General features: G+C 39.8%; 1 protein-coding gene and 1 non-coding gene across 5 annotated transcripts; both read right to left on the bottom strand.

Moving 5' to 3' along the window:
* Positions 1–6,973: 6,973 nt before the first annotated feature.
* CFAP418 (cilia and flagella associated protein 418) lies at positions 6,974–36,822 on the bottom strand. Of its 4 annotated transcripts, none has more exons than XM_070631783.1 (7): positions 36,379–36,798; positions 31,708–31,795; positions 28,878–28,942; positions 28,269–28,334; positions 14,756–14,851; positions 13,748–13,946; positions 9,352–9,591 (listed from the first exon to the last, which is right to left on the bottom strand). In XM_070631783.1, the coding sequence occupies exons 1-6, from the start codon at positions 36,534–36,536 to the stop codon at positions 13,778–13,780; spliced, it is 642 nt and encodes a 213-aa protein (XP_070487884.1). In that variant the 5' UTR covers positions 36,537–36,798; the 3' UTR covers positions 9,352–9,591; positions 13,748–13,777. The 4 variants fall into 4 exon arrangements, with proteins under 4 accessions (XP_070487886.1, XP_070487883.1, XP_070487884.1 ...); XM_070631781.1 differs by having other exon boundaries at positions 14,756–14,869; XM_070631785.1 differs by lacking the exon at positions 13,748–13,946 and having other exon boundaries at positions 6,974–9,591; positions 36,379–36,822.
* Positions 36,823–37,020: 198 nt separating this feature from the next.
* On the bottom strand, positions 37,021–37,102 carry TRNAS-AGA (transfer RNA serine (anticodon AGA)). Its single transcript has one exon. It is a non-coding gene; the product is annotated as a tRNA-Ser (tRNA).
* Positions 37,103–72,089: the final 34,987 nt, after the last annotated feature.

The raw sequence follows: 72,089 nt of genomic DNA on the forward strand, positions 1-72,089 counted from the left end.
AAAATGGAACAGATGATGTTTTAGAAAAGTTGTTCTGGGTGCTTTTCTGAGACCAAAGCCCAATGAAGAAATGAGATCAGGTCCTCAGTGCAGGTCTGCCCCCTATGGGGTAGATTCTCAATTTATTAGTTTCACCAACTCTATAGGGCTCAGAATAATGGGTCTTTTTAACTCCCCAAGTCTCTGGAGCAAAATTTGTCCCTTTCTTCTCCGCTGTAACTACTTGTAGCCCTGTAAAGACTTCTTCAGGACCTCCTTCCTTTGCTGGGTCCCTCAGGCCTCAGGGATGGCTGAAGTTGGGCTCAAAATGTGATGCGATGACTCAACAGCTGACCCGTAATTGCAGTAAGAATTTTAGACTATAAAAGGAGACGTTTAAGTGAAGTGCTTTCCTTTCTCCCTCTCTGGGAGCAGTGCATGTTGCTAGCACAAGTGTTGGCATGTTGGCTAGCAGTTTCCATTTTGGGTCATGTTATAATCAGGGATGAGCAAACGGAGGATGCCCAGCATTGAATTTCATTACATTGTGAAAGATCCTAAAGGTGCCAGCTCTGCCTGTAGATGTCTGTATTTTGATGTTTGGTATTGACCAGAGTCAAAGAAACTTAACATCAAAGACCAATTATTACAACTCCTTAGGAAATGACCCACGTTTTACCAACTCTACTCCAGTCTGACGACTAGCACCTCTGAGCCCTATTGCCACAAACCCAGCACAGTGCAGGTGGGCATTGTAAGTGAAATGCGCCTGTGCTTTGATGCTCCCTTTAAATGGGTCACTTTGGGTTGCCTGCTATAAGACGAAGCTTGGCGGTATTAAAACATGTTTACGGCAAAATAGGAAGAATGCAGAAGGGGAAAAACTATTTAGAATTGTGGCAGAAAGTCATCTTTCTGGTATACACTGTCATACTGACAGAGACCCTAGCAAAGAATTCACTTAGTAAGCACTTACTATGTGCAGATGCTGTGTTAAATGCTTTCCATGGACTATTTACTTCATTCACTTCCTCCCAGCAATTATACGAGGTAAGCATTCTTATCACCTCTGTTCCACAGGTTGGGGAGAAGAGGCTCAGGGGGGATGTGCCCTGTAGAACAGCACATCCCCTGTAGGCTACAGAGCCAGAATTCAAATCCAGGCAGCCTGACTCCAGGCCTGTGCTCCTAATCTCGCCCTGTACAGTGCCTCTGCTGAACAGGGGCAAAGGCAAGAAGGGGCATGGAGCTCCTTTGCTGAGGACACAGTGCTGCGCTTATATGCACACATCATCTATGCCTTTACAGGTGGGGCCATACAAATCCTTTCCTTTTCATTCTCTGGGTTTTCACTGGATCTCGGATAGTTCAGAATAAATTTGTGCTGGAAATTACATTAAATACCTAAAGGTCTTCGATAAAAGCTGAGTGGGAAGAAGCCCAGTGGTCTTCAGTGTGTAGTCAGCTGCAGAGGGAAACCAAGGCCAGAGGGAAGGGCCTTGGAAGGCACTTGCTGGATCCTTCCAGGCGCTAGATGCTGAGACTGAAGACACTTATAATAGGATATGCCTCAATCCACTGGGAATAATCTTGTTTAATCCTCCATCGCTCAAGAAAAATGTAAAAATAAAGCATTATTCTTTGAGAGAAAATCTTTTATAATTTTCCTTACACATCTTGTGGATGTCAAGTTTAAAAAATCTTGAATATAACAACTTACATTGGCTTCTCCACTGACTTAAAATTGTTTTTTTTCTACTTTCTAGAATCTGGCTTTCTACTTGGTGTTATTAGTAAGTCCTGCTCTTTGCAGTGGGGGGTGGCGCCTGGCCTTACTTTCTGAAGGGCCACATGCTCCGAGAGGCTTCTCTAGGGGGAAGGAGATGCGTTACCCACATTTGGAGGTTGCTCTTCTTTTCTGTGTAAGATGAATGGGTCATTAAGGGACTCCAACCTTGAACTTGGTATTGACACCATGCTATTTCTAGGGACTGAGAGAAACATCGATGACAACACACTCTGAACCCTAAATGAAATAACTACTTTAGAATGATTACATCATGAAAAGAGATTCATGAAAGTTTAATCCTGGAGGGGACATTAAGAATCACTTAGTATTAAACCTCACATTTTTATACTGGCAGTGAAAGCTAAATGATTTTTTTCCCCCACAGGTGAGGATACTAAAGCCTAAAGACGAATGTGAATTTCCAAGGTCATATTGCTACTAGTGGATATCAACCCTGGCTTCACATTGGAATAACTGGGAGAGTTTTTAAAAAATACTGATGCTTGGGCCTCACTGCAGACAAATTAATTAGAATTTCTGGGCCTAGGGCCTGGGCACTGGCACTTTTTACAGCTCTCTAGGAGTCTCAATCTGAGTGTAGAGTTGAGAACCACTGAGCAAGGCAAGAACTCAGTCCCAGGGTTATCAAATCCACGGTAGGCTCTCATTCCTCATCCCTGAGCCCATGGCAGACTTGACTAATGGTTTATGGAACTCTTTCCCACTGTGCTTAACCTGCCTCCTCCTCATATTGTTCCTGGAAGCTACCACCTGTCTGTCAGCATTGGGAGACAACCTGAAACCCAGCTACACCTGGGCACTCTATCTTGCTTCCTTTACACAAAGTCACAGAAAATATTTGAGAGTATTATTCTGATAAAACTGGGATTGCATATTCTCACAGTGCTGTGTTTTTCTCTCTTAGTCCATTAGGGCTCTGCTGGGGAACGGGGTGAAAGCCCCAGGTTAATGAACCGAGGATCTGCTCTAGCTCATCTTTTCCTTTCTACATAGACGCAGAGTTGATCTAGGTTTGGATCCTGTTCTGCTACTTACAGTATGACTTTGGGCAAACTCTTTGTGCCTCAGTTTCCTCATCTATAACTAACAATAATCATGAAACTCTGCCTCTCCTTTGGTACTGATCTTTAATAAAACTGAAGCCTGGGCCCTCAGTCTAGTCCAGCCTTCTTTAGCTGTCTCTCAGCCCCCTGATAACTTGTTCTGAGGAACAAATTCTTGATAAGAAAGGGTTAGTCCTTAGGCCTCACTTCCTGGTATTCAGAGTGTAAATGGCCTTCTGAAGATAATGACTACATTTCAATACATTTTTTCTTCGGTATTTTGTAGTCTTCTAACAATGTGATTTTATTAGAATCAATTCTATTCAAAACTGAGAGCAAAGGATGTAGACTGCTGACCTGGATGCAAAAAATAGCAGTCCAGTAGGCTGGGTCACCACCCAGGGCCCTGAGCCTATGTCATGGATGGAAACCACGTTGTTTCTAGTTGGAATCAGAGTTCCAGTTAGATCTTTGAGGCTGGCCAATCCCCCAGAGCTCTGATCCCTACTGTTTTGGGGTTAAAATTTAAGTTCCTTCCAGGTTCTCTTCTCAACACTCCTCTGTTCTTTTTCTCCATCTCTTGCCATCCCCTGCTCCCCCAAATCCCCCCATTGTCACCTCTTGGCCACCTCCAATCACCATGCCTTCTGGAACACCCACTTCATGGTAAACTCCACATGCCCTCACTCTGCCTTGACTGAACATGTCTTTCCTGGGAATGCCTCCCTGAGGTCCTTGCATTCTCAAATGTGGGATATCATTCTTATCCCCCTGAGTTCAACAGGTGAGGATGTGCAAATCCTCCTAAGGGTGTGGAAAGAGTAATTGTGAACAATCGTACCACACACAGTACATGTCACTTGAGAAAAGGGTTCTGACAAACACTTTCTTTCTCTCTCAACTGCTTCTTCCACTTAGTTCAATTTCTATCCCACGGGACTGTACGGGACAGGTTTCTTAATGCAAACCTACTTACCTCTCTAGTGCAGCCTCAGATATTACCACTCCATTCGCCCACCTTCACTATAAACATCAAGCCAAGTCAATTTACTTGTCGTTCTTCAAACACATCAAGACAACTTAAGAATCACTTCCTACAAGGAGGAAGAACCTCCTTCTCTCCCACCCTGATTTAAACACCTGTCTTCTGTAAGGACCCAATTACTTCTCTCTGAGAGCACTCACGGTCTCAGTAGTAAGACATTCACTTCTTTCCTCCACTGACTGAAAGCCCCAAGAGGTTGCAGATCATATCTTTTTGAAACCCATGTCTCTGACCCCAGAATCTTCCCCATTACACATACCTCATCTCCCAATGTATGGCTAGCACAACACTGGGTCCACAAAGTATTTTGAGAGGAACAGTATTCATACCATTTTCAAGTAAGAAGGAAACTCACATGTTATTGAATCCAACTGTCATTTTATAGATGAGCCCCAAAACACAGTAGCTTACCCACAGTGCTCCAGGAAGTTCGTGGCACAATGTCCCAGATGGTTTCCCTTCTACCACTGAGAGATCATTCGAGACTTTAAAAATTTTGACATCTAATCTCCAAGATGAATACAATAAGCATACAAATAATTATAATACAAGGTGTTATATGAGAAATAGAAAGTTCAACAGCAGATGAAAGGGGGAGAAATCACATCTTTAGGCTGGATGGGGTGTGGGTAGGGAGGGTAATCAGGATTCTGGATAACAGTTCTCAAGCTTTTTGGTCTCAAGACCCTTTTTCCCTCTTAAAAATTATGAACCCCAAAGAGCTTAGTTTTTGTGGTTATATATATTGATATTGATATTAGAAATAAAAACTATTTAACTAACTTAAAAATAATAAACCCATTACATGTTGTCAAATTTTTATGAAAATTATATTTTCCACAACAAATACAGTAAGAGCAGCATTTATTTTATGTTTCTGCCAATCTCTTTAATCTTTGACTTAATGGAAGACAGCTGGATTCTCATAGCTACTGCTGCCCTCACTCTTTTAAGGTGTTTTTTTGGTTGAAGGCTTAGAAGGAAATTTAGGCTCACAAAGACATGTAGTTGGAAAAGAGAAGAGTATTTTAAATAGTCTTTTTGGAAATCATGGCTATTCTTCAATACTACATCAAAACTTGACCGGTGCTAGTTTCTTAAAAGTTAGTTGCAATGTGGAAACTGAAATCCTATCAATGAACTTAATTACTCTTACATTAAAATCCACTTAGATGCACAGTTTTGTAGTATTGTGCATTGGTTATTTGGTAAGAATGCTTTGCTGAATTATAAAGATCTTCCAAATACTGTCACATTTCATTATATAGCACCCCACAAAATCGCTTGTTCATTTTACCACTAGTCTCATCAGGAAAGACTTTAAGTATTGGAGAAGATGTCACGCTCACAGTGGTGGATACAAGTTTTCCAAAATTCTAACTTTTGCTTAGAGACTTGAATTTTATTATTGGCAACAAATACTGCCAGTTATTTTCCTGGAGGTTACTCACTTAGTTAATTTTTGAGAAAACGTGTGCCAAATATTTAAGTCTGAATACCCATAGTTTTCTGTCAGTTGTTCTTTCAAACAAAAATGGATTCCACGAAAAAAGTAGTTTGTTCAGCTCAAAACTCAACTGCACAAGTGCTTTACGTATACTCCTCATTTAGTCACACAGAACAGTAAAAAGATATGTTCTTGAAGGCTAAGATTAATAAAATTAATAATTTTTACTGCTTTTATCAAGGATATGCTTAAGTGAAACTGGCTTTTTCTACTGCAAGTACATGGTGCCACTGCTTTGAATCATGCTAAGTAAGGTGCCAGCAGGTTTACCTACATTTGCACCATCTGTGCAAATGTCAACACAGTGAAAAAGGAAATTAATGTCTTAGTATTCTGAAAATAGGTTTGACTATGTGGACCCGCTGAAAGACTCCTGGGGACTCCCCTGAGAGTGGGCAACACTCTGAGAGTGTACGAGAGATGGGCCTTGAAAAATAAATCAGATTTTGATAGGGTAAGATGAAGGAGAGCAGGGACATGAAGAAGGCAGTAAAACATGAGGTATATCTAAGGACTGGAGTGTAGGATGTAGGTTTGGTTGGAAGAGGAGGGAAGCAGAGGCAGATGAAGCTGAAAAGATACTGTGAAAGGCCTGGAATGTCTTCAACATGATCAATAAGGTTTAAACCAGGGGCCAGCACCGCGGCCGGGTGGTTAAGTTTGCCCGCTCCACTTCCGCAGCCCAGGGTTTTGCTGGTTTGGATCCTGAGCGCAGACATGGCACTGCTCAAGCCATGCTGAGCAGGCGTCCCACATGCTACAACTCAAAGGACCCACAACTAAAAATACACAACTATGTACCAGGGGGCTTTGGGGAGAAAAAGGAAAAATAAAAATCTTTTAAAAAAAAGGTTTAAACCAGACCGGAGGAGGCTAGGGTGAGCAGGTTTTTGCTCTGTTTTTAAAAGTTGTAGTTTCAACTTATATAAAAATAAAGCTGACCATGTTTGCATTTACTAGTGATAAAACAAAAATGATAGCATAGCTTTTCTTGTAAGTAATGTTTAGAGAATGAAAAAATAAGCGCGGGCAAATGCTTTACTGTAAGAAACATGCTGCACTATTACTTTAATTTAGAAACTATCACTTTCAGAAGGAAAAAGCATGAGAACATTTATTAAACACTTATTCTGAACTTAACACCATGTGAGTCACTTTTCATATTATATAATTTAATCATTACAAGCAGCTTACAAAAGAGATCTCACCATTCATATAGATAAGGCAAATGAAGCCCAAAAGTTAAGTAACTTTCCAAGGGATGTGACTCTCAACTCTGATTTCATAGCACTTCATACTGTCACCCATTATCTCAAGGCATTTGGGGAAAGTCTGAAAACAAATTTAATTATCAATCACATGTAAATCTATATATTCCATGCAATCTTTTAAAATAGGGCCCCAAATGGTGTCACAAACCCAAATAAATATGATAAGATGTTAAATCTCTAAAGAGATTCTATATTCTGAATTTTTTCTTCCCTTCAAGAACTATTTTAAACAATATGTAAAGCTGATTACTAGGAGTTGATGATAGAGATTTTGTTAAAACGTAACAACTGAGAAAAATCAGGATTTGAAAGTTACTGTTAAGCTTCATCACCGTATTTATTGGATAAAAAGACATTATTATTCCATATTTTTAAGTATTAGATCAGTAAGAAAAGGAGGGAAAGTAATTCAAAATCATAGTCTGATGCCATCCTCCTTGGCCCTGACATCAACATGCAGGGTCTGGACGGCCACCACCGTGTCAGCATGGCTCACTCTTCCTGCACTGGGACCGCTCCTCTCAGCACCCACGCTCTTTCACATGCGCACACAAACAAACTATGGCATGCTTCTCCTCCAGAATATAAACAAATTTTCTGTTCAATTGGATGGTTAGAAACTTTTTTGTTGACATTTTAAAATAAATTATCAAAATTATTTCAAATTAATCCCCAAATGAATATTTTACTATAAAAAAAGTAAATACAGAGTGAAGCTATTTATTATTTATTCATTTCTAGGCAAGATTAGGGTCTGAGAGTATAAATAAAGTTCAAATAAAGTAGCTGCTGGCTTGACAAAAAATGGATACTTGCTAAAGGTAGAAAATTATTATAAATATTGAAAACAAATAGGTAAAACATCTTGAAAGTTTTATAAACTTTGCATTTTAAAATTACAGTTCATTAGAAACCATGCTTTTCTTCTATATTTATACTAAAATAGTTTTATTTTGGTTTAATTAAAACTGGTAATAATGATCCATTTGTATATAAATATAATTCTTTTACATTTTAGATTAAAAATTGTACAATATTAAAAAGCTTATAAAGTAAATTGCCAACAAAATGTGAACTCACATATACATATCTGACATTGGGGAATTATTATTATAATTATTATATTATGGAATGCCAAACATGGGCAATGTATCCAAGTTATAGGATAGTTATGATTAAATAAAAGAGAAAAAAATACTTTCAAATTAATGATTTGTTCAAATTAATGATTTATTCAGATGAGTAAATTTGCTCATCTGAATAAAAAAAAATCACCATTATCACTAATGTGCCAAATTCCTTGGGGTTCTGAATGTGTGGATCAGACTGCTCCGCTATTTTTTGGAAGAGATGACTTCGATCCAAATCTCCCTATATTTCTGATACAATTACAGAGATAAAATTTTAGAGAGTAAAAGATTTTTATTGAAAGATAAGATCTCTAAACATATTCTCAATACAAAAACACAAACGTGGCATTTGCCACTGTGAGATGTGTTCTGCTGCAGTGCTAGACTCACTAGCGTGAGTTTACACATGTGCAAATGTGCCGTGCTAGGAAAAGGGTCTTAATGATCAGACCTTTCTTCTCTGCTTACACAGGGTGGCTGGAACGGATTCAGCACATTAAAGCAGATCATAACTTTGCTTTGATTACTCCCTTTCAACATGCCTTGTGTCACACATTTGAACTATGTATTAGACAGATGTGGTAAAGAGCTTTTGGCAGATTGGAAAGCCCCCAGAATCTCTTGACGTGGCTGGGAGTTGGTAATTTTGAGGTAACTATTTCCTGAATGTGCTGCTATTGTGGGGCTCCTCAAGTCTCAGTGATCTCAAGAAGGAGCCCAACAGGTTACCTGTTGGTTCATGCACTCCTCTAATAAATAATATGTCAATCTGATCCTACCAGAAAAATCAACAGGCTGCCTGAGAAAATATCTTACTTGCTATTCATTTTACCTGATGGGAGTTTTAGGCATTAAAGGCTAGAAAGTACTTGGAAAATCCAATAATGACCTGTCTGTATTAGGATTTTTCCTTGTGAGTTTAGGCGAATCAAAAAAAATTTTTTATATATAAGTGGATATTTGCTAAAGTAGCAAACTAAATAACTTTTGATATCTAAATGAACAAAAGGAGGAGAAATAAGCTAAAACTGGCAATATATATTTATCATTACTGTGTCTAACATCACTCTGAGTTGGTAAGGTAAGTTCAGATACAGGCAGTGTTTTCATTTACAATATACCCGTACCCTTGAATACCCTTCAGCAAGCCACAGATCACATGGTTTCTGCCATGTCTAAATTGTGATCTTTGGCAATGACAGACCTGACGTGAGGAGGTGATGTATACACCCCTCAATGTCCTCTCTTCACTGGCTGGCTTTATCTCCTTTAAGTACTATAAATGAGGAATGTTTAAGCTGAGTGTATTAGCAGTCAGTCATATGGCAGTTGCTAACAAATGGCTATATATTTGTGTGAAACTCCATAATTAAACTTCCGTCTAACAGGAGACAGGCTAGCAAAAAGAATTTGGATAACTTGTTACCTTGCTTACTAAGTGTCTATACATTAAGAAAAGAATTCCAAAACATTAAGGCACATTATCTTCCCAAGTCCATTTGGTCTTCAAAAATTTGAATAGTCATTAAATGAAATTTCTTGTCTTTTTCCAAAGGGCATGACACTACCATGTGCCTTTATCTAACTATTATGATGATTAATGGAGAATGCTCTCACGGATGCATTTGTCTGAACGTGAAAAGTCTGCATTCTTAATGTTTACCACAAACCCAACGAAGCTGATGATCCGTCTGAAGGTCAGTCAGTTCTTCAATAGTTCTCCAGCTACACTGGCAGGCGTATGCCCGTGTGCCTTTCTTCTTTACCAACTTTGTTTTTAATTTGTGGAATTCTGGCATGTTGTTCCTATTGGTAAAACATGAAGGTTTCAGCAGAGTGACTTTGTTCACTGCCTAATGACTGAAAAAAAAGGAAGTTCTTTATTGCTTTATTTTCATATCTTTACAACATCTGAACACTAACCAATCATGGTTCCCTCACACAAACAACAAAAGATACGCTTCAGTGTGCTTTCTGATGGTATTTCCTCGGTATCTAGTACTTTTTAACAGCAATCCTCTAGGTCTGTCCATTAAGGCTGTCTTAATAATAATAATTATTTATGTCTTTAATAATGACTTAAAGGGCTGAAGAATTATTGATGTGTCCTATCAGAGACGACATGATAGGAGAACAGAATGGGAAGGGTGGTGGTTCATCTACCTCAGATACTCACCTACACCATACTCTAAAAGCCTGCAATATGGCAAATGGAGGGTATATATGAGGCATAAAGATAATAGGCTTCTGATAAATGAACTTCAGAAATTTTTCATTAACAAAGTATCTGCTATTTCCATGTGTTGAACTGGTATTTTAACTTTCATTTGTTTCAGTGATATGCTATTTAATTATACTATCAGCAATAAAATAAATGCCTATCCTGCATTAAATGTCAATAATGTTAAAATAATTAAATCAATGGGCAGAACCATCATGAAAACTGATAACCATCTGACTTGATGCTATTATAAAGAAAGACTAGAGAAGTTAATTTAATTAATTGAAAACCAATTATGATTTTCATGATAATCCATGTACTGAATTTATGTAAATATTCTGTGGCAGAATAAAAAATGGAAAAATTCAAAATGAAACAATGAAAAAAATACAAAGTAAAATGATGAAATACAGTATAAATATTTAAAGAAGAGACATACAGTGTTATCTGTTACTTTTGAAGTCACTGTAATAGAAGGCAGGCTACAAGGGCCCTCTGGTGGCCAAAGGGTACCACATTCAGTGCTGTATTGTACAAAATCCAGGCACAACTTAGAAGGTTAGAACCTTAGAAAACCTGGGGGATTTTCCAACCTAACTGTCTGGTTTCAGGACACTGAGACTCTGACCAGCTAAGTGACTTAGCTAAGGTTACAGTGAGCTGGGGGAAAAAATGAATAACGTAAGTTTTATCAGAAAGAAAAAAACTCCACAGAACTAAATGTGTTTAATGAAAAAAAATGTTCCTTATTCAGTCTGCGATATATTTTAACAAACTTAACATTTGATACTAGATTGAATCCTTAATTAGAGATTTTAGGAGTAGGAATCATGAATAGCCAGGGATGTATTTCAAATACTTTTTTTAAGAAGCATGTATCTTAAAAGCTTAGAAAGAAAAAAAATTTCCTTATTTCCCATAAAGAAAACAGTGACTTCATAGAAAAATTAAAGCATTTTATTTAGCTATTTTGGCAAGACTGTGAAGTATAGCTTATACTTCTTTTAGAAAGTTCTAGAACTCATCAAAGCTAGGATACATTTATTTCCCTCATCTATAAAATGAGGACAATAAAACAAAGGACTGCACAGCATTTCACTGTATAATTAAGGTGCAGACTGATGCTACTAAAAATAAATGGCTCCCTATGTTCTGCCTAGACATTCAATGACACTGCAAGCCTTTAACTTGCCTTCGGTCACCAGCTATTTCTGGTTTTCCTCAGTGAATATTGCCTACTCTCCACAAGTGTTTCATCTATTCTCCACTCCTTTAGTTTCGGCAGAGCACATCCTCATTCACAAAGCCAGGCCATCAGATGTGAAAAGCCTTTCATTTCCTCGCTTTCCCCCGAATGCATCAGTGTCTTAGCTCTTTCCACCCAATCACAGCGGGTGAGCCTCCTCTTCCTATTCAAGGCTCTCTCTCCATCAGCACTCTGGAACGCAAAGCCTCTAAGACCTTGTTACTTACAAACCTTCCCCTTCCCATGCCTTCCTTACCCTCCGCAATATAAGCATCAAAGTATCTCCTATCCTAACCAAAAGATCCTTAACTCTGCATTCATTGACAGGCTTCCAAGTTGCCTTCCTGGGTAATACCATCCAATCTCACGGTTTCAACTACCACTTTATAGATTACATTTCCTACCAGAGCTTCAGAGCCACAGTTTCAGCAGCTCCCATAAGTAAAATAAATAAACATATAGGCTTTTCCTTCAAGTCTGTTCTTAAATTTCCTCTATCAACAGACAGTATCACTGTCCGTCTACGTAAATCAAGACAGAAACCCAGGACTCATCCTAGGTGATATCTGTCCCTTACCTTCCACAGCCAGGACTCCCTCTAAAATATCTCTCAAGCATATCTACTCCTCTCTACCCTCCTCACTGCCATAATTCAGATCCTCATTTCCTTCCCACTGGATTATCATAACATCCTTCATTAATCCCCATGATTCTAAACTGGCCTGGTTCCTGTACAGTAGTTAGTTATCTTTTAAAAATTCAACTCTATTCAGATATTTCCCCTGATGAAAAGCCTTCAATGGTTATCCATTGCCTAAAGAATTAAGTCCAAATTCCTCAGTATTGCTTTCCTGGATCTGCTCTTTTGGATCTCTCTCCCTTATTTCACTCACCTCTTGCTATCTCTCGCCCTGGTATCTTACACTGTACACAGTCCAAACTATTTGTAAGTCCCCAGACATGCCATGTGGTTTAACCTGTGTCTTTACAAATACCTCCTAAAAGAATACCGGTGTCCATCTTGTTTGCTAGGCAAATTCCTAATTGTTCTTCAAGACTCAGGCCTTTCCTGATATCTCAGGGTGGATGCATCCACCTTGCCTTCTTTTAACCTATCTCCACTGTTACATTTATCACATGATGTTATAGCACCTCCCAAGCATTCCTAAGCCTCTTAAAGCCTAAGACAATATTTTCTACTAATTCAAATAGTAATTATTAGTTGTTTTTATATTGTATTTAGTATATTTCAGAAAGACAAATAACAGCAAATACTGTTATTTATTTTTAATAAATCTTCTAATAAATCTGTTTTATCTAAAAGTATGAATTTTTTTAAACCAGGCTGCCACAGATCTAGAGTAAACCAACTGATATTCTTGATAACTCATGAGACACTGCAAGTTCCTCAAGTACCAACTAACTTGCCAATAAGCTTACTTAATGCTGTGCTCACCAGAGTTTTGATGTGCCACGCATTCTATTATCCTATATTAATTTTACAAAAATTGATGGTTTGGGGCCAGCCCAGTGGTGTAGTGGTTGAGTTTGTGCACTCCACTTTGGCTGCCTGGGTTCGCAGATTCAGATCCTGGGCACAGACCTACACAACTGCTTGTCAAGTCACGCTGTGGAGGCATCTGACATACAAAATGGAGGAAGACTGGCACAGATGTTAGCTCAAGGACAATCTTTCTCAAGCAAAAAGAAGAAGATTGGCAACAGGTGTTAGCCCAGAGCCAATCTTCTTCAAGCAAAAAGAGGAAGATTGGCAACAGGTGTTAGCTCAGGGCAAATCTTCCACAACAACAACAACAACAACAACAACAAAACTCTTTAAAAAAAATTGATGGTTCATCTTGGGGACATATTGGGATTATTAACCACTCATTAGATTAACCAGAAGACAGTATAAAGCAGAGGATTTAGAAAAGTCAGAAAAGGCAAAATGGACCTGAAATAAAAACTAACTTTTCCAACTATGGGATTAAAGGTAGGCTAACCTGACGTGGGATTTTGGGACTGCACTAGGCTTTCTTTCGGTTGGGGCCTGTGAAACCTCTCAAATTGTAATTTTTCCATGTTTTTGTATACTTGAATTTGTGTCTCTCTGTGTGTGTGTGTGTAGAGGATTCAAAGTTTTCATAAGATTTTCAAAGTGGTTCTTGATGTGAAAAAGTTCAAAGACTATGCTTGTACAACAGACTCCTATGGATTTACATAAGAATGGCTGCCAGGAGAGGTGTGGGAGAAAGACTCTCTCCTTTTTCTTTTTGCTATTGGAGAATGCTGCAATATATTCTGATTACTTGTATCTGAAAATATACTCTTTGTTTAGGCACAGGTTTGGGGGACCAAAAATGCATGATATATGCACTTTATTAATTTTTAGCTCAATTTTTATTTGAAAATGTGTTCAAATACATTTTCATAATTTATAACATCTTAAAAATATTAGGAATTCAGTAAGTGTATAAGAATGTACAGGGGCCAACCTGGTAGTGCAGTGCTTAAGTTTGTACATTTCATTTCAGTAGCCCAGGGTTTGCCAGTTTGGATCCTGGGTGTACCGCTGCACACCGCTTGTCAAGCCATGCTGTGGCAGGTATCCCACATACAAAGTAGAGGAAGATGGGCATGGATGTTAGCTCAGGGCCAGTCTTTCTCAGCAAAAAGAGGAGGATTGATGCCAATCTTCCTCAAAAAAAAAAAAAATATATATAAAATAAATAAATGATAAAAAAAAAGAATGTACAAATTACAAAAGTACAAAAGTATGAGTAAGACACTATCCTGACCACAAGGACGGAGGCAGACATATATCAACCTAAGATTTTCAATTTTATATTACAGTAAGTGCTATAATAGGTACAAAGTGCTATGGACACACAGAAAAGGATGAATTTACTTCCAAGTTAAGACAGTGGTGAGGGAATCACAAAGACGCACAATGAATTGTACCCTGAGGGACAGGTAGGGTTTATGTAAATAAAATGGTGGGAAGGTGTCCCAGGAGGTGAAGAGCTTGCTCAAAGTCCTAGGAATGGGAATATTGAGTACTCTCATGTAGCTAAGATCTTGTAAAGGTGAAAAGTGCGTTGTGGAAACACAAAGCTGAATGATAGATGGATGGGGGCTGGATCGTGGAGGGTCTTGAATGCCAGACTAAGGAATTTGGACATGATTCTGAAAACAGAGGATTTTGGCAGGAGAATGGCATACTCAGAGTTATGCTTTAATTCTCAGCATGGGAAGAGTGGACTGAGAGAGCAGACAGTAGGTAGAAAAATCAGGGAGGAGGCTATTTCTATCCTTTTATCCAGAAGTAACATGCCCTTACCTAGGTTGACAGCAGACAGATAGAAAGGAGATGGGTGAGAGAATTATTAAAGTGGTGAAGGCCACACAATCTGGCCAACTCCATCAAGAGACATTATGGCAAAATAAGAAATATAAAGTTGTCCTTGGTACATTTTTCAGAGTGAAGTTCTTTAGAAACATACCTGAAAAACAGATAATCGCATGATTTGTCCCACATATAATCGTCGTAGCTTACTATCCAGAAATCACATGCTATACAACGCAGATGGTCACAGGCTCTGTTCAGAGAAAAGGAGCTGTACATTAAAGATTATTGGTATGTTTAAATATGAAAGTATGGTGATTTATTCATAGGATACATCACATATTATAGATTACTGAGTAAACAACAGAAAAGTAAAGATTAATCTGATTACAAATTTTTATACTGAAGGACTGATTATATATCTGAACTTTCAGGTTAAATTTCTGCATGAACCTACCTATTTTACTAAGATCTTACACACTGATAGATATATGCACACATGTACACTGTACAGATATAAAAGAAACAAATCGGATATGTAGGTCTTTTAGCTCAATGGTTTTCAAATTGTGTGTGAGGGAGATCTTCACTTAAGCTAACTTCTTTAAGTTGCTTCCCTTTCTATTGAAATTTTCAGGATGGCTCTAACACAGAATTTACCACATGATAGTGAAATGTCTCCCCCATAAGCTACTCACGTGCTGGAACAATATCTTATTTGTTTCTGTTTCCCCGCTACCTGGCATTAATGCATTCATTCATTCACTTAAAAAATATTTACTGAAAGCCTATTACATGCTAGTGACATTCTGTCCTCATGCAGCTTAGATTCTGAGAGGGAATAAACAATACTCATAACAACTAAATTATACAGTATGTTAGAAGGTAAAAAGTACTTTGAACACAACAAGTAGGATAAATAAAATTGGGAGTATTGGGAGGGAGTGGATTGCAATTTCGAATAGAGTAGCCTGCACAGGCATCACTGAGATGGCAGATCTGAGCAGTTTCTTTAAATGGAGTGGTAGCTGGTAAAGGAACTGGGGTTGAGAGAAGGTTATATTTAAGAAGGGAGGAAAAAGAGCATGTTGTATGTTGATGGCAAAGAGGTAGTGAAGAGGCAAATGCTGATGATGCAAGAGAGAGAAGGCAGATCTGGTAGAAGGATACTTAGCATATAATACGTACTTAATGAATATCTGAGGAATTAAAATGCCAGAGCAATTCTCAACACTCATACAGTAGTACATAGTAACTTTAGGAGTAAAATGATAATACATGGCAATAATTATGAATTGTTGCTGTAAGCAATTTGATTTATATAGTAATTGTGATTTACTTTATAGAAAGCAAGCTTCTCTATTGTTTGAAGTATTTAGAAACTAGACTCAATATAGATTCATTTGATAATCTAAAAATTAACAGGCAATAAGAGTTTTAAGATACCAAAAACAAAGTGAAAAGACCAGTAACAGAGTGGAAGAAAATGTTTTCAATACATGGTCAAATATTTATACTATACAAAGAGTGCTTACATATGACAACAAAGAAAAGAAAACTTAAAAATATATTCAATCTCATAATACAGGTATCATAGAATAGTAGTTAAGAGCATAGACTCAGGACACAGACTACCTAGGTTCAAATGCTGATTCCACTATTTACCAGCTGTGTAACTGGAGTCAAGTAACAACTTCACTGTGACTCAGTTTCACTATCTGTAAAATGAGGCTAATAATACTTATATAACTCATAGAATTATTATGAGGACCTAATGAGTTAATATTGGTAAAGTGTTTATAATGGTGCCTGGTACATAGTGTTTCTTAGAAAGTTAACATATTATATAAATAATTAAAATTTAAAGCAAGCACAAAACAAATTTTTTAAGCAATTAAGTTAGCAAAAACTAGCACTCAGGCATTTCTGGTGGGTATGCGAATTGCTATAACCTTTTGGGAAAAATCTTGGTTATTATTATTTTTAAAATTTTTATTGTGGGGCTGGCCCCGTGGCTGAGCGGTTAAGTTCGCACGCTCCGCTGCAGGCAGCCCAGTGTTTCATTAGTTTGAATCTTAGGCACAGACATGGCACTGCTCATCAAACCACACTGAGGCAGCGTCCCACATGCCACAACTAGAAGGACCCACAACAAAGAATATACAACTATGCACCGGGGGGCTTTGGGGAGAAAAAGGAAAAAACAAAATCTTAAAAAAAAAAAATTTATTGAGATTATGATAGCTTACAACCTTGTGAAATTTCAGTTGTACATTATTGTCAGTCGTGTTGTAGATGTACCACTTCACCCTTTGTGCCCACTCCCCACTCCCCTTTCCCCTGGAAGCCACTAATCTGTTCTCTTTGTCTCCATATTTAACTTCCATATGTGGGTGGAGTCATGCAGAGATTGTCCTTCTCTATCTGGCTTATTTCACTTAACATAATACCCTCAAGGTCCATCCATGCTGTTGTGAACGGGATAATTTTATTCTTTTTTATGGCTGAGTAGTATTTCATTGTATACATATATCATATCTTCTTTATCCAATCATCAGTTGATGGGCACCTAGGTTGCTTCCATGTTTTGGCGATTGTAAATAATGCTGCAACGAACATAGGGGTGCATGGGACTTTTGGAATTGCTGATTTCAAGTTCTTTGGATAGATACCCAGTAGTGGGATGGCTGGGTCATATGGCATTTCTATTTTTAATTTTTTGAGAAATCTCCATATTGTTTTCCATAGTGGCTGCACCACTTTGCATTCCCACCAGCAGTGTATGAGGGTTCCTTTTTCTCCACAACCTCTCCAACATTTGTTACTTTTTGTTTTGGTTATTTTACTCATTCTAATAAGTGTAAGGTGATATCTTAGAGTAGTTTTGATTTGCATTTCCCTGATGATCAGTGATGATGAACATCTTTTCATGTGCCTATTGGCCATCCATATACTTTGGAGAAATGTCTGTTCTGGTCTCCTGACCATTTTTTGATTGGGTTGTTTGATTTTTTGTTGTTGAGTTGTGTGAGTTCTTTATATATTATGGAGATGAACCCTTTGTCAGATATATGACTTGCAAATTTTTTTTCCCAATTAGTGGGTTTGTTTTTGTTTCAATCCTGTTTTCCCTTGCCTTGAAGAAGCTCTTTAGTCTGATGAAGTCCCATTTGTTTATTCTTTCTATCGTTTCCCTTGTCTGAGAAGACATGGTGTCCAAAAAGATCCTTTTAATACTGATGTCAAAGAGTGTACTGCCTATATTTTCTTCTAGAAGCCTTATGGTTTCAGGTCTTACCTTTAGGTCTTTGATCCATTTTGAGTTTTTTTGGGTGAATGGTGAGAAAGAATGGTCAATTTTCACTCTTTTACATGTGGCTTTCCAGTTTCCCCAGCACCATTTGTTGAAGAGACTTTCTTTTCTCCATTGTATGCCCTCAGCTCCTTTGTCAAAGATTAGCTGCCCGTAGAAGTGTGGTTTTTATTTCTGGGCTTTCAATTCTGTTCCATTGTTCTGTGCACCTGTTTTTGTACCAGTACCATGCTGTTTTGATTACTGTAGCTTTGTAGTATGTTTTGAAGTCAGGGATTGTGATGCCTCCAGCTTTGTTCTTTTTTCTCAGGATTGCTTTAGCAATTTGGGGTCTTTTGTTGCCCCAGATGAAGTTTAGGATTCTTTGTTATATTTCTGTAAAGAATGTCATTGGGATTCTGATTGGTATTGCATTGAATCTGTAGATTGCTTTAGGTAGTATGGACATTTTAACTATGTTTATTCTTCCAATCCATGTGCATGGAATGTCTTTCCATCTCTTTATGTCATCATCAATTTCTTTCAGGAAAGTGTTGTAGTTTTCATTGTATAGGTCTTTCACTTCCTTAGTTAAATTCACCTCAAGGTATTTTATTCTTTTTGTTGAGATTGTGAACGGTATTGTGTTCTTGAGTTCTTTTTGTTAGTTCGTTATGAGAGTATAGAAATGCTACTGATTTATGTAAGCTGACGTTATACCCTGCAACTTTGCTGTAGTTGTTGATTATTTCTAATAGTCTTCCAATGGATTCTTTGGGGTTTTCTATATATAAGATCATGTCGGCTGCAAACAGCGAGAGTTTCACTTCTTCCCTCCCTATTTGGATTCCTTTTATTCCTTTCTCTTGCCTAACTGCTCTGGTCAAAAGCTCCAGTACTATGTTGCATAAGAGTGGTGATAGAGGGCATCCTTGTCGTGTTCCTGTTCTCAGGGGGATGGCACTCAGTTTTTGCCCATTGAGTATCATGTTGGCTGTGGGTTTGTCATATATGGCCTTCATTATGTTGAGGAGGTTCCCTTCTATCCCCATTTTGTTCAGAGTTTTTATCATAAATGGCTGTTGGATCTTGTCAAATGCTTTCTCTGCATCTATTGAGATGATCATGTGGTTTTTATTCCTCAGTTTGTTGATGTGGTGTATCACATTGATTGATTTGCGGATGTTGAACCATCCCGGTGTCCCTGTTATGAATCCTACTTGATCATGATGTATGATCCTTTTCATGTATTGCTGAATTTGGGTTGCCAAAATTTTGTTGAGAATTTTTGCATCTATGTTCATCAGCAATATTGGCCTGTAGTTCTCCTTTTTTGTGCTGTCCTTGTCTGGCTTTGGTATCAGAGTGACGTTGGCCTTGTAGAATGTGTTAGGAAGTCTTCCATCCTCCCTAATTTTTTGGAATAGCTTGAAAAGGATAGGTATTAAATCCTCCCTGAAAGTTTAGTGGAATTCCTCAGGAAAGCTGTCTGGTCCTGGAGTTTTATTCTTTGGGATGCTTTTGATTGCTGTTTCAATCTCTTTCCTTGTGATTGGTCTGTTCACATTGTCTGCTTTTTCTTGACTTAGTTTTGGGAGGTTGTACGAGTCTAAGAATTTATCCATTTCCTCTAGGTTATCCATTTTGTTGGCATATAGTTTTTTGTAGTATTCTCTTGTAATCTGCTGTACTTCTGTGGAGTCTTTTATTTCTCCTCTCTCATTTCCGATTTTGTTTATTTGAGCTTTCTCTCTTTTCATCTTTGTAAGTCTGGCTAGGGGTTTGTCAATTTTATTTATCTTCTCAATGAACCAGCTCTTTGTTTCATTGATCCTTTCTACTGCCTTTTTTGTTTCAACAGCATTTATTTCTGCTCTGATTTTTACTATTTCTCTCCTTCTGCTGACTTTGGGCTTTGTTTGTTCTTCTTTTTCTAATTCAGTTAGGTATAACTTGAAATCGCTTATTTGGGGTTTTTCTTGTTAAGGTGTGCCTGTATTGCGATGAATTTCCCTCTTAATACAGCTTTTGCTGCATCCCATATGAGTTGGTATGGCACGTTATCATTTTCATTTGTCTCCAGATATTTTTTGATTTCTTCTTTAATTTCTTCAATGATCCATTGCTTGTTCAATAGCATATTGTTTAGTCTCCACATCTTTGTCTCTTTCTCAGCTTTTTTCTTGTAATTTCTAGCTTTATAGCATTATGATTGGAGAAGGTGCTTATTATTTCAATTTTTAAAATTTTATAGAGGCTTGCCTTCTTTCCCAACATATGGTCTATCCTTGAGAATGTTCCATGTGCACTTGAGAAGAATGTGTATTCTGTTTTTGGATGGAGTATTCTATATATGTCTATTAAGTCCAACTGTTTTAGCTTTTAGTTTAATTCCACTGTTTTCTTGTTGATTTTCTGTCTGGATGATCTATCCATTGATATGAGTGGGGTATTGAGGTCCCCTACTATATTGTGTCATTTTTGATATCTTCATTTTGGTTTGTTAATAGTTACTTTATGAACTTTGGTGCTCTGTGTTGGGTGCATAGATATTTATAAGTGCTATTTCTTCTTGATGTAGTGTCCTTTTGATCATTATATATTGCCCCTCTTTGTCTCTCTTTACCTGCCTTATCTTCACATCTGCTCTGTCTGATATAAGTATTGTAACACCTGCTTTCTTCTGTTTGCCATTAGCTTGGAGTATCATCTTCCACCCCTTCACTCTGAGCCTGTATTTGTCATTGGAGCTGAGATGTGTTTCCTGAAGGCAACAAATTGTTGGATCTTGTTTTTTAATCCATATTGCCACTCTGTGTCTTTTTATTGGAGAGTTCAATCCGTTTACATTGAGGGTGATTACTGATGTATGAAGGCTTAATGCTGTCATTCTGTTACTCACTTTCCGGTTTTCCTGCAATTCCTTTGTTTCTCATACTGTGTTTTGTTCTACCCACTGATTTCTGCAGTTTCTTATGCTGTGTTTCTTAGTTTTTTCCTTATTTATTTTTTTATGTTTCTGTTCTGCTTTTTAGCTTAGTGGCTACGCTGAAGTTTGTATTCAGAAACTCGTGCATTACATAGTTCATTTTCTCATGACCTCTTATTTCCTTAGTCTAAACTGATTCAGTCCCATTCCTTCTCCCCTCTTAAGTTATTATTTTCAGATCTTATTCCAACTTGTGTTGTGAGTTTGTGGTTAAAGTGACAAGATTGTCTTTGTTTTTGGTGTTTTCCTTCCCTTTATCCTAATGCTATAGTTGAATATTTACTATCCTATTCTGATTCTATTTGCGTCCCTACTCTGTGTTTTGTGACCCCTTTCTCCCTTTTTTCAGGTATGAGGGCCTTCTTGAGGATTTCTTGTGGAGGGGCGTCTTGTGGCTATGAAGTCCCTTAGCTTTTGTTTGTCTGGGAAGGATTGAATTTCTCCCTCATATCTGAAGGCTATTTTTGCTGGATAGAGTATTCTTGGCTGAAGATTTTTATCCTTTAAAGTTTTGAACGTGTCATTCCATTCTCTCCTAGTTTATAAGGTTTCTGCAGAGAAATATGCTGAAAGTCTGATAGGGGTTCCTTTGTAGGTTATTTTCTTCTGCCTTGCTGCCCTGAGTATTCTTTCTTTGTCATTCATTTTTGCCAGTTTTACTACTATATGTCTTGCACTAGATCTTTTTACATTGACAGATCTAGGAGATTTGAAAGCTTCCTCCACACACATTTCTCTCTCATTCCCTAGATTTGGGAAGTTCTCTGCTATTATTTCTTTGAGCACACTTTCTGTTCCATTCTCCTTCTCTTCACCTCCTGGGATACCTATAATTCTTATGTTGCATTTCCTCATTGAGTCAGATATTTCTCAGAGACTTTCTTCATTTCTTTTTAGTCTCCATTCTCTCTTTCCTCTGTCTGGAGCCATTTAACATGTCTATCCTAGATTATGCTGATTCGCTCCTCTATGGTGTCCACATGAGCATTCAGGGAATCCCTATTTTATCTCTTCCATTGTGTTTTTCATCTCTAGTATTTCTGATTGATTCTTCTTTATAGTTTCAATCTCTTTTGTGAAGTAGCTCCTGAACTTGTTGAGTTGTTTCTCTATATTCTCTTTTAACTCACTGAGTTTTTTGACAATAGCTATTCTGAATTCATCGTCATTTAGTTTACTTATTTCTGAGTCCTCAGGACATAATTCTGGGTATTTATTGTTTTCCCTCTGGTCTGGAGTTTTGATGAACTGTTTGATGCTGGAACTACGGGTTTTCCCCATTGTGATATTATTCGGTTGCAGTTACAGCCTATTGCCACTAGATGGGGGTTGAGAGCCACGTATTCTGAGCCCTCTGCCTTCAGCTGAGGTGGTGTGGCACAGCGTGGGTGGTGGTGGTGGGGGGGGGGCATTTTCTTTTGCGCACAGACCCCGGTTTCCCGATCCGCTCTACCTATCTGGTCTCCTGGGGTCTTGGCTTGATGAGGTCACTTCACGTGAAAGCTTTCACACCATTAGAGGGCTTCCCTCTAAGCTGCAAGGGTGCTAGGGAGTCCTGGGTGATCCTGTGGACGTGTGACCCCTCCCCTACTCCTTCCCTCACAGAGCCTCCTGCGGCAGTGATCCCAGTCTTTAGGGGAGGGAGCAAAGTTCTCTCTTAGCCTGTTCCAGCTTCTCCGAGGGGGCTCCAGCCTCTCTGCCCTCCATCGTTTGGCTGCTGTGACTCTCTGAGGATTCCTGTGCTATTAGGATATTTTCTCTTGGAATATGATTGCTCCCTTTTGTTGTATGTTGGAGGGGAGAGAGTCCTGGGCAAGCTCCCTCTGCCATGACACTGATGTCACTCTTGGTTATTATTTTAAAACTAAAATTATCCCTAGATGTTGTACTAGCAAACCCATTTGGGGAAACCCATTACATATAAATAAAAGCACCAGTATATAAGCATATACCTCAAGAATTTCTACTGCAGTATTGTTGAAGTGGCAAAAAGCAGGATATCACTTTTGGGTATCTAGGAAAAAGGGAAAAGACTGAATAACATGTAGTATATTTATACTATGGAATGTTAGGTAGCTGATAAAGAGAGTTAATTAGATTTATCTATTGACATTTTAACACACAGAGCATGATCCTATTTTTGTAAAAACAACCAAAAAAAATTCCTGTATAGGTGTTTATAAGTTTGTAAGAACATGGTGAAAAATGTGGAAGGTTATAAAGTATGCAGCTAATAGTGGTCGCCTTGGGAGTGGTGGGAATGGAGGAGAGGGAGGAGATTATTATTTTTCTCTTTATACATTCTGCAATTAAAGAATAATAAAACCCATCATTAGATTTTTTTCACTTAATTCCCCCTAAAATTCAGATATGGTAACTTCAAAATTACAAATAATTTTTGACTTGAAAGTTTCTTTAGAAATAGAAATGGGGTTTCTATTTCTAAAATTATTATTAATCATAGCAATAACTAAACATTCAACATCTATACAAGTTTCATAAGCAATTCCATATTTTCTTTCAAACTGTTAGCAATTCATGAAGTTATGGCTGTACATAAGGAAATTCAACACAATTACATTCATACATATTTGAACTTGGATTTTGATTGTACAAGTCAGGAAATACAAAATGATGGTTCCCAAAGCTGCCATAACTTGCTTTCTTACGCATATGTAGTTTATTACATGATTGCACAGAGTGTTAACTTTAATGCCTTAATACACATGTGCAATTTGGTGGAATTATTGCTGTGGTGGGAACTATAATTTAGAATTTCCCGACATTTTGTATGTGTAAAATCTCAACCATAATGTTAAACTACAGCTTTTAAATTTAAATTTAAATTTAAATTTAATAGTTTATTCAAATCTATTCACACTATCACATTTTCCTACAAATACTGTCCTTTGAGAAAAATAAAATTAACTTGCAGCTAAGAAATCATTCTGCTGCTAAGATTCATTCTATTAGATCATAATTAGTACCAGTCTATGGAATAATCCAGTTTTGCAAGTAGTTTAAAAAATAATTAGGAGAGTAAAATTTGATTTGGTTTGAAAATAATGCCTTGGTTTTATCTATACCTTCTTAATTCCACCATGCTTCCTGGTGCTAATCTTTTTCCTTTCCACCAACTGGGCAAAAGACTCACATCTTTACACTCTACAATCATTCAGCATTAAATTCTAAATAAGAGCTTTACCCAGAAATCAAACCTATAAACACATGGAAAATAGGCAGAATAAACTCAATTTCCTTTATGCCCTAGGAATGTAAATCAGTGCTCACTTTCAAGGTGTAAATATATTTCTTCTCCATCACTATGTATGTACAACAGCATATCTAAATTATAAAGTCATGATTCCAATGAAAGATAAATTGTCAGGTTTCTTCCCCTGAAATGGAAGTGAAGGGAATACAAACATTGAGGTGTCACCAATAGCTTTGTCCTTTTGTCCAGCTAATAAGTAGAATCTTTACTATTCTAAAGATGTGTATGGTGAGGATGCTCAAAATACAGCCCAATATAGTCTTCTGCCCAGACTCTGTGGTTTTCAGTTAAAACCTCTCAGATCTACACAGAGGACTAGGGAGTCTTGTTGTTTGGACAGTTGGAAAAGAAAAGCAGCTGCAATAGTAAAAACAGCTAAGATTCTTCCCTCTTACAAATATTATGAGATTGCAAATTGGTAAACTAGAAAGCATAATGGACGAGGAACCAGGTTACACATTTGAGTCCTTGCTTTGTAATAATTTATGTGACCTTGGGCAAGGCACATTACTTGAGAGTCATCCTTGACAACTTTCTCTCTTATGTTCCATAGCCATTTAATCACTGAATTCTGTCAATGCTAGATTCTAAATAGCTCAAATGTGACACTTTTTCCCTACAGCCATTGCTACCACTCAGCTCAGAGCTATCATGATCTCTTTCCTCAACCACGGTAACTTCTGCCAGCTACTGGTCTCCCTGTGTCCTCTCTTGTATTGCCCTCGCAACTTCCAATCCATTTTCCATTCAGCAGCCAAAATGATTTTCTGTAGAAACACAAATATGATTATGTTACCCCATCTGCTAAAAAGCAAAAAACAAAAAAACAAACAATGGCTTCCACTGCATATATGACATAAAATCCTCCGGAGGACTACAGGACCCCAAACCAAATATCCCTCACCTACTTCTCCAGCCCCATCAGGAGCCATTCTTTCTTCCACTCACTAAACTCCGGCTCACCTGGCTGCTCTCTGCTCTTCCAACACTTCTTCCTAGCCCAGGGATCATCTAAGATGGTGTGTTTTCTGGCTTCAGCGGTCCCCTCTCTTTGCTTAACTCCTACTTGTTTTTCATATTGTAGTGTGATTAAATGTTATTTGCTTAGGGGAGCATTCTCTAACCCTTCAAATTAGCTGGGGTGCCAATTATCTATGCTTATAGTATCCTGCACTTTCCCTTCACATTACATATTACGTGGAAATTAAATACTTATTTGTGGAATTATCTGTTTAAAGTCTCTCTCTTCATCTAGACTGAAAGCTCATTGAGGGCAGGGAACTGTCCATGTCTTTGTCCATGTTGACCACAATGTGTTCACTCAAAACCTGGGACCTAGCAAGCAGGTGGTTAAAAAATATGTGTTTGATGAGTTTAACACTAGTGCCTCAATTTCCTCATTTATAAAATGGGGTTAAAAATTCTTGTTCTATCAGCATCTTGGTTTTTTTCCTGTGGAACAGGTGAACTAATATGCTTATATAAAAAAGTGCTCTGGACAGTATAAAGTACTTCACACATAAAATGTTTTACATGAACATGAACATGTATATGCTTTTCTTTCTGTGAGTGCAGATCTGAGTCACGAAAAGGGTGATCAATGACTAGTATCTTGGTACTGAGGAAAAAAGATTTGTGAATATAAACATTTACCTGTGCATATATACGCAGATGGCATGTTTTTTCTTTTCTTGTAGCTGTGCAGCAGGTAGGAACAGGGTTTGATGGATTTTGGCATTCTCATGGAACAATATTATGTGATAGGACCCTCAAGCTATAGAAATAGGCCATTTTTTTCCTCTACCTATATTCCATCTGGAACAAGACTCTTCTGTGCTGGAACTTAATCAAACTACATATAAAAAATACTATATAAAAGAAAATCTTGATGAAATATTTACTCTTTGGAAGTAAACCAGAATGTACTATCTTAAACACCATTTTTAAAATCAGAAGACACCTGTTAGTAAACACTGATACATATTTCCTGAGACAAAATGGAAAAATAGCAGCAGAATACAGGATTCCTGCTGCTGAAATGTAACACAAGGAGAAGGCAGCACTATCAGACGAGAAAGAGACACAAATAATCACAAACTAGTGTACCTATAGTATCTACGTGTCTTTTGCACCATCAGCATACTTTAATGTATTATTCCATTTAATCCTCATGATGTCTCCATGAAGTATGTTTAGTTTTTATGGGAGAGAAAACTGAGGTTTTAGAAGATAATACTCCTTCTCTCAAGGCTTCACAGCTTGTAAGCAGTGGAGGGAAAGAGTTGAACTCAGGCATTCTGTCATCAGAGCCCTTTCTCTTCATGCCCTGGAGGGTTATCATTTGCTTCTTTATCAGTTACTCTACTGGCCAGTGTTTTATCTTCTTTTTTTGTATTTAGTATATAGCACAGGGCCTAGGACATGGTGGGCATTCAAAGATATTATAGAAAGAAAGGAAAAAAGAACTTCAAATAGAATGAGAAAATGAATCTGTAGTATGTGAATTAAGTGGGGACATGCATTAGAAAGGAAGGTCATTCCAGACAGGAAATAAGTATAAAAATACTCAGAGGCAGAAAAATACAAGTGGAAAGCAGAGGATAATGTGTTCTAGTGGAAGTGGAGTATCTGACTCAGGCTTTAATTGGAGGTGAAGGGACTAAAAAGAGAAGAGAAAGAACACAATTTGGTAAAGCAAATAATGAGTTTAGAGTTAATGTGAGAGAAATGGCAACTCTCATTTTCCCACTGAACAGAAAAGAGGTGCTCAAAATAATACGTTAGGGATATTATCCTTAATGCTATATGTGGGTGAAGCTAGAGAAGACGGAAGTGGACAGTAACTCGGTAACTGTTGCTGTAATTCACTGGTGACTTCAGAGAAGCCTGGATTTGAAATGGAGTGGTCTGGAAATGCCTGAGATGAGTCCCACTGAGTTGACACAGGTAAGTCAGGATTGATAGCAATCAGACAATATTCTCTTCTAAGGGCATTTTATGTCTCTAATTCTTTGAATAGACAGTCCTCAACACATGATGATTCGAGTGCTATCAATTCTCATTTACAGCCCTTATAGCAGGCAGTATCTCAGTGGACTTCTATTAGCCTGTCTGCTGCCTGGTGTTCTGGTACAGGCTTCCCCAGACTCCCCATTTCCCTTTGGTCCTACAGCCCTTCTTTTTAGGCTTGCTAGGATCTAGGCCAGCACCATACAACCCTCCAATGGTGTCTTTTTAGATCCCACTTCTATTACTCAATATAACAGCTATCCCTCCTGAAATGTGGTCAACATGCAATCAATCATATATCTCAGTCTTTTTTCTTAAAAAATTAACAAAAATTTTTAAAAAAGTGTTTCATAACTAACTATAGACAAAAATATAATAATCTAGGTAAGTAGGCCTCTGCAAAAATAGAACCAAAAGTATTAATACAATAGAAAGATTAGCTTAAAACCAATTTGTTTCCCCGTATTATGACAACGATAATGGAACATGCTAGGAGTAGGAGGCTGATACGGACTGGGGGTAGGTGGTACTATGACCATGAGAATGCCCCGAAACAGGTACTGAGTGAGACAGTAAGTGTCAGAAGGGGTAGAGAAGAGACAAAGAAAGGAGGGTTTTTGCTTTTTAAAAATGTAATATCAAACGACTGTGCTAAGAACTTTTTGGGTACTGCAGACCAGCAGCTTCTCATGCTGACTGGTTGGCCAAGTTGGTGTGGGTAACACATCATATAGCTGCATGGCCACATGGCTTCACCTGTCTTATCCACTGGCTTCCACTGCTGGGAAGGAAAAAATGGCAAGGCAGAAGCTCACTCTCCTGGTGTCCTGTGGAAACCAAGCTTGGACTGGAGTGATCCAGGCACTTCAAGTTAGGCTTGAAAAGGAGTCAACACAATGAACAACATACACTCAGTGTCACAGCTTTCAATAGCTGTTGCCCAAGAATAACAAACATTTCAGTAAAGTGTTCTTAAATTGGCTAATAAAATATACCTCTCATTATGAAACAGACTGATGTCAATATGATAAGAACTACATTTTAACAACAGGGTATCAATTTGGAAAAACCTAATAAGAAAGTAGAATCTATTTCCGACATCCTACCTCTGGGAAGTATTTGTCCCAATCCCACATGGAGCAGCACTTCCACCAAGGTACACTGGGCTGCAACTAGACATGTTCAACACATGGGAGAAAAAGAAAATTACAACAAAAAAGAAACTTGAGAAGTTAATTTGGCCTCATTGACTCTATATTCTTGAAATCAATTGCATATTTTCCTGAGCAAGCCAACTATTTCAAAGAAGAGGTATTTATTCCAGGATCACTGTTTTCTTGGATATAACCTGTATATTCAGGAACACTCAAGGAGTTAAAATGAGTCACAGAAAAATGTGTTTGCCAAATAACGTATGGAACAAAGTAAATACTGAAGAATATAACAGAACATTAATTTTGAGAAACTGTTCACACTTTTTTTCATGGCAGAAAATTATTTACAATAGCAATAATCTCCCACTGAAGTTCCTTTACACTAAGGGGTCACAGACCATAAGAACACTGAAGATATTGCTATTGGTCTTTCTCCTGAAAGCCGACCAGTACTTCGTTGTTCAGTGTCACTACTGCTTAGATGCTAACAAAACCTATCAGACTATGCTCATAGTGTTTGCTCACCAGTGTGTTTAACTCACCAAAGCAATCTCAGCTTACCTTTTACCAAGGCCCGGAACGGAAGCTCTGACAGATGTGTTACCTGAAGATTTAGATTTTAATTTCTGTTAAAAAAACAAACAATAAAAGGCCAAGGGTAACTTAGAGAATTTAACATGAAAACCAGCATTCTTTATGACAAGAAAACTTTTTAAATGACAAATAAAAATTTTGTATTATTTCAAAGTTTCTGAAATAAAAATAATGATCAAAACCTTTGAAAGGCAAGAGTAGACCTCCCTGAGGAATGTGCAAATTACTCTGCTAACTTTTAGTCTAGGAAATTGATATACTGCTATTATTAGCATGCTAAGATTTACAGTCACTTTATAACTCTTCAGTTAATACTAGAGTTCATGATTTAATATGAAGGACCTGCTATTTAAAACTTCATACCAGAAAAATTCAATTGAGGAGGAAAAAATTCCTCAGACTCATTTTTAAAGGCTGTGAATGGTAATCACCTGAACTAAAAATAAACTAACCAAACTCCTGGGTAACTTCAGGAATATTAATTTTGATCAAATGGCATGGTATCAACCAAGAGACATTCAAGGAAAACGTAGAGCTACCTAGTCACAACCATACAGTAGTTCCTATATGGTTACACATCATCATCATTAGCAAGCATTTATTAAGTGTTAACTGGTATATGGTACCAAACAATATAAACCAACCAGTCACTCGGACCACTGCCAAGGAGAGGAAGTGAGTTGGAGAAAAGGCAACTTAAACTATGCAGAGACATGCCTTCATTTTACCTAGTAGGTGAGGAAATTTAACAGAGGCAAAAATACTTCGTTTTACTATTTCTCTTAACTCTTTGATGCGTGTCTGAAAAATAACACGCATGAGGCTCTTTTTGTTTTGGGGAACGTGTTTTGTGTACCATCCAGGCTCACACTTATGACTCAAAGCTGGCACACTGACATTTCTTGTTTCTGGGCTTTATTGTGTGGGTCTCGGAGCAGTTCAGAGACACAGAATGGGTGGGTGAGCAATGGGGAAGGAACAGCACTCTCAGGAGCATGATCAACCTCCAGGGACAAGGCAGGCATGGACCGGCCATTCACAGACACCTCTTTCCTTCATCACATCAATGTTTTACATAGACCTGCTCTCGTCCAGAAGTTTATTTGGTTGCTTTCTCCCCGGCAACCTGGAAAACTGGATATAATAACTAAAAAAAATGGAGCACACAGAAGAAGGGCATAAAAGTTTATTTTTTCATGATTTTAAGAGCTACTTTTATTTCATATTATATACCTCACAGCAAACCAGAGAAGTATTTCCTTCTGAAATGCCTTGAACTGAAGAGATAGTGCCTCACATACAGATATGCAGCCTGTAGTACTTAATAAACAATGAATTGCTCAGATGATCAATGAATAATAACATCATGCAGTTTTTTTCCCTACTATTAATTACATTAGCATTGCTATTCGGCATTTATGATGCATTCTGTTTGCAGAGTATTCAACACCATTGCTATTGTGTTGACATGTGAATCAACCAGGCCATCAGCTTATTAATTTACCTCACATGAATTGAAATGTTAAACTTAGATTAACACAGATCTTATGATCCATACTGATCATTTGATTTTCAGTCTGGTTAACAAAAATGTAAGTGTCCTATATCCATATCCTTAACTTTACAATTGCCGAATCATTTTCAGTCCACTGTCTTGCTTTAATCTTCTCTACCTTTAAACAAAAACCTCTTTCATAATATATCTATTTTTTAGATTTTTTTCTTTGTGGTCCTTGTAATTTAGACTTCCATTTTGTCTCTTTCTTTTAAATCTAAGAAATATATTTTGCACTCACCAAACTGGTAAAAATTAAAGTATATAAATTTTCATACACTGCTGGTGAGAAGAATATAAATGACATAGTCACTTTGGAAAACACTTTGGCAACAGGTAGAAAAGTTGAAGATGAGCATACTTTATGACCTAGCAATTCCTCTCCTAGGGTTTATACAGCCTAGAGAAACTCTCATACAGGGATAAAAGAAGACATGTAAAGATACCTGATGAAGCACTGTTTGTAAGAGCAAACAACTAGGCATAAACTAAATGTCCATCACCAGGGAAGTGCATAAACAAACGGAGGCAGAGTTACACAATGGACTATTATACATCAGTTAAAATTGTTTATAGTTATATACATATGTAATAAAAGTATGGATGGAAAGGATAGTGGTTACTTCTTGGAAGGAAGGCAGTAGAGTAGGATTTGGAGAATTCTTAACTATCAAATCCTAAACTATATCTACAATTTTTATTTCTTTAAAAAAAATCCCGAGAAGCAAACATGGCAAAACGTTCAGATATGTTCAGTATGGGTGATAAATATGTAGATGCCTGTTACTTTATGAGCTTTTTATAAAGATGATATAGATACATAAACATTTAAAAAATTAAAACATTAACAGTTTACTCATTGGCTCATAGGATAACAGCAACGGCCTTGCATCTGAGATGCTAAGCATATTCCTATAATGAAAGCTGTTTGTTTTCAGTCTTTTAGAAGAGTGTTCTTAGAGTCTCCGTATAAATACAAACAGCTTCATCTGTGAGTTGACTTATGCTCTAACAGCTTTTCTAATTTCTCATTCTTGCTGAGAAATCAACAGAAAAACAGATATTGAGAGTTTCTAATATTTTATTTCTTCTGTAACTCTAAGTGGAATAATTTCTTTAAATAATTTAATTTCTCAGAATTCAAAGGACTTTAGATATTTGTGCATTCTAGATGCTGTCACACTATTTTATACGTCTTGAAATAATAAAAGAATTATTGTACATTTATAATACTTGACTTACAAAGGATTTTCTGTCAAAGTTGGGCTCTTCAAATATTTCATTAATAAGACTGTCAAGATCATCTTCTTTCTTACATGTTTCTGTTGATCTGAAAAAAAAGCAGCTTAAGATTAAGTGCAGACAAAGTCAGTCAGTATGAGAAGAATTTTATTTAAATAAGGTCCATTATGAGAGTTAAGGACATTATGTGATATTAATTCATTTTTTTCCTACTGTGGGCATAGCCTATAGTAGTGAGACATGGTGAGACAAAGCAGTTTCTCAGGTACAAATTTACATACGTACTTTTACATGCTTAAAATAAGACATTTAAAGCTATACATTATAGTCACAAGAAAACTGGGCATGCACTTTTCTAAATTACATCAACCACTTACTTAAAGAATACAAAATATGTATAAGTAGAACCTGAGAATTACAAACAAACAATTTTAACGAGTCTAATTTTTTCCCTAAGGGTTATATTTTAAGTCAGATAATCATCTCTCTTTACTGAGGAGCCAAAGGTTATATAATCTAATGACCAATAAAAAAGAGCCATATCTGCTTGACCAAATATCTCAATTACTTCTTTACCTTCTGCAGATAAAGCCATCACACGATTATTGATACAAACTGTTACGGCATGGAACTTCTATTTAGTAGTAACATTTACTGAATTCTTACTATACAGATGAAGAAACAGTGACTGAGAGATTCAGAAACTCACCCAAGGTCATACAAATAGCAGGAAGAGAGGCTTGGAATTCAACCTAGGTCAGCCTGTACACCTAACACTAAACAAGATGAACTCTCTTTAGAATTTATATGTTACAGATGCTGTACATCAACTTCATAACTTCACTGGACCATTAAGTTACTTGTTTTAGAAGATAGGTTTTTTAGACAAACTCTCTAATTTTAGAAATGTATTTACTCTGAAAATTCCTAATATCAGGAATAGAGTCCCTCTTCATTACTGTGTGGAGTAAGACAATTAACCTGATGTAAGAAAATCCAGAGACTGTTGCATAATACTGAATGTCTGAGTCCATCTATCTCCATGCTTTGCCTAGTCCAGTTGTTCCCTCTCTAAATTTTATCCTTAATGTGTTCCACTCTATGCTGGCTTCTTCCCTTGACTTACAAGTATGCTCAAGGTTTCCCTCTTCAAAGAAACACTTCAAAAAGCCACTCTCTCTTACTCATTACTGAAGAGTAGTCAATATCCACTATTTCTACTTCCTTACAAGCAGATTGGATTTAGCATCAGTTAGTGACCTAGATGAAGGTTTTTCAACCTTGGAACTACTGACATTTTGGGCCAGATAATTCTTTGGGGGGTGTGTGTGTGGCAAGGGCTGTGTGCATTCTAGGATGTTTTATAGCATCCCTGACTTCTACCCACTAGATGCCAGTAGCAAATTCTTCCCCAGTTGTGATAATCAAAAATGTCAAGAGATTGCCAAATCCCCTCAAGTGGGAAAATCATTACTGGTTGAGAATTATTGACCCAGTTTAAATTATTTAACCTCTCTGAACCTCAGATATTTTATTTGAAAAATGAGATCTAGACAATTATTTAAAACTTCTTCCAGGTATAATATTCTATCTCTGGCCTCTATGTCCCTCAACTATATTGAAACTCTTCTTTCAAAGGTCACAGCTGCCCAAATCACTACACTGAATGGCCTTTTTCAGTTCAATCCTCTTTAGTCTTTCAGGAGTATCTGACACTGTTGGGTACCGATTCCTTCAATTTCTTTTATGACAGCAGGTTGCTAACGCATCCTCTTGAAATTCTCTCTTCCTGTGGTTTTCATGATATACCACATGGGTTCTCCTGTGGTATATCATGGAGTTCTCCTTTCTCCTTTCTCATGGAATTTCACAATTTCAAGAATCAGATGCATTCAAACTTTACCAGCCTAATCAGTACTCTTTGGGATCTAAACGGTCAGTTTCAAACAGACATGAGATTCTGGTCTGTTACTAGATCACACAATTTCATGATGCCTACACTTGTCTATGCTTTGCTATAGAAATGGAAAAAAAATGCCATAATTTCACTGAGACTCATACAAATTTTAAAGGACAGTGTAATACTTTCTTTTTTGGTCTTTTGATGCTATAATACAATAACCTTAATCAAAGATTAATAAGCATTCATTGGTTCCCTCCCTAACTTTGCTTCTTCCATTCTAATTTTGACTAAAGATATAGTTTCTGTGAAATACAAAAGGTATACAGACAAAAGATATATAAACACTTGAAATTCTCAATTAAATGTGAAAGGTATATATAAAAGCTTAAAGCTAGATCTACAACGTCTTTGCAGACTTGGAAATATGACCTCAGGCAAGTAACTATTTTTCTAAGTCTTGGGTTTCGTCAGGGTAATGGGGCAATAACAGTATTCACCTCATGGGGTTGCAGACATTAAATGAAATAACACACATAAAGCACTCAGCATATAGAAAGGACTCAATAAATGTTGGTTATTATTATAGCTATTATCTAGGAGGTTACGATACCTGTAAATATTCCCACCCGTATCATCCTGAATCACATTATTCCTACCGCAGTTCTACTAAACCCACATCAGTTTTTCTTTTAAACTAATATATTTCTCTTTATCATTTTGAACACTTCAACAAATTGCATGTGTTCTGACCACTTATATTAGCAGTTGTTCCTGGTATCCAGATGTAGCATGATCAGTTATTTTATTATTTGCAGAGCTATCACTTTAATGGACAATTTCAGTATTTTAACTCTTACAAGAAAAAGAGATACAAGCTATATGGCTATACAATAAGCAGGTGGTCTCCTAGGAACAAATTCATAACATAAATCAGTTCCTAACTTTTAAATATCAATTTTAGCTCAAGGCAAAATTTTAATCTTTGACATTATATACTAGATAGGGACTGTATTTAGTATTAGGTTTAGGACCTCTGTTGCTGTTTTTTGCATAATTTACCTTTACAACTACATTGCCAAATGAAAAGTTTTAACATGTGAATGACAACAGCACTGGTTTGCTACAACTTTTATAAATGTATTACTAGAAAATCTGATGTAGTAAGACAGGATGGGGTGCTAGAAGCATTATAGGTGGACTTTAGTAGTACAATAACAGGATACAGAGAGAGGCATAAAAGGACCTGTGCCTGGAGAGGATCCATCTTAGCAGCCCCTTCCATTTTGAGCAGCCTGCTCCAAGACATCCTACTCTTTGCACATTAGTTTTCCTAAGATGAACAGGCTCTGGAAGGCTCTTTGATAAATTTTCTCCATCCCCCAAGGAAACAAATAAAAATAACAAAAGAAATTGGAAGGCAACATTGCTGTGGGATAAGGATGGTGGATGTGCTGGGAATGAGTATATAAGGACGCCCAGCATATAAGACAATAATATACAAATTATTAAGTGATATTTGCATAAACTTTCAGTCAAATGAGCGTTAGCCCATTCAAATTAGTCACTTTAGTTGCCCCTATATTTATTGTTTAGAATGCTGCCCAGTAATCAACTTATTTTTAGAACTTCTGTTTCTGAACTTTAGAATCTTTTCAATGTTTTTATCTTCTGCGGGTGAATTTTTACAAACAAATGTCATTAGAGGTAAGTGTGGTAAACTGAGTAGTAATGGAGTTGGGTAATACTTCTGGGAAATCACACACATGCACACCAAAACAAAATGAAACAAAACCCCCAGATGCAGCCATAAATTAACAAGAATGACTTTCTTGGTTTGATCCAAAGCTGCCTCTGTGTAATTCCACAAGCACTTCCAACAGATTCCAGGAAGAGTTACTGCAGAGGCTCCCAAGTCATCACTATGAAGGACTATACTCATCCTGATGCAAAAATTTTGTTCTTTTGGGATTGAGTGGATGATGAAACCAAGAAGGAAGTCTTATTAATTTAAGACTACACGGAAGAAAAATGACAAATTTCAAAGGTAGTTTTTCGGATCAGAAACTAAAAGACTCAAGAAACCTCCTCAAATTTCAATTTGGATGCCAGAGATCCCCTGGGATCTTGACCTGGAGACCATGGGGAGAAGGAAAGTCGCTGGACTAATATAGTCAGTGTTCGCTAATAATTAACCTTTTTATCATAAATCTAATCTCATCCAATTCTCTTAGCTAATAAAAAAGAATCAGCTAATGATGAGAGAATAGCATGGAATCGTTTTCTCCAACAACTGGCCTAAGGATTACTCTGCCTGGGGAATGGGGTCTGAGGCAATACGATGGGGTTCTCTGTGCGGACACCTCACAGAGGGAATGAGACCTGCTCATGTAGACGGAGGCCCGGGTCAGAGCAGCCCCTTCGAGGCTCAGAAGAGGACGCCTAAGCCGCACCCCCTGCCCCCATCAGAACCCCTGGGCTCTGTCAGGGCGAGGCCGCGGGCTCTCAGAGGCGGGGCACCGGCGGGGCCAGCTCTCCCCGTCTTGCGGGGGGCGGAGTGGGGCCTTGGTAAGAGATGCCAGGATCCTAGTGGGCAGGAACATGTGATGTGCCCTGCCCCGCGGGCGGGGAATTGAGGGTCTGGGCCCGGACAGGGAGAGGAAGTGGAGATCGTAGGCGGGGGAACGTTCCTTTGGGTCCAGGGGCGGGGGAGAGGCATTAGGGCCCAGAGCAGGCTATCCCAGAGCAGCCCACCCCTCCCGCCCGTTAACCTGAGAGTCTCTTTCGCCTCGGCTCGGTTCCGGTCGTTGCTGAGGATGCCGCCGCCGCTGCAGCCTTTGGGCAGCTCAACCATGCCCAGTCTCAGTGGGTCTGGTCTGCAAAACTTGGACTCGACCTCATCCAACAGCTCTTCCAGGTCTTTCGCCATCTTGAATCGTCACGTCGCGGCTGGGCTGGGCGGTTACCAGGAGCAACGCAAGGACCCGCAGCGCGCGCCCTCGCATTCGTCGCCCCTGCGCATGCGCGCGCTGTCCGGAGGCTGCCCCAGGAGCCCGCGGGATCTTGGCGCTGTCGCTCTCGCGCAAGACCACCGGTGGGTCCGCGAGGCTGGGTGGCAGAACTGTCCCCGTGGACCGGAGGTCGGAGGTGTCCTTTCCTGCGCGACCTCGCGACGCTTTGTTCTTCGTTCTAGGTTGTCTGGCGTGTTTTGTCCTATCTCCCCCTCCTGGCCCTACCTTGTAACCACAGTCACAAGACTCGCTAGCTCCCTCATCCACTCTTCTTCCGGCCCCACTGGGGTCCGCGTTGTATTCCAAAGCTTTATAAATTCCTTAAATAACCTGCAAAGAACTTAAGGAGACCCTTCCAAAACGAAAACAAATGTGCGTACTGGTAGCAAAACTGTAGCTCTCCGTAGTCGGCAGGATTCGAACCTGCGCGGGGAGACCCCAATGGATTTCTAGTCCATCGCCTTAACCACTCGGCCACGACTACTCCTGCTGTTAGTTTTGGCAGCAAAATCTATGTAGAGTCTGCACTTAAGTGTCTACTACAGTAACACGTATGTTTGGATCGGGAGAAAAACATTACAAAGTTATTCTGTCATGAGAGAGTATTTGAATGCTATGGCGCTAATAATTTTAGGTTTTTGAAGGACTCAGAGCATATCCCGTCAAACCCTTTTTTTCCCATCAGGAAAAACTGAGTTCTCGTCAAAACTCGAAAGTTAATCAGAAAACAGGAGAGAGGGAGGGAAGCGAGGAACTACTGTACACCTACTTGTACAGTGATGGAGCCACTTCCAGGAGGGAACCTGGAATGTTGGGGAGGCTGACCAGCCTCTGGGCTTCCTTGCCTGGTTTCCAGCTCCACCTCTCCACCTCTCTCTTGGACAGATGGCTCCTGAGACTCTTTTTTCACTCACTAGGAACTAAAATCCGATTACTCATCGATTTAAATTCACTGTGCAGGGTCAGACTGTCCCACCGTGCCATAAAAGCGCTACTTTGAAAAGTGTAATGCGTGATACAAATGGAAGGTATTATCATGAAATAGTATTCCTATAAATGCTATGCATGGTGAAACCTGAACTTTGCGTATTTCTAAAGTGGGGTAGAAAAGAGGTTGGCACCCTTGGAAACTCTGGAAATAGTTTGGTCCAGATGATTTAGTAGCTTTATTTATTTGGTTTGTTGTTTATTCAAAATATCTTCAATGTCCCCGAAGAGCACCGTGTTGTGGTGTGCTGGAGCGAATGGTACCTGCTCACCAGAGCCCACCTTTAAATTTTCATGAATTTTGGGAGCCAGTTGTTAAACCCAACCATTATTAAAAATTAAATTAGACAAACTTAAATTAACTGTATTAAAAACAAAAGTAACTAAAAATTCACCACAGTTTAGTTATTTGACTACGTTTTACTGTAATTTATGCTGTTGAGGTTATTTACATCTATTGTATGTGAAATACTATACAATGGGTTGCTACTGTGAATCTCTGCTTAACTTCACATTCAGGGAGGTCACTTGGGTAGCTTGAAATTAGCCTTGGTGGGTGTATTTACACGAGGGAAACCGCAAATGCTACAAAACATGGCTTTTTCTCCCTAAGAGCTGGTTGTTGAACATTTATCAGCGCACTGCTAATCTTACCATCAGACCAACCTTGAATATTCCCAGCAAGGAAACAATCCTCTTAGCTGCTTTGATTATTTTCCCCATAGCTTTGTTTTAGCTATTAGAATCCTGCTATATTGTATGATTTCCCAATCAGGCCGCCCCCCTCCCCACCTCCCGCGACGTCGTTGTCGTCCCCCCAACCCTGTTTCCTTGCTGGGCAATTGTACTTGATACTGACCTCCAGCAGAAAGATAAGAAACAGGCAGTTGATATTGAAGTTGCCTTTGCAACGAAGTTCCAGGGGGAGTTATGCATAGTTGCCATTAAGTTTAACAGTCTTAAATTAATGATTTGATTTTTCTCTAGAAAAGATGAAATCTGAGGTGGTATGTACCGGTAGTTGCAAGAATCTATTAGGATTTAAAAGATTTGCATGAAGGACTATGAAAAGATAAAAGAGGAAATGCTTCTAGTTGTGTGTTTGGTTTGCATGAATATTAGAAAAAAATGGGAGCTTGCTCTCTTCTTCCTCCACTCCCACCCTATTTCAATAAAATATAATGTGTAGATCATCCAGAGGTTGGTGTTTTGAGAATTTTGTTTATAGCTCATTAAATTTTCCATTGGGTCTTCTGACTTTTGTTGTGTTGTCTTTCTAGTTCGCCTTAGAGAGAGAAAAATCAAGTTCAGAGTCTACAAGGGGAAATGCCACATGTCACATAAGTGTGGCATAAATGTATGGCTGTGTGATAAATTGTAAAATGATAGTGCACTGTTAAAAATCTCTAGATATCAGGAGTGATACCAGGGTGTGCTTCAGTGGACCCTAAACAAGGGAGGAAATGTACAGGGTGAATGTATATATGGCTTTAGAAGATTCTACATTCATGCAAATCATATTAGAAGAAAAATTTGTGTGTGTGTGTGAGGAAGATTGACCCTGAGCTAACATCTGTGCCAATCTTCCTCTACTTTGTATGTGGGATGCTGCCACAGCATGGCTTAATGAGTGGTGCATAGCTCCACACCCAGGATCCAAAGCTGCAAACCTCTGGCCATGGAAGCAGAGTGCACAAACTTAACTACTATGCCGCCAGGCCAGCCCCTAGAAGATAGTGTTTTAAAAACCACATTATATATTCATTTGGTATTTTCTTTTTTGTTTCCAAAGTAAGGAATCATGTATTATCTCTATAATGGTTAATATGTGTAGACAATGATATGAATCCTTGTTCCCTGTCTTTCCCAGTAATAGAAAGCATGCTGAACATCAGATGTTTCATAAAGGATTATAGCCAAATGCCTTCAGATGATACAATTATTAAACATGGTAAAAGGGGCATGCTGTGTATTACTACATTTACTTAGTATTCCAATGAAGTATTTTAGAGAAAAGGTGTACAAAAAAGCCCTGTCGGCTTTTCCAAGTAACTGAAGAATGCTTGGAGCCTGCCTTCTTGCTAGCACCAGTCTAAATGAGTTAGAGGTCGTGATACAGCTGGTTCCGCTGTCCCGCACAGCTCCAGGACAACCCCTTAAGTTACAAGGTGTTTTTTGATCCCCCTGTCTGTTGAAATAATGAATTGCAAGGCCTCTTTGAATTCCCTTGTACTTGGGTTTATTTTTCCCGGACCTGCTTCTCTCCCCACACATCAAAAACCTTCTAAATAAACATCCACTACAAGGCAGTGACAACGGTGTGAGGGGAGGCACCCTCCCAGAACAGTTGCCAGCCTCCCAGCAGCTGATGCTATGGAAGAAATGGAATAGCACTGAGGCAGCTCTTTTTTTTAAAAAAAGTGGTCTCTGAGTTAGGCCTCAATGTCATGTAGGTAAATTCAGACCAGAACATGCAGAGTCTTTATTGGAATTTGTACATTCATCTCTCACAGCTGTGGAGAGTTTAGACTAATCATAACTCTCACTGGAATACTATCATCTTTGTAATTTGAAAAAGGATCAGGAGCCTGCAGGCTTGGAACATCTTGAGAAAACTCTGGCCCTGATATACATCATCACACGTGGGGGACACCACTTGTGGCATCATCGCAGAGAGCTTAAGAAGGCTAAAATCAAGTATTTCTCTGGCGTGATTTCAAATGGCCTGAGAAATCTGAGAACTGTCTTTTTTTTTTTAACTGCAAAACAGATTCTTTCCTCTTCACCCTGTTGCTGTCAATGTGTCCAATGTTAGGTGCCAGAAATGAGCATAGCTCTTAATGATAACAATGCCAAGGTTAACACAGCCGCCAGGGGCTCTCTCAAGAATCTGTTCGGGTGATTTTGATCCACAGACATGTTCTGAAGGCGTGTACCTTCATAGTCTTTCTAGTCTCAGTACATTTCTTTTCAGTAATCTGGATAAAACCTGTCACTCTTTGCCAGATCTTCTCAGGCTTTGGGGCCTCTTGGATGCTATTTTTCATTGACCTCATGTGTCTTTATGGTAAGGCTAGGTTCAAAGTTGGTATTTGGGAAGCAGCCTCTGACAGCACGGAGGCCTAGTGAACTACGGTTATTTGTTCAAAAGGCCAATATTCACAGATGTGCTATAAGAGTGTAATACAATTTTCTATCCCACTCAGATGGATATTTTATCACCGTCCACATGGCAACCAACAAACAGATCAGCCTGAGGAGGCAAGTGCCAATGTATGTGGCTCAAACCAGTCAACCCTCTGAGGAGTCAGTAGTCCAGCCTCTTTTTGAGGCCTTAACATTAAAATGTTCCTTTCAGTTCTACAGTTCTGTAAGTATAGCTCCCTCTTCCCTCCTCCCTATTTCATATCATTTCTTGCTTTATGATTTACAGCCTTCAGAAAGTTAAACCTGATTCAAGAAAAAGAAAAAAGGATTAGTTGTGGAACTATGGCGGGGAGCAGGAATTTCAGCTAGCTCTTATAATGAAAGCAAAGTAAGGACCAAACTGATGGAGGCAATTGAGAATATCTCAGGCCTGGACTTAGGTTTAGGGCCTATCAGTTTTCTATTTCCCTTGATTGCCTCTTGGGGAGGAACGCAGAGTTTTAAGTAGACCACTTTGCTCTGTTTGCTCAGTCACATTTTCATATGTCAGCCAATCTTTATAGCCTTACAAAAAGATACCTGTTGGTCTCTGAAAGTCCAAAAGCTCTCCACCTATGTGAAAAGCTCATGGAAGTCCCTAAGGATAAAGCCAACAGAGCTAGCACACTTACAATGAACTGCCCAAGGAACATCTTGGGGCTGGAAAGGACTTTAGTGTTTTTGTGTAAAATCCTTTCATTTTACAGATGAAACAATCAAAGCTAGAGAAATGAAACAATTTAGAAATTCTTTGGTTTTTTAAGAGATTGTCATTGCAACCATTACATGGTCTTATTTCATTATCTTGCTGGTTATTCTGGATAGGACTATTTCTAGTGGCCATAAGATTGATGACATAAATTTAACATCAGATTGCCACATTTTGGAATCCTTTCATGCCTGGCTTGACATATCAATAAAAAGATATCCTATCCCTTCAAGTTCTTTATCTCTGATCGCCTGTGTCACTCTAATGTACCCACTGCTCTATAGTTTAGTGATTATGTCTAGACCTTGTGTTACATGAGGACACAAGCTCCTGAAGGCCAGGGACTGTAACTGATGTATATTTGTTTATCTTATAGTGCCTAGGAAGGGAGGGAGAAATGTGGCTTTTGAGAACATCTAAATTGAAATCCTATTACTATACTACTTTTGGGGGCCAGGGAATCCCCATTGTATTCTAACAATGAGGTTGCTTCTCTGACACGTGAGTTCTAAGCGTATAGAGATGGTAAGTTCTTCCTTTCTCCGATTCTCCTTTCTTACTAACATGGGCATGGAATGGTCTGTTCAAGCCACAGAAGTTCTTCTCTGAAGGAGAATGAGTCTTCTTGAGCATGCAGGGAAGTCTCAGTTCTAGGAGAGGCTGTAGGGGATGAAGACTATGAACTGTGGGAGGGGCAGGCCTCGGCTCACCTTTGCACCCCCAGTGCTGGCATGTGCCTGGCCCGTGAATGGAGGGACAGATTCCTTCCATAGCAGGAGCAGCATATTTTCTGGCCTTTTGTTTTTTTCTTCTGAAACCGATATCATCTCAGACTGCATGTGGCCAGATTCTATAAGATATTTATCATTTATTGGCAGGATGTCACTGATTGCTCTGACAGTTCCTGTTTGCCCTGCTTGGCTGTGGGTACTGAAATACCCCACCTGCAGGATGAACCCCACAAGTCCCTGAGTCAACCCAGACTTGCTTGCTTTTCTTCATCATAGTTAGATTTGGAATTGGTCTGGATGGCCTAAATCTGGGATCCAGTGAGCAAAATGCCACACTGCTTTCTGTCCCATCAACCCCTGTGTGATGGACTCCTACCTTTAGATTGAACTCGACTTCTATTCTTGGGCTGAAACTTTCTCCAAATTCCAAATCCTTGTCCAGGGTTGTAGTAGTTTACTAAGGCTGCAATAACAATTAAAACAACAGAAACTTATTCTCTCAGTTCTGGAGCCGAGAGGTCTGAAATCAAGATGTGGGCAGGACAACTCTCCCTCTGAAGGTTCCAAGGGACAGTCAGTTCCTTGCCTCTTCCAGCTTCTGGTGGCTATTAGCATTCCTTGGCTTGTAGCCTCATCACTCCAATCTCTGCCTTTGTCTTCACATTGCCTTCTCCTCTGTGTGTCTTCTCCTCTGTGTTTTTATTTTATAAGGATATGTGTGATTACCTTTAGGGCCTACCCAGATTATCCAGGATAAGCTCCTCCCTTCAAGATCGTTAACTTAATCACAGCTGCAAAGACCCCCTTTCCAAATAAGGTAACATTCACAGATTCCAAGGATTTCACATGGATATCTTTCTTGGGAGTTACTTCTTAGTTTACCAGAAGGGCCCTGACCAAGTCCTGGTCCATGCTGGCCCCTCTTTCTGGGAGATTGGCCCCTTATGTCTCCTGGTTCTGGCTGAGGTTATGTTTCAACATGAATGAGTCTGTCTGGAATCCAATTCTGTCACCCACTTGACTATGAGTATCTCCACAGCTCACACATTCTTACTGCCTTCCCAGGCCTGCAGTTCCAGCCCCTTGGGTAAAAATGTCAGGCTGGATCTGATCCAATCTTGCCTTTAAATACTGTGTTTTCACCTGATGGACTACTTTCCCCCAAATAAGTTCAACGTCAGGTCAGTTCTCTTAGCCGGAGCCATACAGGAACAGATTCCATCCTCTTGTCAGCCTGGCGCTGAGGTCTCAGCATGCCTCATGGTAATGATTGTGTTGGGTATAGTACTTTCTTGTCTATAATATAATTTATTGCATACCTACCATATTCTGAGCTCTTTATATAACTTATTTTATTTAAGTCACAGCTGAAGAAATAGGGACAGAGAGGTAAAATTACTTGCCCAAGGTCATAACCTGGATTTTGAAATTGGGTCTAATTGCAGAACTCATGTTCATTTTACTGTGCCGTACTATATTTTGCATGTTTTCATTATTTATCTTAAGGTTATCTTCTGTCTTTCTCCTCATTAAAAAAAAATCAACAACAAAAACCCTGAGGTGAGGGTAGGAGTTTGCTTTAATTTGATTTTCTAATTATTTATAAGGACTTGGCAGACAAATTTACTCAACTAGACAACTTAATTCTTAAATTCTTATCTGTGGGGGATCTTTCTAGTTCAGAGTCTTTGAGTGTATGTCGGTTTATATTACTCTTGCCAGTTTGCATTATTCTACAGTTACTGCAGCTCCCCACTGTGTGTAGAATCTATCTGTACCCTCTTAACATTCTCCAGCCACCAGCCTGCATACACAGAGAAGATGAAATGTGAGTGCGAAGGAAAACACCAAGTTCAATCAGCCAGAAAAAGTTTAGAAGTCCGTATTCCAAGGAAGAAATCGTGCAATGAATTTACATAGTGACTTCTGACTGAAATCCAGACCGATATCCACGGTCTAAGTACAGTTAGACTAAAATTTTTAGACCTGACAGCTATTTGTTACTTGGTCTTGCTAGCCTTGGTTTTAGTTCTAGCTCTATTACTGTATTATGACCTTGGATGAGACTTTGAACTTTCTTCTTTTTCAGTCTTCTTATCTGTAAATTGTGGCTAATAAATACTTGATATGCTTACCATGCCTAATCTTTCTATGTTTAATAAACTAAAATAAATTTTTAAGAAGATAGCTTTCTTAATTTAAAAGAAACATAATTTAAGGAAAGGCAGTGCACTAATGGTGGTGAACACATGGCTTTAGAAGTCACATGGGCCTGGGTTTCAATCTCACTTCCCCCATTTACTAGCCAAGGGTGGGGGTAACTTGAAGGCATTGTTTGTCTTCTCTGTCAGTTTCTTCATCTGTTAAAAAATGGGCTTAGTAATATAGTACTTACCTGGCAAGGATGTTGTGAGGGCCAAATGGGAGACCAAGGTAGGGCAACGCAACCGTGGAGCTACTGAGAGAGACAGGACAGCCTCTAACCATGAGCCCAAGAGAAAAGACCATCCTTGCTGCCTAGCACCTTTCTGGGCTTGCCTAATGTTTTCTCCCCAAAGCTGTGATGCTGCTTTGTAACAGACAGATTACTGGACCAACAAGAGAGGGGTTAGTTTCATTACTTTAAAACAAACCCACACAGCAAAGACTTCTTTGCTCGAGCCCTGGGGAGGGGCGTGAGATGGAAGTTAAGCCTCTTGATAGTGAGATAGTATGCTGACAAGTAAGAAGCGGCCTTTGAGGGATCTCTGTTGAGGGCAGGGAGAATAGGTGAATGATGTTCCAGTGTAGATTAAGTCAGAGAAAACATATCTGTTGCACAAAATCCTTTCTGTTGAATCGTGTTGCCACCTCCCCAGTTCAAATTCTTGTCCATTACCAAATTGGAAAATATCCTCTACTGGTTTCTCTGCCCCCAGACACTCTTCTTGCAGTCAGACTTGTATAATTGCACTCCTGGCAACCTTCTTAGAGCTGAGGCTTTCACGCTTTTCAACCATGACTCACAGTAAGAAATACGTTTTAGATGATAGCCCAGTATACACATCTCTCTCTCTCTACCTTATCTTCTATCTGACCCATTATCGATCTATATCTATAGCTATCTAATCTATTATTCTATCTACCTTAGCTACCTATATCTATATACCTTAGCTATCTAATCTATTATCTATTTATCTAATCTATTATCTATCTGTCCAATCATCTACCTACTTACCTGTGTTATCTATCTAAAGTGAGACAAAAGTTTTGTGAAACTGTATTTTAATCTGCGTGAGGTGCATTCTGAATTTTCTACTCTTTTGCTTGAAAAAGTGTTAGTCAAAACTTACTGAAATAGATTCCATGAGCCACTAATAAGTAGTTACCCACAATTTGAAGTATTCTGTTCTTAGAGCATTGCTCTATGTCCTCAGTTTCTTACCAAATCTCTCATGGCCTTACATTGCCTTCTACATGAAGTCCAAATTCCTTAGCCTGGTAGGCTCCTAGGTCCCCCTCAGATCCATTTTCTCTTACACCTGGCAGGAGGCACAGACCCTGTTACCCATGGCAGGAGGAAGCAGAAGTAGTGGGGGCTTTGGAGTCAAGTGGGCCAGAACTGAAGGCTGGTCTATGGCACTTACCAGGGCTGTGGCCTTGGACAAGTTAACTTAATTTTTATATCCTTCATTCCCACCCTCAGTGGGCTGTTGTGAGGTCAGCTGAGCGTATTCAGTAAATATTAGCGATAAGGTAGTTCTGCTTAGTATGTGCTCTGGTTACTTATATACCCCTAGATGTTTTCCAGAAGTGTTTGTTACTCTCCTGTGTCTGTGCATTTGCTCATTCTATTACTCCTTCCCTGACCCCACTGCCATTTTTGGGAAATCTTATCAATCTTTTATGACTCAGCCAAAATGCCACCACCACTTTAGTCTCCCTTGACTAATTGATGAGGAGTGGTCCACTCCTCCCTTGAGTATCTGTAGCCCTGAAATCATGTTGTGGCACTTACTGTCTGTCATAGTTATTTCTAATATCCGCTACAAGAATGTAAGATCCATGAGGATGGGGAATGTGTTCAACCCATGAGTACTCTTCCAGTGTGTATCCCCTCAAAACACCTGGCACAAATAATATGTTGAATGATTAAGGATGTACAATTGCCACTTGCTTTGGGAAGCTGGGATAAGTACAGCTCCAAGTTTTCCAGTAAAACAGAATGTCTGATACTTTTATCTAACTGAGGATGTCTTGTCTATCTTATATTTTTAATTTCACCAGAAATAAAATAAAAATAATCCTTGGTTGATCTGAACATTTCATATATACACAAACTGCCCATGTAAGTGACCAGTTTGTGGCTGGTTTTCTATCAATGATATCAGAGCTGTTACTGATTGCCATTCCCAGAACTATCTTGGATGCATGTGTATGTGTGTGCTCTAATTCTTGTATCAATGTATGGCAGGGGGAAATGAATTAGTAAAATAACAGAATAATATAGTTCTAGAATGAATACTTTCAAGAGTACAGGGTGGTGGTTGTAAGTACAGGCTCTGTACAGAAACCTCCTGAATTTAAACCCATTCAAATAGGATTCATCTAATTACTGGTTGTGCTATTTAATCTCTCTGTGCCTCTATTTCCTCATCTGTAAAAATGGGGGTTAATGTACCTACATCATTAGGACTATTATGAGGATTAAATGAGTTAATACATGTGAAACACTTAAATAGTATCTGGTCAACATCTACCAGTGGAACACTATGCATACTCTATGTCCTAGCAATTCCACTTCTAGGCATATACCTAATAGATATGAGTACATATATTTACCAAAGAAATGTATGAGAATATTCATAGTAGCTGGATTTTAAAAAGCCCAAAATGGAAGCTACCCAGATGCCTGTCAACAGAGGAATGGATAAATAAATTGCAATATATTAACATAATATATTATCCAGCAATGAAATTAAATAAACTGTATGCACATGAAACAACATGGATGGATCTTACAAACATAATGTAGAGTGAAAGAAGCCTGATCCAAAAGAGTAAATACTGTATGATTCCATTTACATAAGGATCAAAAACAGGCAAAACTAGAAAATAGAATAATGACTACCCAAGTTGGGAAAATGACTAGAAAGTAGTGTGAGCAGGGTTTCTGGGGGCGCTGAAAACGTTGTCTTCCTTGTTGTGGGTACTGACTAGGTGTGCTCAGTTTGTGAAAATTCACTGAGCTGTATACTTGTGATTTATCTACTTTTCTTCATGTAAATTATTTTTTTTTTGAGTTTTTAAAAAGTCCATGGTGAATAAAAAGTGCTTAACAAATGTTAGGTATTATTATTAGTATCATTCGTCAGAAAGACCAAGTTTTGAATCCTGTGGTCATTGAAACTAGGGAGTCTCTTAAACTCTCCATTTCTATAACAATAAACAGAGATGATGATACTGGCCTTGAAGAGATGTTAGATATTGAGATCTGGTGATATGAGTTTTTAAATGGTGCCAGCCTCTTTAGTATCCAGCGACAGCCTGGAGCAGATTTTCATTATAATAGGAAAAATCACTTGAGTGCATCCCTTAGTTGTAAAAATGTAAGGCCAGTAGACACCTCTTACCCTTGGGGTAATATTATTAAGGGAGTTTTGTTTATGGCCTGAAGGTAGCCCCCTCACCATAGCCCTTGGTATATAAACTGGTCTTGAGTAGGAGTTGGTAATTTTGCCAAGGGGCCAAGGAGCCACCTAGAAGGAAAGGGATAAAGTCCTTCGCTCTTTTCTTTTTAGGGTTAATGTCATTAGACACTGATGGACTCAAATTTCCTGGAAACAAAGAAAATCAGGGGCCCTAGAATGGAATTTACCACAGGAATGTCTGGCCTGGTGTTTGGATTGAGGGTCTGGGTCAGGGTTTCATGGGACCCTAGGACTGAGTCAGGATCTCATGGGGAAGGGGTTGTTCCACAGCAGATGGCCGAGGCAGGCCCTTCTACACCCAGCCAGCTGGGTACAGCTTCATGCTTAGGGATGGTGATGGAGCAGATGCATTTGACCTGAAAGTGTGAGTGGAGGCTTGACTGTGGCCTATGAGAAGCAAGGACTTCTTCATGGCAGGGATAATCAGCCATTGGACTGGGTGGGATCAGTGTTCAGTATGCCCATGAGGTAGCCACCAAAGCAATGGTACTAGTGAGCTAATAGAACTTTCTAGATATTTCTCTCACCTGACATTTAGCAGTATGAACGACCCTTTAGAACTGAGAAAGGCCTTAGGATGTTGGACCATACAGGGATGAAGGAATGGGAAAGGCCTTAAGGAAGGAATTTCAGACTTCCTTCTGGTAAGGTCTTTGAGCCTCAAGCAATTCACTAGAAGAATAAAATAAATGAAACACTATTTGTATTCCAAGATAGTGAAGCATATATTTTGGTTAATAATAGCTCTAATAGTCACTATCATTTATTGGGAACTTACTATGTGTCGGGCATAAAAACTGATCTTTGTTCACCAAAATTTGTTCTCTCCTACTTCCTAGATGTGTGGCTAGACTAGTTTTCCCAACATCTTTTGAGTTAGATGTGGTCCTGTGACTAAATTCAGAGCAAAAACATTGGGTAGCACATCTGGTCTTAGGCCTTAGGACAACAGAAGGTTCTCCTTCAATGCTCTCTTCCCCTGCTGCTATTTGGAACACATAGTAACCCAGCTTTGACCAGGTAGACGAGCAATGTCCCAGGAGATGACAGAGTAACACAAAGGACAGAACATTGATCCCTGAATGACTGTGTGGAGTAGGGCTCCCCTGCTACCCTGGACTGTTAGCCCTGAAACTGTTATGTGAGGAAAAATAAGCTTCTTTGTCCTCTGAACTTGCATTTCTCAAACCTTAATGGTCTGGGGCCAGCCAGGTGGTGCAGCGGTTAAGTGTGCACGTTCCGTTTCAGCAGCCCGGGGTTCGCCGGTTTGGATCCTGGGTGCGGACATGGCACTGCTCGGCAAGCCATGCTGTGGTAGGCGTCCCACATATAAAGTAGAGGAAGATGGGCACGGATGTTAGCTCAGGGCCAGTCTTCCTCAGCAAAAAGAGGAGGATTGGGAGCAGATGTTATCTTCCTCAAAAAAAAAAAAAAAAAGAACCTTAATGGGCACAACAGTCACTTGAGGATCTTATTAAAATGCAAATCTTGATTCAGTAGGTCTTGAATGGGGGCTTGAGTGGAGCTTGAGATTCTGTATTTCTAACAAGTTCCTAAGTGATGTTGATGATGTTAATAATGTTGGTCTAGGATCTATATTTTAAGTCTCTTCCCCAAGAAATCTGATTTAATTGGTTGGCGGGGGAGGGCATTCAGGGACTTGCTGCTAAAAAAAGACAAACCCCAAAACAAAACCCTCCTCAGGTGATTCGAATCTACAGATAGGGTTGAGACCCACTCGATGGGAGGAATATTTTCTGAGGTTGCAAGAATCCGGTTCCTTTCCTAGTGTCCTTCAGAGGAGGAGACAATTCCTTCCAGCTCTTCTAAACAGCTGTCATCCTATCTTCTCATTAACCACTTATGGGTAATACTTCTGGTTGCTTGTCTGCACTGCTGGGAGTACTTGTCTTCCCAAACTTTATTTCAGCAAGAAACTTCTTTTTTGGCATCTTCTTGTTTGACATCTTGTTTTGGATGTTGAGCTTTGTCTTTGGTTGAGCCTTGTCTTTGAACAAAATAATTGAAGATGGTGATATATAGAGAGGCTGATTGTTGTCTCTTCCTTTAAATCTGCCTTTAGGGACCACATATTGAGCATTTAATCTTCAACACTGCAGCAGCAGTCTCACTTGAGGTTTCAGCCCTAAGACAGACAGACACTCGCCGTTACTGAGATGGATGACGTAATAATTAAACTACTATTTTGTGCAATCAGTTTCACCTGAAGTTTCCAAAGCCTTAAGAACATCTGGTGGCAATTTGTAGTTAACACAACATTATTTAGCATTTATTAAGTGTTGATAATGCTCTAGGTGTTGTACAGAATACAGTCTCTGCTCAGAGGTCAAAAGAGAGGGCAAATATGTCCCAAAAGAAAGAAGGTAGACTTATGATAGTTAAGGATTTTTCCTGAAAACCCCTTCTGCCTGTGTGAGTTGAGACTTTGTAATTTTGCAAAAAGCTGTCATTTGTATAAATTTTCTGCAGTTTATAAAATGTTTTACATAGATTTATCTAATTTAATCTTCACTTAGCCTTGCCACATTGTGATTTCGTCAGCAGCAGATGACTGACAACTGCATTAAATAATAAGGAAATTTATAATTGTCTTAACTCTAAATCCTCAGGTGTAGGGGTCTTGGGGTTGGTAATCCCCAGATTGGCCAGGACTCAGATGGTTCTCTCTCTCTTTCCACTCTGTCATCCAGGACATCAGTTCCAGCCAAGGCTACCTTCCCTCATGGTGGTAAGAACTCTGTCAGTAGCAACTGGGGCTGTCCATCTCATTATTCATGTCTAGCTCAAAAGAAGAAAAATCTCTCACCAAACCATGGAAGAGAAGTCCTTCTCTCTCCTGATTAGTCAGTTTAGGCATGTGTCCATCCCATGGTGGTGGGATGGTGACCTCCAATGACTGGCTTGGGTTCCTGAACCAATTACTGGCAAGGAAGGGTGAGATTACTGTGATTGGCGTAGACCAGTCAGGATCCACTCCTGGAGCTGAGCATGGAGTCAGTTTCCCCTGGGTCACATGGAGGCGGTGCAAGAATGAACAGTCAGGGCTCTGTTAGGAAGTAAGCAGAGGGGAATGAATGCTGGTAGCACCCAACAGGGTTTACTCCAAGTATTTGGTGCTGATTTACAGAGGGTAAACCCAAGGGTTACAGAAGTTGAATGACTGCCCAAGATCTCCCAGGTAGGCCGGTGGCAGAACTGAGACTTCTAATCACAAATCTATTGTCCACTTTAGCAATAGAACCAATTCAAGACAATACTCAAAGCAGAGGTTTGTATACAGTACCTCCCTCTCCTCCTACTCCTCTCTCATTCTCTTTCACTTATAATTTAGGAAAAGAGTGCTCACTGGCATTGTTGTGTCAGTCCCAGTGTATTGATAGTGATGCTCTGGCTAGGAATGCCTGAGGCATTCACCAGGCCCTACCTGTGTTACTCGTAGGCACCCCCACAGCCATTTCCCCAAACTGGGCCAATGTGATTAGACTGGCCCTTGTGGTTCTTATTATGATCACAGGATACACTTCAGCAAAACCATCAGGGAACTTTGAAGAATAAGATTTATTACTCATGAGTCCTGAAGGGTCCACAGCACACCCAAAGGCCACACAGTGAAGTCGAGGGGCTAGAGAGAGGAAAAAAGAGAGAGAGAGGGGTCCTGGGGCTCTGCCTTTGTTAGGGTCTGAGAAAGAGATGTTTAGGGTTTTGTAGGTTCAGTCTTTCTTGGCTAATTAAAGCAGAGTGGCAATTAGGGTGTAGGAAGAGAGAAGTGAAGTCACTCAAGTGGTCAGTTATTTGGGTTACTCAGGATGTTCTGAAAGAGGGACCTGCATGGGTAGGGGCAGCCTAATTCCTTATTTGGTTGTTTTGCTAGTAGCTGTTTCATTCAGCTGGCAATATGTTTATCCAAGATGGATGTCTTTTGAAAGGAATGCTTTGGCAATCAAAAGCTTAATGTCAGGCACTTACACTACAGGCATGAAGATACCGGTTTCATCACTGTTGTGAACCCTAGAACCTTGGGCACATTATTTTGTTTCTTTAGGCTTCCGTTCTTCAAGGAGGGCATTAGAACTGTTGTGGCATTTGCTAAGAACTCTAATTTTCGTGAATTTTATAACTCTTTCCTTCCTCTTCTCCTATTTCCCCTGGAGCCTCTGTTTATCAGTGGTTTCAAACTTTTTTAGTAAATACATGTGGTAAGATTTGTATTTTATATTGTGACCCCCAAAACACGTACACCCACACGTGCATGAACACACACACACAACACCCACCCACCTATCTCTGAATTTTTAATTTTTAACTTTTAGTTTCATTGAACAATATTTGTCCTTAGTACAGAATGTAATGCACTCATCTAGTACAGTCTACTTAGTCTATTTTATATCTTAGCCTATCTCAACCTATCCTATTTTATTTTATTTTATTTTTAAAAATTTTTTTAAAATTTTTAAATTTTTAATTTATTTTTTATTAAGATTATGATAGATTACAACCTTGTGAGATTTCAGTTGTACATTATTGTTAGTCATGTTGTGGGAACACCACTTCACCCTTTGTGCCCTCCCCCTACCCCCCCTTTTCCCTGGTAACCACCGATCAGTTCTCCTTGTCTGTATGTTAACTTCCACCTGTGAGTGGAGTCATATAGAGTTCGTCTTTCTCTGTCTGGCTTATTTTGCTTAACATAATACCCTCAAGGTCCATCCATGTTGATGCGAATGGGATGATTTTGTCCTTTTTTATGGCTGAGTAGTATTCCATTGTGTATATATACCATATCTTCTTTATCCAATCATCAGTTGCTGGGCACTTAGGTTGGTTCCACGTCTTGGCTATTGTAAATAATGCTGCGATGAACATAGGGGTGCATGGGACTCTTGGAATTGCTGATTTCAGGTTCTTAGGATAGATTATCCTATTTTATTTTTTAAAAATTCTGGAGAAGAATGGACTACATTGATTTCATGATCCTTCTTCCATGGATCGCAATCCTTAGTAAAGCTTTCAGGTCGACTTTCATCTGACTCTTTGGGCCTTAGACCTGGCAAGTCTGCATTCTCCCAATCTCCCCATCCACTATCTGACACCCAGTAAAATTTCTCAATCTTACATTTCATCTCCTTGCGATCCTGGCTCCTGCTTTTCCCTGTGACAATTTGTCAGTTAGAGACACTGACATTTAGCTCACCAGTGTGCCAGCAATCTTTATGCTGCCCAACCCTCTCTGGCCAAAGCTATTATGAAATCCACTGGTTAGATCTGGTTGGGTCTTTGCAGGGCCTTTAGTCACAGATAGGTCTCTCTTGACTTCTCATGCTCATAAGTCATAAATAAGACACAGCGAAACTATTCTTTTCTAGAACAGAGATGAAAGACTAGACTAGAGCATTAGAAAAAGTGAGTCACTTCTTCCACAGATTTCTGTACAGGTTCTCTCTCTCTCTTCTCTTTTTACCTCTCCTTACTCTCTCTCTCACTCCCTCCCCTCCATCTTTTCCTCTCTTCCGAGTAAGGTGCTCCAGGTTAAGACTTAGTAATGGTTTGTCCCACTTAGATAGTAACCTCATCACCACAAAGGTTTAATGCCAGCTCTGCGTATAGAACTGTAGTCTACTCGGAATTCCTGCAGAAATGCTGGATTCATGCAGGTTCACCAGCAACTCTCACCTCCAGAAATGAAGTCCACTCTAGCTATTCATAAGCACATAAATCATTTTAGGGAAGGTGAAAGTTCATCTGGCCCAGTATTTCTCCTCTGTTTTTGGTTTATCTTAATCCCGTTTTGCTATTTTTTCACCACACCCTCAATCTTCTCTGTCTCCAAAAGAAGCATAACTGCCCCTCCTCAGCTTTTACAAATTCTGTTAGAGCCACTTTCTCCAGTAACTTATTCCATATGTTGCATACAAGAGCTCCATCAGGATCCTCCCTCCCCCCATCCGCTTCCTCATTTTTGTATGGCATCCCTCAGTGTTTGAATGATTACAAGTGAAAGGAGAAAATACTCTCCAAACGCACACCAACTGGACCTTCCTCTGTGGTGTGCTTAGCATGTTCCGTCCTTTAAAAGGTTTTGTGGAAGTTCTTCTAACCCAGTGAGAAACAGCTGGACTGTCTTCACTGTCCCCCTTCTTCCTGGAAAGCCTCATGTGGCTTGGGTGGTGCTGCCCTTCCCTGGTCAGGACACTGTGCTTCCTGGGATAAAGGACAGAAAAAACCTTGATCTTCCTAAGAGGGGCCTAATAAGAACTCTGAGCAGACAGAGGATATCTCTCTGGTTTTCCAGTCAATTCCTTCTGCAAACATACTCTCAGATTTCAGCTGTTTTTAACTGTAGCCACGCATAGGGCTGATGATTTTTAAAACGAGATTTTTTTCTTTTTCTAAATAACTCCATTAATCTCCATTCTGGTTCCTTTTCTGATCTGTGCTCAGATTTGACTGTTCCCTGCGAGACATACTGTTGTTAGTTCTCTGCTCCCAGAGTAATTATTTCATTTTTCATTAATTATAATTACTTTTACCTTTCAGGTGGATATAGCTTTTCCTTGTGATAAGATCTTTTCTTTTCTGTGCACCAACAAGCTTTATCACCCTTCAACTCCTTCCACATCTCTGAAACAGGAGAGGGGGCTTCGCCCACCTTGCTCTGGGGCCACGGCCCCACAGGTGCTAGGAGCTGCAAACAGTTCACAGGGCCTGGCAGGGCTGCAGGCCACTTCATTAGTATTGGTTTTTAAGTCCGACCTTTCTTGCACGCTGCCAGGAAGCTGCTTTTAGAGTGTTTGCTGTGCCTCACAGGCACGGAACCCCGTGGATGTGGTCCACCTGTGGAGGCTGTGCTAAGGTTCATGAAAGGGAGAGTGATGCATGGTGGGTATTTTTTTACAGTACCAATTTCTTCCTTTTTTTCCACCTTTCTAATCTTTTAGAGATGTTATTGGGTTTGCTTCATAGGTCCAAATGACTGCCTCTTTGCAAACAGTGGCCTTGTATGTGCTGACTCCCATTGTTGGAGGCAATTCTAAGCCAAAGGGGATTTGATAGATTCCTTTGTCTCTCATTTGACCCCATAGTGCATTATTTAAGAGAGTTCTTTTGTGTGGCCCCATAATATAGTATTCAAGTAAATAAACTCTGATGCCATACTGCCTAGATAAAATATCCCAGCTCTGCTACCTATTCACTGTGAATCTTGGGGAAGTTACTTAATCTTTCTGCACCTCAGTTTCCTCATCTGTAAAATGGAGCTGATAATGCTACTCTCCTGAGAATTAAATGAGTTAATGCATGGGAGTGCTTAGAAGAGTGTCTGGGGGGATCTCATCAAGATGGCGGTGTGACCAGATGTTGAACTCGTCTCCTCCCATGAACACAACCAGGTTACAACAATTTTTGGAAGAATTACCCTGGATTGAAAACTGAAAACTGGATAAGAACCCCCATGACAAGGGACAGTCTGGACGAAGGCAGAAGAGGCAGTAATTCCTGCAGGAGAGGAAAAAAAGCCACCTTTGGGAGCAGCGGAGCTTCTCAGCTGGCCAGGCGGGAGCCACCCTAAGGTACGCAGCCCTCCCTGGAGAAGTGAGGTCCGGAGCGGGGGCAATACTGCTATAAGCATCCTTCGGACTCAGCCCAACTGAGACAGGGGTCTTACTGTCTGGCTTTGCTGGCTATTGACTGCAGCGGGGACACCGCCAGAAAAGCTATCGGCCGAAAGCCGAAAAGACCTGGGTCTCAAAGGGCCCACGCACAAACTCACTCATTGTAGCAACCTAAAATCACCAGAGAGAAGGCTGACTGTTCTTTGATGAAACAAGACTCACCTGGTGGGCTCTGGGGGCATCTTGGTGAGAGGAGGGACCTCTCTGGAGACTGAGACATTGGTGGGGGCCATTGTTCTGAGCTGGTCCAGGCGTGCTGATATGGACACCGGTGGGGGCCATTGAGGTTCATCCCATGGGCTGTTAGCCCAGGGGTCTGCCACGCCCTGTAGAGCACAGATTTAATCCAGTTCAGCCAGGGCAGGCAACTTGCCCTAGGGACTGGCCCCACCTAACAGCAAGCCCTCAGGCTACTTTTCAGCCTGCATTGACTGGGTGCCTTGATCCTCTACAGACAGGCAAGGGTGTCTGCCTCTGTGGGGCAGGGCCTGTGTGAAGACCAGGTGAAGTGTAGGGGGCATTGGAGAGGTGGGGGCCTCTGCAGTGTGGCGTTGGGTGCACTCCAGCAGGTTGAGAAGGGTGCACGGACCGGGACTGTGTTGACGGTGTGTGTGGTTGTGTGGGGGGTGAGGCTTGTTGGCAGCAGAGGACTTGTGCTTCACAGGTAGCCATAGAAAAGATCAGCCCCACCTTCCAAAGCCTGGGGTGGTCGGATGCCCCCATGCCAAGGGCTAGCCCCACTCAGCTGCACTCCTAGGAGAGCTTACGAAGGCCTTGTTGGCCTGAGGCCTATCACAACTGTATGCCCCTGAGCCTAGCAACCAGCTACACTGGGTACCAACCCAATTAAGAGGAAAACTGCAATAAGAGAGTGCTGATAGACTTTGTAGCCAACAGTGCTGAGGCTCCCCAAACTGGACTTACAAACAGCTGGCCAGGTAAGGAAAGATTAGACTCCCTGGGTACCTGCAGTGGGAGCAACCCTGCCACAGCAGAAGGACACAAGTAGCCCACAGAGGGGTCACTCCTGGTTCTTATGGACTGGTGACGAGAGGGAAGCACACTGCTGGGCCTCATAAGGCGTCTCATACATAAGGCCACTTCTCCAACATCAGGAGACTTAGTTGACTCACCTACTACAAAGAAAATAGCACAGAGAAAGAGGCATAATGAGGAGGCAAAGGAATACTTTCCAAGCAAGGGAACAGTACAAAACCCCAGAAAAAGGACTAAGTGAAACAGAAACTAGCGACCTACTTGACAAAGAGTTCAAACAAAATATCATGAGCATACTCACAGATATGCGGAGAAGAATGGATGAACACAGTGAGCACATCAGCAAAGAACTGGAAGATATAAAAGAAAAATCGGAAATGAAGAATACAATACTCAAAATGAGAAATTCAGTAGAGGGACTCAATAGCAGAGTAGAGGAAGTAGAAGAATGCATCAGTGAGCTAGATGAAAGACTAGAGGAAATCACCCAAGCAGAACAGAAAAGAGAAAAAAGAATTAGATAGAATGAGAACAGTGTAAGGGAACTCTGGGACAATATCAAGCATGCTAACATTCAGATTATAGGGGTCCCAGAAGGAGAAGAGAGAGACAAAGGGGCAGAAAATTTATTTGTCGAAATAATAGAGGAAAATTGTCCTCACCTGAGGAAGGAAACAGACATCCAAGTTCAGGAAACACAGAGAGCTCCAAACAAGGGAAGCCCAAAGAGGCCCACACCAAGACATATTATAATCAAAATGTCCAAAATTAAAGACAAAGAGAGAATCCTAAAAGCAGCAGGAGAAAAGCCACAAGTGACATATAAAGGGAAGCCCATCAGGCTATCAGCAGACTTCTCAGTCGAGATGCTACAGGCGAGAAGAGAATGGCACGACATATTTACAGTGCTAAAAGGAAAAAACCTATGGCCAAGAATACTCTATCCATCAAAGTTGTCATTCAGAATGGAAGGAGAGATAAAGAGCTTCCCAGACAAGCAAAAATTAAAGGAGTTTATCACCAAGAAACAGTTCTGCAAGAAATGCTGAAAGGACTTATTTAAGTGGGAAAGCAATAACCACAAATAGAGATTAAAAAAATTATTTAAAAACCCCACACAAAACAACAACAACAACAAAAAAAACAGGCAATAAAATCACTTGTAAGGTGAAAATATAGTAAAGGCAGCAGATCAACTACCTGTGAAGATAATATGAAGGTTAAAAGACAAATGTACTAAAATCACCTATTTCAATGATAAGAGGGTAATGAATAGACACACGCTAAACAAGAGACTATATATGATGTGAAAAACATATAATGTGGGAGGAGGGGAGTGAAAAAGTAGAGCTTTGAGAAAGAGGTCAAGCTAAAGAGTCTATTTACTCAATATAGACTGTTATATGCATAGTATATGAAATAGGATCCTCACGGTAACCACAAATCAGAAACCTATAAGAAGCAGGAAAAAAAGTAAGAGAAATCAAACATATTACTAAAGATAGCCATCAAACCACAAGGGAAGAGAGCAAGAGAGAAAGGAACAGAGAAGAACTACTAAAACACCTAGAAAAAAAAGTGACAAAATGGCCATAAATACGTATTTATCAATAGCTACTTTAAATGTCAATGGGCTAAATGCTCCAATCAAATGCCACAGAGTGGCCAATTGGATAAAAAAACAAGACCTGTGTATATGCTGCATATAAGAGACACTCTTCAGACCTACAGAAACTCACAAACTGAAAGTGAAAGGATTGAAAAAGATATTCCATGCAAATGGCAAAGAAAAGAAAGCAGGGGTAGCCATACGTATATCAGGCAAAATAGACTTTAAAACAAAAACTGTAATAAGAGACAAAGATGGGCACTACATAATGATAAAGGGAACAATTCAACAAGAAAATATAACACTTGTAAATATCTATGCACCCAACATAGGAGCACCTAAATATATAAAGCAATTATTAACAGACAGAAGAGGAGAAATAGACAGTAACACAATAATAGTAGGGGACTTTAACACTCCACTTGCACCAATAGATCATCCAAACAGCAGATCAGTAAGGAAACACTGGCCTTAAAGGACGCATTAGACTAGATGGACTTAGTAAATATATACAGAACATTCCATCCAAAAACCACAGAATAGGCATTCTTTTCAAATGCCCATGGAACATTCTCCAGGATTGATCACATATTAGGCCACAAAACAAGTCTCAATAAGTTTAAGAAGATCGAAATAATACCATGCATCTTTTCTGACCACAAAGGTATAAAACTGGAAATCAACTACAGAAAGAAAACCAGAAAAGCCACAAAAATGTGGAGATTGAACAAAATGCTACTGAACAGCAATTGGGTCAATGAAGAAATCAAAGAAGAAATAAAAAAATTCCTGGAGACAAATGAAAATGAAAACACAACATGCCAAAATCTGTGGGATACAGCAAAAGCAGTTCTACAAGGGAAGTTTATAACAATTCAGGCCTACCTCAACAAAGAAGAAAAATCCCAAATAGACAATCTAAAAGTGCACCTAAAGGTACTGGAAAAACAACAACAAACAAACCCCAAAATCAGCAGAAGAAAGGAAATAATAAAAATCAGAGCTGAAGTAAACAAAATAGAGACTACAAAAAAAAGAAAAAATTAATGAAACCAAGAGCTGGTTCTTCAAAAAGATAAACAAAATTGACAAACCCTTAGCTAGACTCACCAAGAAAAAAAGAGAGAAGGCTCAAATAAATAAAATCAGAAATGAAAGCGGAGAGATTACAACAGACACCTCAGAAATACGAAAGATAATAAGAGAATACTATGAAAAGCTATATGCCAATAAATTGGATAATCAAGAAGAAATGGATAAATTCTTAGAAACATACAACCTTCCAAAACTGGACCAAGAAGAAGCAGAGAATTAGAATAGACTGATCACCAGTAAGGAGATCAAAACAGCAATCAAAAACGTCCCCAAAAATAAAAGTCCAGGACCAGATGGCTTCCCTGGTGAATTCTACCAAACATTCAAAGAAGACTTAATACCTATCCTTCTTAAACTCTTCCTAAAAATTGAAGAGGAGGGGAGGCTTCCTAACTCCTTCTATGAAGCCAGCGTCATCCTGATACCAAAACCAGATAAGGACAACACAAGAAAAGAAAATTACAGGCCAATATCACTGATGAACATCGATGCAAAAATCCTCAACAAAATACTAGCAAATCGAATACAACAATACATTAAAAAAATCATACATCATGATCAAGTGGGTTTCATTCCAGGGATGCAGGGATGGTTCAACATCCACAAATCTATCAACGTGATACACCACGTTAACAAAATGAAGAATAAAAATCACATGATCCTCTCAATAGATGCAGAGAAAGCATTTGACAAGATACAGCATCCATTTATGATAAAAACTCTAAATAAAATGGGTAAAGAAGGAAAATACCTCAACATAATAAAGGCCATATATGACAAACCCACAGCAAATATCATTCTCAATGGAGAAAAACTGAAAGCTATCCCTCTAAGAACAGGAACCAGACAAGGATGCCCACTGTCACCACTCTTATTTAACACAGTATTGGAAGTCCTAGCCAGAGCAATCAGGCAAGAAAAAGAAATAAAAGGGATCCACATTGGAAAAGAAGAAGTGAAACTGTCAATCTTTGCAGATGACATGATTTTATGTCTAGGAAACCCTAAAGATTCCACTAAAAAACTTTTAGAAATAATAAAGGAATACAGTCAAGTCGTGGCATGCAGAATCAACGTACAAAAATCAGTTGCATTTCTATATACTAACAACGAAGTAGCAGAAAGAGAAATTAAGAATACAATCCCATTTACAATTGCAACAAAAAGAATAAAATATCTAGGAATAAACTTAACCAAAGAGGTGAAAGATCTGTACACTGAAAACTATAAAACATTGTTGAAAGAAATCACAGAAGACACAAAGAAATGGAAAGATAGTCCGTGCTCTTGGATTGGAAGAATTAACATTGTTAAAATGTCCAACTTCCTAAAGCAATCTATAGATTCAATGCAATCCCTATCAAAGTTCCAACAACATTTTTTACAGAAATAGAACAAAGAATCCTAAAATTTATATGGAACAACAAAAGACCCCGAATAGCCAAAGGATTCCTGAGAAAAAAGAACAAAGCTGGAGGTATCACACTCCCTGATTTCAAATTATACTACAAAGCCACAGTGACCAAAACAGCATGGTACTGGCACAAAAACAGACACACAGATCAATGGAACAGAATCGAGAGCCCAGAAATAAACCCATAAGTTTATGCACAGCTAATATTCAACAAGGGAGCCAAGAGCATACGATGGAGAAAGGAGAGTCTCTTCAATAAATGGTATTGGGAAAACTGGACAGCCACATGCAAAAGAATGAAAGTAGACCATTCCCTTACACCATGCACAAAAATCAACTCAAAATAGATTAAAGACTTGAATGTAAGACCCGAAACCATGAGACTTCTAGAAGAAAACATAGGCAGTACGCTCTTTGCCATAGGTCTGAGTAGCATATTTTCAAGTCCCATGTCTGACCGGGCAAGGGAAACAAAAGAAAAAATGAACAAATGAGACTACATCAAACTAAAAAGCTTCTGCCCAGCAAAGGAAGCCATCAACAAAACGAAAAGACAACCTAACAATTGGGAGAAGGTGTTTGCAAATCATATATCAGATAAGGGGTTAATATCCAAAATATACAAAGAACTCATACAGCTCAACAACAAAAAAACCAACAACCCAATTAGAAAATGGGCAAAAGATCTGAACAGAGATTTCTCAAAGAAGATATACCGATGGCCAACAGGCATATGAAAAGATGCTCAACATCATTAGCTATCAGGGAAATGCAAATCAAAACTACAATGAGGTATCACCCCACTCCGGTCAGAATGGCTATAATTAACAAGAGAGGAAACAACAAATGTTGGAGAGGATGTGGAGAGAAGGGAACCCTTGTTCACTGCTGGTGGGAGTGCAAACTGGTGCAGCCACTATGGAAAGCAGTTTGGAGTATCCTCAGAAAATTAAGGGTAGATCTACCATATGATCCAGCTATTCTGCTGCTGGGTATTTATCCAAAGAACTTGAAAACACAAAGGCATAAAGATACTTGCACCCCTATGTTCATTGCAGCATTATACACAATAGCCAAGACATGGAAGCAACCTAGGTGCCCATCAAGGGACAAATGGATAAAGAAGATGTGGTATTTATACACGATGGAATACTACTCAGCCATAAGAAATGATGAAATCCGGCCATTTGTGACAACATGGATGGGCCTTGAGGGTATTATGCTGAGTGAAATAAGTCAGAGGGAGAAAGTCAGATACCATATGATCTCAATCATAAGTAGAAGATAAAAACAATGACAAAAAAACACACAGCATTGGAGATTGGATTGGTGGTTCCCATAGGGAAGGGGGGAGGGGAGAGGGCAAAAGGGGTGATTAGGCTCACATGTGAGGGGATGGATTATAATTAGTTTTCGGGTGGTGAACATGATGTAATGTACACAGAATTCGAAATATGCTGTACATCCGAAAATAGAAAAAAAATCATGACATCTGATAATAAAAAAAAAAGAAGAGTGTCTGGCACATAGTAAGCATCCAATAAATGTTGGCTATTATTATTTGGCATTTCTGTGTTCTAGCTCCATTTTCTAAATCTCCCACCCTAGGAACACTTCCATGAATGGACAGTTAGGAAAGTTTTATTAGGTCACATTGGTCATTGGAACTGTAACCACGGTCCCTCCAGGGCCAGTTCACCTGACCCCATCTTATCAACAGAGTAACTAACAGTGGTTTTTCGGGAACTGAGATCCCTTGTCCAGTTCAGGCTGGTTGTGACAACCAACTCATCCACCGGGCCTCTGCAAATGCTCAGTAAGTGACCTTTTTGATGTCAGCAGCTGAAAACTCCACCCTCAGATCATGGTAATGCTGCCATTTTGTGAACATGCATCCTATGAAGAGGCATGAAGCTTGACCACACTTGTGCAAATCATCAATTACCTCACTTCTCCTTACCTCTAATTGTCTATCTCCACACTTCAGACTGCACTGCCCTTCACTCATAAATTGTGCCCCAAGCCCTGGATCAAGGAGACAGATCTGAGGGCACATGCCTGCTGTCTCCCTGCAGATGAATCTCGCAGAATAAAGCTGATTTCTTTTCCCAAAAGCTGATGCTGTAATTAATTGGCTTTTTTATGTGCATAGGGTAGGAGAAGCCCATTTTTGTGACACAACAGAACTGTATTCTTTTTTTCTATCTCTGGTTTTATTTTGCCATCTTCTGAGATCCTAGGTTGATGCATAATATGAACATAGGATTTTTGCATTTGGAGCTCCTCTAAGGGGCACAGTGACTCCCAGCAGTGAAAACAAAAGAGGTTTTCAGCCATGCGTGTGTCTCTCCAGGGAGACAGTTGTATCACTTCCCCAGCTGACTAAAGAGAATCAGTGGGAACCAGCCCATCCAGTTGTGCCTGCCTAAGTACCCCTATCACCCACTCTGATTCAGCCATTATTTTGGTATTTATTAATTATACTGTGGTGGGCCTTTAAGGTATGTCTTTTGTTTATTCGACTTAGCCAAAATCACATTTGGGGGCAACACTAACTATAATGATACTGGCAGGCGCTATAGCTTGACTTTCTAAGCTCTTTTCATACCTAATTTTAGTTTGTATTGGTAATTTTGTGAAATGGTGTAATCACTTTGAGGTGATGCCTAACTCTTGCCCCACAAAATCTTAGGTCAGGGCCAAGAGTCTGGGGCACTGTTACTAGCTCCACCCTGGGAAACGAGCAGAGAGGGAGCCATAGTGAGAAGCCAAGAGAACTGAGAACCATGTGTGATGTGTGGGAAAGCTCTAAGCAGGCTGTGGGGAGGCATTCTGGAAGAATTTCCTGAGCTGAAGTCCAGTGTTTGCCATGGCATTTTATGTGTACCTCTGGTGTGGGCATCCTGGGAAGAGTTAAAGGAGCTGTAAAGGAGGAGACTCGTTTTCTAGAACTCTGAGGGAGCTGCATGGATCACCTTTCTTTCTTTTAGGGATGTGCTTAGAACTCTGACAGTGGTCCCAGAATCAGACCACTTTCTTTCTTGGATGGATCAGAGTCACAATAACACTCCTTACTCTCAAATTCCTTTTAAAAAATATTTCTATTTTGAAATAATTATAGATTCATAGGAAGTTGTAAAAATAATACAGAAAGGTCCTTCACCCAGTAGTAACATCTTACCTACTACAGTACAATATCAAACCAGGAAATTGACATTGGTACAATTCACAAACCTTCTTCAGATTCCACCAGTTTCACATGCGCTTGTTTGTGTATATGTATGAATAGTTCTATGCAGTTTTATCACGTGTAGATTTGTGTAAACACAACCAAAATCAAGATACACAACTCTTTCATCACCACAAACTTCCTTGAATTCCTTTTAAAGAGGAAAAATCTACTCCTGAAAGCATTATTAGTTCATGCTGCTACAATATAATTGAGCAGGTTAGAGTTTCCTTTATATCCTTTACATTTCATTAATATTGTTGTGTGAATACATCTTGTTCACGTCTAAGGACCTAACAACACTTTGATCTTTTTGATTGGATTGGGAAGTTAAGTTGCTTCCATTTTCAACATACCCTAAGGAGGGAGGAAACTGATCTGTCTTGTTAACTGCAGTCTACCCAGCACCTTGAATAGGGCCTGGCACACAGCAGATACCCAATAAACATTTTCGAAATGAGTTAACTCATGCTATCTTTCTTCTTACTACTAATGCTCTCAGTGATGGGGCCTCCCCCAGCTCCCTACAGTTCTGTCCCAGCTCCTTGATTGACCTTTGATTTTGAGTCTGATTCAATACTAGAACTTTTACTGCATTGTTATTTCAATGGATTATCTTGTATAATGGACTACTATGTACTTAAAGAAAATTTTAACAAAATTAAAAGAAATTAACAAAATTGCAGTTAGAAATTGTTTGGCCTAGATTAAATGTGTTTGACAAATGCACATGCATACTGCTCATGCTTGCCCCCTCCCTCCTCATCTGCCTCCTAGCCTGTTTCTTCTTACAGCTCTCCATTTCATGGAGCTAAAACATCTACGGATTCCATGACATTCACATACCCCCTCAAATAGAAGTTCTCCTGAAAATCTTATTAGCACAGAGGTGGAGCAAATTACCTTTCTTTGAATCCTAATTGTTTGAGTTCCATTACACCTGCTGCATGGCTCTTGTTAAGGTGATGCATGTTCAATCACTGGCCACATCAATCAGAGCTTGTTTTCCTCATTGGTCCAGGGTTATTTCATAGTTATTGAGTGTCCCAGTGAGAGTGACTGCTAGTTACAAAGGGAAATCTGCAGGTGAAAGGTGGTAGGAGTGAGGGAGGGGTGGAAGGCCTCATGGAAAATCACTAGCTAGAAGGGCAGAGATTGTCTTTGACTGCTGAGATAGACCCCTGGCTCCTCTCACTGATACTGAAAATCCAGGCAATTTATTCATGTGCCGACAAGGTGCAGGCCTCAGATGTTCAAATAGACATTGGTTTGACTGCCATTTGAGATAGCTTTTCTTTCCAGTATTCTCAGTTTGGACAGAAGCATTACCTTTTTCCTGCACTGATGTTTGATATCTGGTTGTCATCTTGAAATTCTCTTTGTCTGGTATATTAATTCCCATTGGTTCTTCCTCTGACACAGCCTTCACTTAACATCTGACTCTTAAAACTGAATGTCTAAATGGTGTTACTGACTTCAGAAACCACCCCACCCTGCTTACATCCCCATCCATACTGTCTATTATTTCCAGTTTAACCTTTTAGAAAAACTCAACTTTAATCAAGAGCCTATGGCTGCCCATTGGATCAAGTCAAGTCAAAATTCCTGTCCTTGACAGCTCTTCTCTTTCACCTGACCCCCACTCTGTGTCCTTGGGGTCTGTATGCTTTGTTGGCCCCCCTCACACAACATCCAACTTCTATTAATATATACAACAAGGAGGTGCACAATAGGTATTGGTTAAACACAGTGTTAGTTTCCTGTGGTGGCCGTAACAAAGAACCACAAATTTGATGGCTTAAAACAATAGAAACTTATTATCTTACAGTTCTGGAGGCCAGAAGTCTGAAATCAAGGTGTCCATAAGGTTGTGCTCTCTCTGAAGGCTGTAGGGGAGAGTTCTTCCTTACATCTTTCAGTTTCTGGTGGCTCTGGGCATTCCTTGGCTTGTGGCTATATAATTCCAATCTCTGCCTCCATCTTCACATGGCCTTCTCTTCTCTCTGTGTCCTCTCTGGGCATTTCTTACAAGGATGCTTATCATTGGATTTAAGGTCCACCCCGGTAATCTAAGATGGTCTCATCTCAAGATCCTTAAATTAATTGCATCTTCAAGGACCCTTTTTCCAAATAAGATCACATTCATAGGTTCTGGGGGCTAGGATGTGGACATATTTTTGGGGGGACTGCCATTCAACCTACCACAATAATTGAACAGTCAAACCCAAAGAGGATTGATTCGGGAGATATCAACCAATGCTATTAAAATGTTAGTAACAATTTGGACGAAAATTTAAAATGTGCTTGTTAAATTTGTGGTTCAGGTGCAGCTGGGTTAGATAGCTAGTCACTTGAAAACAGAAGCAAAAAATTTTTTATAGATTATAAGAATGAGCCAAAATTAGCAAAATGGACTTTTACGTTGTTGTCCCATCTCTATTACATTCCTTCTCCCATGGTTTTGCACCCCAATTTGACTGGGAGTTTCTTGACTGTGTATCTTGTGCCTAGCATATCTGTTGTATAAACGAATAAAGGACGAAATGTGAAGTTTCAAATTTGGTTCAAATAGTTAACTGTACAGGTACAGACTAGGTGGAAATCCAGCCTTTTGGGAATTTACATGGAGAATTATTCAGTAGACTTCAAGTTCAAAATGACTCAGTAATGCGTCATGGCTGCTAGAAAAGTCACACAATCTTAGGGTACATTATGTGAAGTCCAGAGTCCAACTTACAGAGGTAGTAATCCTTTATAATTTTCACAGGCCAGAAGACATGTAAATAGTCTACAGACCCACAAGAGATGAGGACCCTTTATTGCTTATGTGGCCAGTTCTTATTTTTTATGAGCTAATGACCCCTTTTAGAGAAAGAGAATAATGCCTTCTTATTATGGTCATTTATGAGCACCTAGGAGAGGGAAGTCAGTGAGGAAAGTTGAAGGAAGTGGAGTTAATTACTTGTTACCACCTGACTCAGATTTTTATCAATGCTTAGGTAAAAACATTGAGCTACTATTTACTCTGGTTGAACATAAAAGAGAAGGTGCCCACTGTGGGCTCTAATCTAAATCAAGCATCCTCAGTGATTGTGATGGGCATTTTTATGTGTCCACTTGGCTAGGCTATAGTCCCCAGTCATTCAAACTCTATTCTCAGTGTTGCTGTGAAGGTATTTTGCAGATGTGATTAAAGTCCACATCAGTTGACTTTAAGTAAGGGAGATTATTTTAGATAATCTGAGTGGGCCTGATTCAATCAGTTTAAAGGTCTTAAAAGCAGGACTGATGCTAACCCGAGAGAAGAAATTTTGCCTGTGGGCAGCACTTTCACCTGTGCAGCCTACTTTCCTGATGACCTACCCTCTGGATTTAGGACTTGCCTAACTAGTCCCACAATCTTGTAAGCCAATTCCATGCAATAAATCACTTAATAGTATCTTCTACTGGTTCTGTTTCTCTGATTGAACTCTGACTGATACAGTGATTTCCAGGATCTCTGGCAATGGGCCAAGCAGCTGGAGAGGAACTGGGAGGCTGTAGAGTTTCTCAATGTTCCTCAAACTTTGATGAGACATGAATCACCTGGTGATTTTGAGTCACTAGGGCTGAATGGACCCAGGTGATGGTGATGCTGCCATTGGAGGTGGACTATGCTTTGAGTGGCAAGGGTGTATTTAGTAGTTCTCAACTCAGGTTGCACGTTAGAATCATCTGAAGAGCTTTTAAAAAATACTGATGCCTGGGCTATACTTCTAATCATTATGACTTAATTGGTCTGTTCTAAAGAGCAATCAAGAGTACAGAAACAAGAGTGTAGGTGAGTGGTTCTCAGAGTGTGATCCCCAGATCTGTATCATCAGCATCACCTGGGAACTTGTTAGAAATGCAAATAACCTGACCTCGGGCTAAGCTGACTGAATTGAAACTCTGGGATTGGGTGTGGCAAGCTCATGATTCCCTCCAGGTGATTCTGATGTCTACTAAAGTTTGAGAAACAGAGTGTAGATAATAGGAATTTGGGTTCTATAGTCAGGCTTCCTTTTTGAGCAGGCAGCTTAAGCTCACTGCACCTGGTTTTCACATCTGTAGAGTGGGAATAACGATAATACTTAGATTATAAAGTTAGAGTAATCCATATTGGCTATTCTGTGCTGCTGGAGCTGGATCAGGGAGTTGACCCTGAGATTATAGTGGGAGAAGCTGAGGTTCAAATGCCAGGAGAGCATGGGTAGGTGCTAAATCTGGAGGTGTCGAAGATAGGGATAGAAGCAAGGTTTATGATAAGTGAGACAAGAGTGAGAGAAAGCAGTTTGGGATCAGCTGGGGAAAGGGAGTGCCCTGAGAACTTGCCCTAGTGGGCCAGTGGGAGTTTGAGTTATGAGAAGGAGTTAATTTTATGTCATTAGCTGACTCAACACCTTCACCAATGCATCCTAGATGAAGACAGGTGGGGCTAACAGGATGAAATTCCAAGGGACCAAAGTCTGGATAACTTCTTCCCCTGAGGCAGTAGAAGAATCTGCTGATGGAGAGACGGCAGAATTGGAACCACAGGAGAGGTAAGGAGACCTTCCAATCCCTGTGGGGTGGCAGTTGGGGCACAGAGTTGGACTACGGGGCCAGCGTTTAGAACCTGAAGCTGAGGGAAAGAAACTAGGGTCTGGCAGGACAGAGGAGGTGAAGTTTGGGAAGGAGTATGTGGGAGGAGTAGAAGGTCAGCTAGTTTGGAGGTTTGCTCTTTGGGGTCAACAGGAGGCAAATGCCTGGGCCCAGGTTTAAGGACCATTGATGTGGCAGACAAACCCACCAGCCCAAACTCTAGCCCTACTGAGGCTTATCTGGTGCCAGAGCTGCTAGAGTTCCCAGGCAAAACCAGGACTGGAACTCTTCTCTGCTCTCCTAGGGTCAGCGGTAAGAGGGCAGAAGTAGAGCCAACTTGAGTGAATCCTGCATCCTCACTTGCTGCCTCCCTACCTCTGGCATTTGAAAAGTTCCATGGGGCCAGCCTATGGCCTAGTGGTTAAGTTTGGTGCGTTTTGCTTCAGCAGCCCAGGTTCAGTTCCCAGGTGCAGACCACCACCACTTGTCAGTGGCCATGCTGTGGCAGTGACCCACATACGAAATAGAGGAAGACTGGCATGGGTGTTGGCTCAGGGCGAATCTTCCTCAGGGGGAAAAAAGTTCCAAACAGATTTCTGGGCCCCCTATCTTGAACCCACAAGTACCTTAGCTGTGAGCACATTGTGAGTATTTAGGTCTCTGCTAAGAACTCAAGAGGTTGGTGTAACTAAGATAGAAATAGCTGTGTCTTGAGTGGTTGCTGTAATATGGGAATAGAAAGAGGTGAGGCCTCTGGCCATGAGGCAAGGGACTGCCAGGAAGTGAAGACTAGTCTTGTGGAATGTGTGAAGTATGGGGAGAAAAGCTGCTGTTCTATCCTCAGGAGCTTGGTACTCCAGGAGAATGGATGAGAGTTAAACCTTCTTCCTGCCTTTTACGTTTTTAAAAAATTATTTAGTTTGTTTTTTCCTTTTTTTTTTTGAGGAAGATTAGCCCTGAGCTAACATCTGCCATCAATCCTCCTCTTTTTGCTGAGGAAGACTGGCCCTGAGCTAACATCCGTGCCCATCTTCCTCTATTTATATGTGGGGTGCCTGCCACAGCATGGCTTGCCAAGCAGTGTGTAGGTCGACACCTGGGATCTGAACCAGCGAACCCTGGGCTGCAAAGCGGAAAATGCGAACTTAACTGCTGTGCCACTGGGCCAGTCCCTTTTTTATTTTTCTATATTACTGCATTGGACTGTTTCCACTTTCCTTCCTTCCCTTCCATCCTTTCTTCCTTCTTTTGATGAAAGAGAAGGGAGAGCTGGCCAATAATCTGATTTAATGAAATCTGCCATGCTGTTTGAGAAAAAGCAAGAGCTGTATCTCAGACCTAAATAATTAAAAATCATGTATAATGTTAAATTAGTAAATGGACTTTTTATGGAAACAACATGTGCTGGGATTTGTTACAAGAAAATACCTTATTTCAGCTCTGAGAAACAACCACAGCTTACCGTGGGTTGTGGATAAACACAGCACGCTGAACACCATATATACCTGTGCAATGAAATGATCGAGAGACTGACGGGCAGGTTCCAAGAAAAGCTTAAATGAATTAGAGGTGGAGAGCTTGACAAGGTAAAAGGGACCTTCTAATTGTCTCTAAGAAGTTGAAGATGGTCAATTCTCAAGAAGAGTGTTTTAGGGAATTTAAGAAGGCACAGCAAAGGGTAGTCTTGAAGGGGCATTTATTGGCCAGTGGGTTAGGCTTCTAGTATTTAGCTAGTAGATTATATTTACGGATTAGTAGGTAGAAAATAAAGAACCGAATTCTTTGTATCCATTGAAATTTCCAGAATTTTCCCAGAGAAGATGGAAGCGGAGTTTAACAAATTGTCCCCTGAGTCAGTAGCCTAGAGTCAGATAGGTTACGTTCAAATTCACTTACTAGTGTGCTTGATCACAGGGTAAGTTAGTTCTCTGAACCTTGGTTTTCTTATCTTTGAAATGGGGATGATTATGGGGATTAAACGAGGTAGTAATGTATGTGAATGTGGTTTGTAAAGTTCTATTCAAATATGAATTGTTATTCTTCCTAAGTACTGTTTCCTAGAATAGAAGATTAAGTGAGATGCCCTGTCGAGGGTCTCAGGAGTTTGTTTTTACCTCTACCTAGAGGCACCCACAGAATGTATCCAGGCCCGTTACCCACCTGCAGTGGAGCCTCTGGGACCTGAGCCTGTGTTTCTCTTCCTTCTCTGTAAATGATAACTAAACAGTCACAGTCATGCAAAGTCCAGTTAAAGCCAAGCTTTTCCTTTCCCCAGCTCAGGCTCTTTGGGCTGGGAGCCTGTGTGGGGTTGTGGGAGGCACGACTGGCTCCTCTGCTTCCCGACCTTGTTCTTTGACTCCCGCACCACTCCCACTGCTGTCCTGGGTGGGAGTGGGAGGGAAGGAGAAGGGGCTGGGAAGGACTTATCTGACAGAGCAGTTGTATCTGGCATTGAGGCCTGGGTGGTTGGATGCTACAGTGCTGATGCTTACCGTTGAGGGAGAAGGGGCTTTTGGTGAGTTTTCAGGGCCCCTACCCTAGCAGTTTCCCACCTGCAGCTCCTTTGATGTGGGCAGTGGCACCTGCAGCTGGACATTTATGACTCTCCCCTCAGCTCCTGGCGATTGTCTCTCTGTTGTGATCACCATAACCTTCTAGGAGATTCATTTGAGATAACCCAAGTCTGTTTCCTTCTATGGGGTTTTTAGCTGCCTAACAAGAAACCTATGAACATCTTTGCTCCACAAACTCTGGAAGGAAATGTAAGAATTTCTTTCCCTGTTGTCCTGGCTGTTCCTTTGTTGTCTTGCCTCTTTGCCACCAGGCAGGACACTCTAGCCAGCCTCTTACCTTTAACACTTCAGGGACAAGTCAAGTCTCAGTCACTGCAGTATCCATGGAACAAATGACACACTCTCCAAGTTGTTCTCGTGAGGAGTTCCTCACTCGGATAAGGTGGGTGGAGGCACACCCTTCTCCTTGTTGATGGTGGGAGGACTCTTGGGGCACCAACACCTCTTCAAAGAAAATCCCAACTATGTCCTAGCTTCTTCCTCTCCTAATGAGTTCTTACACTTCTTTTTATATTGTCAGGAGGTGAGAGATGGGTTCCCTTTGGAAGAACAATTTTTTTGGTCACCCTCTTGCAAATCCTGGAAGAATGGCCTTGGCATCTATTTTCTAAGCTTTTGGACCTGGCCCACATTCGGAGATGGGAAGAGTCCCATCTGAACATCCTAATTCTCCATAATAAGGTTAATTGTTCACAAGGATGGGGCTGTAAACAGAATTTCTTCAGGGTCCTTCTACTGCCCTGGACCCCAGGCCCTTTTGTACATTCTCTCAGTTCCAATTAACCCCAAACCAAGTTGTTGTTGGCTAAAGCCAGTCTGGTTCAAGGAAATCACGTTAAAGCAAATGCAAAACCAATGCAGTTTACCCTCCCAGAGTTATCTGCATGTTGAAAGAGAAGGAAAATTCACAGGGGGAAAAAATCCAACAGGAGCATTTCAGCGTTGAGTTTTTGGCAAATGAA

This window comes from Equus przewalskii, chromosome 8, assembly GCF_037783145.1.
Source record: "Equus przewalskii isolate Varuska chromosome 8, EquPr2, whole genome shotgun sequence".
Lineage (NCBI taxonomy): Eukaryota > Metazoa > Chordata > Mammalia > Perissodactyla > Equidae > Equus > Equus przewalskii.

Bases quoted from the DNA above. Each gene is read 5' to 3' on its own strand.
- CFAP418 (XM_070631781.1), bottom strand. From the start codon at position 36,536: ATGGCGAAAGACCTGGAAGAGCTGTTGGATGAGGTCGAGTCCAAGTTT. The intron at 28,943-31,707 runs GTAAGTCAAGTA...TTTTTTTAACAG, and splicing joins ACTTTGACAGAAAATCCTTT to AAATTAAAATCTAAATCTTC. The intron at 13,947-14,755 runs GTATGTTTCTAA...TTTTTGAGGAAG, and splicing joins TGCGATTATCTGTTTTTCAG to ATTGGCATCAATCCTCCTCT.